Source organism: Triticum urartu, chromosome 7 (assembly GCF_003073215.2).
Source record: "Triticum urartu cultivar G1812 chromosome 7, Tu2.1, whole genome shotgun sequence".
Classification (NCBI taxonomy): domain Eukaryota; kingdom Viridiplantae; phylum Streptophyta; class Magnoliopsida; order Poales; family Poaceae; genus Triticum; species Triticum urartu.
In genome coordinates, this window is record NC_053028.1 from 539,278,683 (window position 1) to 539,350,201 (window position 71,519).

At 46.7% G+C, this 71,519-nt stretch overlaps 4 protein-coding genes across 5 annotated transcripts; 1 reads left to right on the top strand and 3 right to left on the bottom strand.

The window, feature by feature from the left end:
• Positions 1–13,269: 13,269 nt before the first annotated feature.
• Positions 13,270–19,099, top strand: LOC125520941 (DEAD-box ATP-dependent RNA helicase 52A-like). 2 transcript variants are annotated; one of them, XM_048685980.1, is made up of 6 exons: positions 13,270–13,986; positions 15,690–15,773; positions 16,096–16,341; positions 16,765–16,932; positions 17,029–17,148; positions 17,998–19,099. In XM_048685980.1, exons 1-6 carry the CDS (start codon positions 13,384–13,386, stop codon positions 18,973–18,975), a joined length of 2,199 nt encoding a protein of 732 aa, XP_048541937.1. In that variant the 5' UTR covers positions 13,270–13,383; the 3' UTR covers positions 18,976–19,099. The 2 variants fall into 2 exon arrangements, with proteins under 2 accessions (XP_048541937.1, XP_048541938.1); XM_048685981.1 differs by having other exon boundaries at positions 13,272–13,986; positions 16,099–16,341.
• Positions 19,100–31,355: 12,256 nt separating this feature from the next.
• Positions 31,356–36,618, bottom strand: LOC125524035 (putative disease resistance protein RGA4). Its single transcript, XM_048689113.1, has 2 exons — positions 36,276–36,618; positions 31,356–35,985 (listed from the first exon to the last, which is right to left on the bottom strand). The coding sequence occupies exon 2, from the start codon at positions 35,926–35,928 to the stop codon at positions 32,932–32,934; it is 2,997 nt and encodes a 998-aa protein (XP_048545070.1). The 5' UTR covers positions 35,929–35,985; positions 36,276–36,618; the 3' UTR covers positions 31,356–32,931.
• Positions 36,619–39,974: 3,356 nt separating this feature from the next.
• On the bottom strand, positions 39,975–42,764 carry LOC125522491 (putative receptor protein kinase ZmPK1). Its single transcript, XM_048687552.1, has one exon. The coding sequence runs from the start codon at positions 42,660–42,662 to the stop codon at positions 40,227–40,229; it is 2,436 nt and encodes an 811-aa protein (XP_048543509.1). The 5' UTR covers positions 42,663–42,764; the 3' UTR covers positions 39,975–40,226.
• Positions 42,765–47,326: 4,562 nt separating this feature from the next.
• Positions 47,327–58,312, bottom strand: LOC125525805 (GDSL esterase/lipase At5g55050-like). Its single transcript, XM_048690810.1, has 5 exons — positions 58,011–58,312; positions 57,726–57,923; positions 49,504–49,628; positions 47,697–48,165; positions 47,327–47,604 (listed from the first exon to the last, which is right to left on the bottom strand). Exons 1-5 carry the CDS (start codon positions 58,240–58,242, stop codon positions 47,399–47,401), a joined length of 1,230 nt encoding a protein of 409 aa, XP_048546767.1. The 5' UTR covers positions 58,243–58,312; the 3' UTR covers positions 47,327–47,398.
• Positions 58,313–71,519: the final 13,207 nt, after the last annotated feature.

A 71,519-nucleotide genomic window follows, 5' to 3' on the forward strand; every position in this document is an offset into this window, starting at 1 on the left:
TCCAAAAAAGATCCTCGCGAAGGTTTCGTTCCGTTTGGATTCCGTTTGATATTCCTTTTCTGCGAAACACTGAAATAGGCAAAAAAAACAACAATTTGCACTGGGCCTTCGGTCAATAGGTTAGTCCCGAAAATAATATAAAAGTGCATAGTAAAGCCCATTAAACATCCAAAACAGATAATATAATAGCATGGAACAATCAAAAATTATAGATACGTTGGAGATGTATCAAGCATCCCCAAGCTTAATTCATGCTCGTCCTCGAGTAGGTAAATGATAAAAACGGAATTTTTGATGTGGAATGCTACCTAACATAATTTTCAATGTAATTTTCTTTATTGTGGCATGAATGTTCATATCCGAAAGATTCGAGACAAAAGTTTAATATTGACATAAAAATAATAATACTTCAAGCATACTAACTAAGCAATTATGTCATCTCAAAATAACATGGCCAAAGAAAGCTTATCCCTATACCAAATCATATAGTTTGGCTATGTTTCATTTTCGTCACACAGAAATGCTCTCATCATGCACAACCCCGATGACAAGCCAAGCAATTGTTTCATACTTTAGTAATCTCAAACTTTTTTCAACTTTCACGCAATACATGAGTGTGAGCCATGGACATAGAACTATGGGTGGAATAGAATATAATGATGGGGGTTGTTTGGAGAAGACAAAAAAAGAGAAAGTATCACATTGACGCGGCTAATCAACGGGCTATGGAGATGCCCATCAATTGATGTTAATACGAGGAGTAGGGATTGCCATGCAACGGATGCACTAGAGCTATAAATGTATGAAAGCTCAACAAAGGAAACTAAGTGGGTGTGCATCCAACTTGCTTGCTCACGAAGACCTAGGGAATTTCAGGAAGCCCATTGTTGGAATATACAAGCCGAGTTCTATAATGAAAAATTCCCACTAGTATATGAAAGTGACAATATAAGAGACTCTCTATCATGAAGATCATGGTGCTACTTTGAAGCACAAGTGTGGAAAAAGGATAGTAGCATTGTCCCTTTTATTTTTTTTATTTAGCCTTTCTTTTTTTCATTTGGCCTTCCCCTTTTTTTCTTTTTGGGAAAATGCTCTATTAATAATGATCATCACACTTCTATTTATTTACAACTCAAAGATTACAACTCGATACTAGAACAAAGTATGACTCTATATGAATGCCTCCAGCGGTGTACCGGGATGGGCAATGAATCAAGAGTAACATGTATGAAATTATGCATGGTGGCTTTGCCACAAACAGGATGTCAACTACATGATCATGCAAGGCAATATGACAATGATGAAGAGTGTCACAATAAACGTAACGGTGGAAAGTTGCATGGCAATATATCTCGGAATGGCTATTGAAATGCCACAATAGGTAGGTATGGTGGTTGTTTTGAGGAAGATATAAGGAGGTTTATGTGTGATAGAGCGTATCATATCACGAGGGTTGGATGCACCGGCGAAGTTTGCACCAACTCTCAAGGCGAGAAAGGGCAATGCACAGTACCGAAGAGGCTAGCAATGATGGGAATGTGAGAGTGCGTATAATCCATGGACTCGACATTAGTCATAAAGAACTCACATAATTATTGCAAAAATCTACAATTCATCAAAAACCAAGCATTACGCGCATGCTCCTAGGTGGATAGATTGGTAGGAAAAGACCACCGCTCGTCCCCGGCCGCCACTCATAAAGAGGATAATCAAAGAAACACCTCATGCTTCAAATTTGTCACACAACGTTTACCATACGTGCATGCTACGGGACTTGCAAACTCTAACACAAGTATTTCTCAAATTCACAACTACTCAACTAGCATGACTCTAATATTACCATCTTCATATCTCAAAACAATCATCAAGTATCAAACTTCTCATAGTATTCAATGCACTCTATATGAAAGTTTTTATTATACCCATCTTGGATGCCTATCATATTAAGACTAAATTTATAGCCAAAGCAAATTACCATGCTGTTCTAGGGGACTCTCAAAATAATATAAGTGAAGCATGAGAGATCAATAATTTCTATAAAATAAAACCACCACCGTGCTCTAAAAGATATAAGTGAAGCACTAGAGCAAAATTATCTAGATCAAAAGATATAAGTGAAGCGCATAGAGTATTCTAATAAATTCTGATTCATATGTGTCTCTCCAAAAGGTGTGTACAACAAGGATGATTGTGGTAAACTAAAAAGCAAAGACTCAAATCATACAAGACGCTCCAAGCAAAACACATATCATGTGGGAATAAAAATATAGCCTCAAGTAAAGTTACCGATGGACGAAGATGAAAGAGGGGATGCCTTCCGGGTCATCCCCAAGCTTAGGCTCTTGCCACTCCTTATTCCAAAATCCATCAAATCTTTACCCAAAAACTTGAAAACTTCACAACACAAAACTCAACAGAAAATCTCATGTACTCCGTTAGTATAAAAAAACAAATCACCACTTTAAGATATTGTAATGAACTCATTCTTTATTTATATTGGTGTTAAACCTAATGTATTCCAAATTCTCTATGGTTCATACCCCCGATACTAGCCATAGATTCATCAAAATAAGCAAACAACACACGAAAAATAGAATCTGTCAAAAACAAAACAGTCTGTAGTAATCTGTATCAAACGTATACTTCTGTAACTCCAAAAATTCTACCAAATTAGGACGACCAGGGTAATTTGTATATTAATCTACTGCAGTTGGAATTGGAATTTTATCGCTCTCTGGTAAAAATTTAAAATTATTCTCGTAAACGCATACTTTCTGTTTTTTTCAGGAAGATCAAACAACAATCATCCAAGAAGATCCTAAAGGCTTTACTTGGCACAAACACTAACTAAAACACAAAAAACACAATCATAGCAGTAGCATGATGAATTATTTATTGCTAAACAGGAACAAAAAACAAGAAACAAAAATAAAATTGGGTTGCCTCCCAACAAGCGCTATCGTTAACGCCCCTAGCTAGGCATTGATAATTTCAATGATGCTCACATGAAAGACAAGAATTGAAGCACAAAGAGAGCATCATGAAACACGTGACAAACACATATAAGTCTAACATACTTCCTATGCATAGGCATCTTATAGGCAAACAAATTATCATAGCAAGCAAAAACTAGCATATGCAAGGAAGCGGAAAGAAACAATAGCAATCTCAACATAACGAGAGGTAATTTAGTAACATGAAAATTTCTACAATCACATTTTCCTATCTTATAATAATTAGATGTGGGATCATAAGCAAACTCAACAAAATAGCTATCACATAAAATATTTTCAACACGATCCACATGCATGCAAAGTTGACACTCTTCCAAAATAGTGGGATTAACATTAACAAAAGTTATGACCTCTCCAAACCCACTTTTATCAAAAACTTCATAAGATTGAACATTCTCCAAATATGTGGAATCTAAAGTTGACACTCTTCCAAACCCACTTTCAATAGTATTGCAAACATTATTATCAATCTCATATTCATCATGGGGCCTAAATAAATTTTCAAGATCATAAGAAGAATCACCCCAATCATGATCATTGCAGCAAATAGTAGTCATAGCAAAACTAGCATCCCCAAGCTTGAGGTTTTGCATATCATGAACACAATTATCATTAAGAGAATTTATAATAACATCATTGCAATCATGCTTTTCATCGAAGGAACTATCAAGTATGGGTGCAATAACAACGATCTCATGTTTAACATAAGGAACTATAGCAAATTCATCTTCATAAATGTTGGCATCATGGCCACAAGAGTAGCAAGCATCATGTTCATCAAGGGATATTTCAATCAAATCATCAGAATCATAATTATCTATAGATTCATGCGTATCATTATTTTTTCTTCCAAAGCAGCCGTCATTCTTTCAATAAATTCTTTGACATAGACACTATGAGCATAATTAGCAATATTTTAAGTATGTCAAGATTTTCAATTTCACAGAGAGTAATATCATACTTTTCAATCAAAGAAGCAACTTCATAAGCACCCTTAAAAGCAACAAATTCTTCAATTTGTTCGATATCATAGTAACTATAAACACCCTTTGCATAAGAAGATAAGATTTCATTATCATTAATCTCACATAGGTAGGGGAGGTGTTTTTTAGGGTTCTTAGAGCAACAAGTAAAATCATAAATTTCACAAAGATTCCAAGCATAACACAACAATCTGTTTATTTAATCCCATAAGAGTCTCCCATTTTCAGACAAACGGTGATGCACACAATGAGCATGCTCATCTAAAGATTTCCCATCAACTAGGCTAGTTGGGGTTTCAGCACGAGCGCATAAGGATCGAAGATGATCCAAGTAGAACACTTTAAGTGGATCCATATCAATAGATTTTTAGCAAGCAAAGATGCAAGCAAATAGAAGGCACATGGAAACACAAACAAAGATACATACGGGAAAAGGCGAAGAAAAGGCAAAGGTTTTCAAAAATCGGTTTAGAAGTGGGGGTGAGGAAAACGAGAGGCGAATGGCAAATAATGTAATGTGAGGGATAAGAGTTTGTGATGGGTACTTGGTATGTCTTGACTTGGCGTAGATATCCCCGGCAACGGCGCCAGAAATCCTTCTTGCTACCTCTTGAGCCTACGTTGGTTTTCCCTTGAAGAGGAAAGGGTGATGCAGCAAAGTAGCATAAATATTTCCCTCAGTTTTTGAGAACCAAGGTATCAATCCAGTAGGAGACTACATGCAAGTCGCCTAGTACCTGCACAAACAATCAACAACCTTGCAACCAACGTGATAAAGGGGTTGTCAATCCCTTCACGGCCACTTGCAAAAGTGAGATCTGATAAAGATAATAAGATAAATATTTTTTGGTATTTTTGTTGTATAGATTGGAAAGTAAAGATTGCAAAGTAAACGGCGACAGAAATAGCTAGTTGACGGGAGACTAATATGATGTAAAATAGACCCGGGGGCCATAGGTTTCACTAGTGGCTTCTCTCAAGATAGCAAATATTACGGTGGGTGAACAAATTACTGTCAAGCAATTAATAGAAAAGCGCATAGTTAGGAGAATATCTAGGCATGATCATAAACATAGGCATCACGTCCGTGACAAGTAGACCAAAACGATTCTGCATCTACTACTATTACTCCACACATCGACCGCTATCCAGCATGCATCTAGAGTATTAAGTTCATAAGAACAGAGTAACGCATTAGGCAAGATGACATGATGTAGAGGGATGAACTCAAGCAATACGATATAAACCCCATCTTTTTATCCTCGATGGCAACAATACAATACGTGCCTTGCTGCCCCTGCTGTCACTAGGAAAGGACACCGCAAGATTGAACCCAAAGCTAAGCACTTCTCCCATTGCAAGAAATATCAATCTAGTAGGCCAAACCAAACTGATAATTCGAAGAGACTTGCAAAGATATTAAATCACACATATAAGAATTCGAAGAAAAATCAAATATTGTTCATAGATAATCTTGATCATAAATCCACAATTCATCGGATCTCGACAAACACACCGCAAAAAGAATTACATCGAATAGATCTCCAAGAAGATCGATGAGAACTTTGTATTGAGATCCAAAGAAAGGGAAGAAGCCATCTAGCTAATAACTACGGACCCGAAGGTCTGTGGTAAACTACTCATACATCATCGGAGAGGCTATGGTGTTGATGTAGAAGCCCTCCGTGGTCGAATCCCCCTCCGGCAGATCACCGGGAAAGGCCCCAAGATGGGATCTCACGTGTACAAAAGGTTGCGGCGGTGGAAAAGGTGTTTCGTGGCTCTCCCCGATGGTTTCAGGGCATAAGAGTATATATAGGTGAAAGAAGTAGGTCGGTGGAGCTGCGATGGGCCCACGAGGGTGGGGGGGGCGCCTCGCCCCCCTGGGCGCGCCCTCCTGCATCGTGGCTTCCTTGTTGCTTCCTTGGTCCACTCCAAGTCTCCTTGATTGCATCTGTTCCAAAAAAGATCCTCGTGAAGGTTTCGTTCCGTTTGGATTCCATTTGATATTCCTTTTCTGCGAAACACTGAAATAGGCAAAAAAAACAGCAATTTGCACTGGGCCTTCGGTTAATAGGTTAGTCCCAAACATAATATAAAAGTGCATAGTAAAGCCCATTAAACATCCAAAACAGATAATATGAGGGAATTGCATAATCCACCACTTATTGGGGCTAGTGTTGCACAGAACACCTACTATACGGGTTTGTTGCAGAAAACACCACATATTGGTGTAATACATTACAACTAGATCTAATCTAGTGTTTGGATACATTGACATAATTTTATACAGATGGGTCCCACTTGTAAGTGCACATGTGGCAATAAAAACCGGTCACATCAGCCAACATATTAGATCGTCATTATCTCCCAAACTTGTGGTCCAATTGAGCCGAAACTTTCTCAAATTAGTATTGAATACATGTAGTATTTACTGGAATTGTTTCTCATTTTTCTGAAAAATGTCAAAAATTGAACCAAAAAATTGTACGGGCTAACCAAAACTTCCATTATCTTCAACCCATTGATCCAAATGGGGTAAAACTTTCCCAGAATGGTACTGTAGACATGTGAAATTCACTGGAATTTTTCATATTTTCTGAAATTGTTAAAATTTGAACCAAAATTTAAATGAAACAAGTTCGGCATGTGATCACTAGCACCAAAAACATGGTATATATTGTTGCCATTAGATTTTAGCATCCAAGTATTTGCTATATGGCCACTACAGCAAACTAGTTGTCATGTGGCCAATACAACCATCACAAAATAATATGACTAGTCTTGCATACTTGGTCTGGAGGAGGCGCTCCAGCTCTCTGTGGCCGGCAATTGCATCTACCCGCCACTGCCGCCGCCATCGCTACCAGCACCACATACACCCACGCCGGCACCGCCCACAGTCACCGAGACATACGCAGTGGCAGTGCATCGTGCGGGAGGGTCGGCACACCACTGGTGTGGCTCGGTGCATCGGAGGAGGAGGCGGCCTACCTTGAGCAGCGGCGCTGCCACACGCTAGAGGAGAAGTGGACTGGCCGGAGCACCGCATGCGACACGAGCGCGGAGAGGAGGAGCACCGATAGCACTAGCCGCGCGAGGAGGAGAAGGAGCGGCGGAAGCAGGAGGAGGCAAGCGGCGCCAGGCAGCCATGGCGTAGTAGCAGACGTCGAAGGAGGCCGCGCTCGCGGCCTACCAGACAGCGTTTCCCTGGGCACAGCCGCCAAAGTTCTTTGACTTTACCTGCTCCAACGATGAGGATGACGCTTACGGCTGTGGGCGAGAACTGCTGTGAGGCTTTTTGTTTTTATTATGTTTTATTATATTTAGTTATGTTTGAAGGGGACTTTGGCTAGCGGTTTTAATGTCTAATCATGTATTATTAATATTCATGTTTTAAATTTAAATATTTTTTGTGCCTATTTAGTTTTTCTAAGACCACGCGGACAAATGCGTCGGCCACGGTGGGTGCACCAGCCGACCCAAAAAACCCGGACATGCATGTCTGCTCGGCCGACCCAAACGGATAAAAATCACGTTCCTTTGCATCAGCCGGTTAGAATTGACTTACAAGCGGGATCCATTTGTCTGAAATTATGTTAATATAGCTAAACACTAGATTAGACCTATCTGCAATGTATTACACCAATATGTGGTGCTTTCTGCAACAAACCTGTATAGTAGGTGTTTTGTGCAACACTAGCCCCAATAAGTGGTGGTTCGTGCAATTCCCTCCAGATAATATAATAGCATGGAACAATAAAAAATTATAGATACGTTGGAGACGTATCAGTTTATGAGGGTACATGGACAACACTCTCCCCTCTCATTGCTATACATCACCTAGATAGATCTTGCGTGTTCGAAGGATTTTTTTGAAATTACTGCGTTCCCCAACAATTTCACCCAATGACAAAATAGTGGTAGCGAGACACGTATTCAATTGTTGCCATCGAGGATAAAAAGATGGTCTTTACATCATATTTCATGAGTTTATCCCTCTACATCATGTAATCTTACTTAAGACGTTACTTCGTTCTTTGTGAACTTAATACTCTAGATGCATGTTGGATAGCGATCGATGTGTGGAGTAATAGTAGTAGATGCAGGCAGGAGTCAGTCTACTTGACACGGACGTGATGCCTATATTTCATAATCATTGCCTTGGATATCGTCATAACTTTGCGCTTTTCTATCAATTGCTCGACAGTAATTTGTTCACCCACCGAATTATTTGCCTTCAAGAGAGAAGCCTCTAGTGAAACCTATGGCCCCCGGGTCTATTTTCCATCATATTTCCGATATACTATTTTGTAATCTTTTACTTTCAGATCTATAAACCAAAAAAACCCAAATTTTTTTTATCTTTTATTTAGTTTTATTTATCTATCTCTATCAGATCTCACCTTTGCAAGCGACCGTGAAGGGATTGACAACCCCTTTATTGCGTTGGGTGCAACTGTTCTCCTACTGGCTTGATACCTTGGTTTTTAAATGAGGGAAGTACTTATCTCTATTATGCTGCATCACCCTTTCCTCTTCAAGGAAAAAACCAATGCAAGCTCAAGAAGTAGCAGGAAGAATTTTTGGCGCCGTTGCCGAGGATATCTACGCCAAGTCAAGATCTACATCAAGCCTACCAAGTACCCATCATAAACTATCATATCTCGCATTACATTATTCGCCATTTGCCTCTCGTTTTCCTCTCCCCCACTTCTAAAACGATTTTCGAAAAGATTTTCCTTTTCTTTCGCCCTTCTTCCATTTGTCTTTTCGTTTGCTTTTTGTTTGCCCATTTATTAGATCGGTTTGTTGTCACTATGTCTGAATCTGGGGAGGTTATCGTTGAAAATCTTGAGGAAAAACTTGGATCTTGTTCTTTGGATCGTGAAACTGGAACTCCTAATTATAAATCAAAAACTTTTCGTGTGGGGGATGGTAGTATTATTGGAAAAAGTGTTATTCAAGAATTCTTTGATTGTACGGGATCTATGCCTATGGGTAAAAGATCTATTCTTCTCGATACAAATTGTTATGCGGATGTCATTGTTATGCTCGTTCAGAAATTAGAAAGAAAATTTGTGCACATCCATCCTGCTTTGCAAAAGGTGTTTTACGAATTTCCCAATATTAATCATCCTATGGCTAAAAAGATTGCCACCATCATCCTTATGCGAGAATTTGATTTTATAATACAAGGAGCTAGGGATATTTTTGCTTTCTATAATAAAGATGTTGAACACCCTCCGATTGAAGATATCCTCCATGAGATCAAATCAACTATCACCCAACATGATCCTAAAGGCTTTGCTTGGCATAAACACTAATTAAAACACAAAAAAATACAATCATAACAGTAGCATAAGTGTGCAAACACTCAAGAACAGAAAGAAAAAGACAAAAATAAATTTTATTCATCGATTGCCTCCTAACAAGCGCTATTGTTTTATGCCCCTAGCTAGGCATAAGATTTCAATGATGCTCACACAAAAAATAAGAATTAAAACACAAAGAGAGCATCATGAAACATATGACAAACATTTTTAAGTCTAACATACGTCCTATGCATCAGAATTTTATAAGCAAACAAATCATCAAGGCAAGAAATATCTAGCATATGCAAGGAAGAATGAAGAAACAATAACAATCTCAACATAACGAGAGGTAATTTAGTAATATGAAAATTTGTACAACTATATTTCCCTCTGTTAAAATAATTACATGTAGGATCATAATCAAATTCAACAATATAGCTATCATATAAAATATTCTCTTCATGATCCACATGCATAAAAGTTTTATAATCTTTCAAAATAGTGGGATTAACATTAACTAAAGTCATGACCTCTCCGAACCCATTTTTATCAAAAATTTCATAAGACTGAACACTATCCAAATATGTGGGATTATTTTTACCTAGAGTTGACACTCTTCCAAACCCACTTTCAATATTATTGCAAACATATTCATCATGAGGCTTAAATAAACTATCAAGATCATAAGAATCACCATCACCCCAATCATGATCATTCCAATAAGTAGCGAACATAACAAAGCAAACATCCCCAAACTTGGGGTTTGCATATTATTAGCACAATTGACATTAATAGAATTTATAATAACATCATTGCAACCATGCTTTTCATCTAAGGAGCTATCATGAATCACATTATAATTTCCTTCTTTTAACACTTCATCACAATTTTCAGATTCATGAATCTCAAGCAAAACTTTATAAAGATAATCTAGTGAACTAAATTCACTAGCAATGGGTTCATCATAATTGGATCTATTAAAAAGATTAGCAAGTGGATGAGCATCCATATCAATTGATTTTTAGCAAGCGAAGATGCAAGCAAATAGAAGACACATGGCAACACGAGCAAACATGAGATCTGACAAGAAAACGGCAAACGAAAACGAGAGGCAAATGACAAATAATGTAAATTGCAAGGAGATGAGATTTGTGATTAGGAACCTGGTGGATGTTGATGATGTCTCCCCGGCAACGGCACCAGAAATTTCTTTTGATGTTTGCTTGAACTACATCGGTATTTCCCCAAAGAGGAAGGGATGATGCAGCACAACAACTATAGGTATTTCTCTTAGTGATGAGACCAAGGTTATCGAACCAGTAGGAGAACCACACAACACTATGTGAACGGCACCTGCACACAAATAACAAATACTCGCAAACTGACGTATTAAAAGGGTTGTCAATCCCTTTCGGGTAACGGCGCCAGACGTTGGCAAGTAGACGTGATAAAAATATGATAGATTGGATAAATAGGTCTCACGGGAACGCGAGATAAAATAAATAAGAATAAATTGTAGCAAGGTATTTTCGTATTTTTGGTTTAATAGATTTGAAAATAAAAACAAATAAAAATAAACCGCGAACGCAAATATAATAAAAAAGAGACCCGGGGGCGTAGATTTCACTAGTGTCTTCTTTCGAGAAAAATAGCAAACGGCGGGTAAACAAATTACTGTTAGACAATTGATAGAACTTCAAATAATCATGACAATATCCATGCAATGATCATTATATAGGCATCACGATCATAAATATGCATTGAGATTAATTAACATTTGGTGCAAGTATGAGTCGGATATAAAACATCATGAACATAAATATCGTGGAGGCTTTGTTGGTTTCGATTCAACTACATGCGTGAACATGTGTCAAGTCAAGCCACTCGAATCATTAAGAGGGGGATGCCATGCTATCATACTACATCATAACCACTTTAAATGCATGTTGACACACAAGATAAACTATTATCCACTCCTAGCTAATTAAGCATGGTATAAATAACTATGATCTCTAATTGTCATGGCAAACATGTTTCATTTATAATAGGTTGAATCAAGAACGATGAACCTATTACAAGCATGTTTTGATGAAGAAGATTGTGTGAACATTCATTTTACCTTCAAGACGTCATCTTAATGAAGAGAGAATATAAGATTCAATGTTGATCAAGATTAAGTCAAAGAATGATTCAAGTTGATCAACACACAAAGCGTAAAAGATGTACCGAGTGGGATCAAGTGATCCATGGTATTGTTAGCATTGTCTATTACGCTTTGTGTACTAACCTATGGTTTAGTGAGGGTTCTTTGTGGGTTAGGTATGTTTTCATGGTGCAACGACGCCTGCTGCAACGGCTACAAGTCCGAGGAGAGTGTGACCATGCTCCAGCTGTCACATGATCAGACGGATGCACGGCCTTCAATCTGACGGTTGTCAAGGCGGTTTACAAGTCGCATCCCTCAGCCGGGTTACGGCTAGCAACAGCCTTATTTATTTTGGATGGCAAGTTTTAGTTTTTTTTGTTTATTTTTGTTTAGGACGACAATTTTAGTTATAAAAAATGTTAGGGCCGGAGGGTTTCGTGTCACACTTGTGACACTTATCATTTGGGCTTATTTTTGCTTAATTTGAGCGTAGACCGTGTGTAGTAGCAGGCCCAACGGGAAGGAAAAGAAGAACAAGAATGCCGCGTACAGTACGTAGCATAGCCTGGTATACGTGGCAGTAACTTTAGTCCATTCGTTGTCTGGCAATGGCAGTTTTAGCTCTGGTTGTGCATCCTACTTTCCGTAAAAGAAGCCGGTGACCCACGTCACGGGTGAAGCACGTAGGCCTCCGCGACGGGACCTAGCTAGCGCGGCACGGCAACCGCGTTTTACCCGGAATAGCTCGGCAGGACTTCGCCGGACGGGCACGGTTGCCAGAGACAGCACCGTTCCGGGCACGAGCGCCTCACCCGTAGTCTCCCACGACCAGAGATGGCACCCCGGCGCTTGTTTCCACGAAGCAGCTCGCCGGGCCACCGTGCGCTTCCGCCGCGTGAGCGGAAAGCGTGACAATATCTGTTCACAGTTGCACACCAGGAGACGTGCATGCCCTCGTGCCATGTCCAGTGATGAATGCTTGGATCCAGAACCGTCGCCTTGCGAGTTAGACGTGATGATAATGGTGGGATGTTAATTAAAAAGAGTTAGAAAAATGGCAGAGATGCATAAACATTTCACGTAACCTAGGAATAGACACTCCCATGCCCATCACGCTGATCAAAAGACTTATTAGAAAAATGATGTAGTAGTAGGAAGAAAAACCCCAGCTTCCATCTACACCGAATACGGTTCAATTAATTTGGCAGCAGTAGCAGAAGCATTTTTGAAAACTCAACAGCTGAAGCGTCGATCAATCAACCGCTGAAGCATTTACCGACTCGCCACAGCTGTTAATAAAGCGGAGCGAAACCCCAGGCTCACCAAACCTGTTTTGTTACGCGTACCTGCCCATCTACCCCGCTCTGTAGCTGCACCCCAGACGGCGGGCTCTGATTGGAGGGTAGGCAGCCGCCGCGTACCCGTAGCCCTCGCTTCTGCGGTGTCAGAAAAGCAGCGGTGGGCTCCCACACCACGCCCCGCGCGGGAAGCCCCCGCGCCGCGTCCACCAAAAACCCCCGCGCCGCCACCGCCCCGCAATCGCGCCCCTCCACCCCCGATCCGACGGCCAGGAATGCCCTCCGTTCCATGCACCCAATCCACCTCGCCGCTCCGCCTTCTCTGTACAGCTCACATCGCGAGCATCCCGAGGCGATCTTACGGCTCGTGTCACTACCCGGTTCATGGGCCGAGCGCAGCGACCTTTCCAACTGCTCTCCCCACCCGCACCCCGCGGCACCACGCCCGACAGAGGGGCACAACAGAGGAGAGACGGACGGGCGGGGGGGCGGGCGTACAAATCCCACCAGGCCACCACCCTGGCCTCTTCTCTTCCTTCCTTCGTCTCGTTGATCCCTTCCACCTTCTCCCCTCTCCCCTTCTTCGTAGGGTTTAGCGGCCGCGGCAGGAGGAGAGGTCTCCGGATGGCGTCGTCCGACGACTGGGGCGACGACGCGGCCGGCGGGGAGTGGACCACCGTCACCCGCTCCGGCCGGCCCAGCCACGCCGGCGCGGCCGGGCGCTCCCCCAACGCCAAGCGGGCCGCTCCCCGGCCCCCCAAGCCGGCCGCGCCGACGGTGGGCGAGGTCGGCGAGGGGCTGGCGGGGCTCGACGTCGAGGGCGGCGGGGGCCGGGCCGGGAGGCTGGACAAGTACGACATACCGGTGGAGGTGAGCGGCGACGGCGCGCCCGCGCCGGCGGACGGGTTCGAGCAGGCCGGGCTCGCGGAGGCCGTGCTGCGGAACGTCGCGAGGTGCGGCTACGACCACCCCACGCCCGTGCAGCGCTACTCGATCCCGATAGTGCTGTCCGGGAGGGACCTCATGGCGTGCGCGCAGACCGGGTCCGGGAAGACCGCCGCGTTCTGCCTCCCGGTGGTCAGCGGGCTGGTGGCGGCGGCGGCGGCGGAGGGAGGGCCAGGAGGCGAAGGGGGTCGCGGCGACAGGGATGCGTACGACTACGACTACCGCCGCACGGCGAGGCCGCTCGCTCTCGTGCTCGCGCCCACTCGTGAGCTCGCAGCACAGGTACGGGACTCGCCGTCTCCCTCCCTCCCTCTCTCTCTCTGTCATGCTTGTGCGCGATCTCGCGGACGCTCTGTTTTTGAAGATGCATTGTTCGTTGTTGTGCCCGTTTCGCCGTGTCGACGTCTCACAGATGCCCGTTGCCGTTCGCGCGCGCTAGAGTTCGTATAGATGTCACCTTGCCGGTGCTGGCTCCTGTGTTGCTTTGCCCGTGCGCGCGCCATAGACGTAGGCGACGTGTGCGCGCCTGTGTTCGTGGTTTCGCCTGTGCGTGCGCCCCTGTGTTCGTGGTTTCGCCTTTGCGAGCGTGCCCATACGAGGGTGGCAAGTGCGCCCCCTTGTTCATGTCTCTCTGTGAACGCATTGTGCGACCTCTGGGTCTAGGGCATACCCGTCTGTGTTTCGCTGTGCAGCGGAGCGTTCAAAGTGCCGGAAGCATGTCTAAGCACCATCGTACTTGGGGTTTTGCATGGCTGATCTCGTTTTGGTAGATTTTTTTCTTATGAAATGTGTTGGGCTTGAGCTCTGCTCATAGATTTTGTGTGTTGTTTGCCTATGGTCTCTGGAGTGCATAACTGTCTCTTTATTTTCTCTTTACCCTGTTTTATTATGCCAAAATTTGTTAAGATTATGACGTTCGTAGAACTTCGTAACAGTTTACCTCTTTCTGTTTATTCATTTACTTACCCTTTGCACATTGTATCAGTAGCATTTAGTGTGTTATGCAGTAAATCTGTATGCCCATTCATTAATTTCAGTATCCTCAGTGTGCTTGTATATTCCATTAATTATCATCTTACACAATTGGCAAAGTTTGGTAATTAATCTCAACGCATTGCACTCTATTGTTCCTCATTGTGTCCGTGAGTGGATTTGTGTTGATCTGGTTTACATACAACTTCATGTTTTTGCTTGCCTTCATCTGGACAACTATTAAGTTCTTGCTTGCCTCATATGTATGTACTTTATTTGTGATCTGGTAGCTACATATATCTTAACATTTCCTTTCTCAGTTAAGGTTATGAATTAACATGGTAAGGGTGGGTTTTCTTATTTCAATGAGATGTAAAACTTGCATATCCACATTTTTTGGCCGATGTGGAATAAATGTAAGTTAATTAGCAGCTGTTTTGTGATGTTGCCCATTCTTGATTCAAAATGTATCTATACAGTTTGTGTGTGGTGGTACTAGTATGGATTAGTTGTGTATATTGAAAACAAATATGCATTAGTTTCAGATATATGGAGCTTCCTTTGTGTTCCATGGACTAGCTTCTCTTTTGGCCAGAAAGCAATTTTTCTTTTGTAATCATAGATGCTTATCCCAAAGCTGTTATTTGTTTATGTGGGCGTGTTTGGTTTTGGAATGATTTTCAGTTGAGATATAATTCTGCAATTCTGTCATTAAATAACAACTAAACATGGTTGCATTTAATTTTGTTTCTTGAAACGAGTTTGAGGAGAAGTTGGCTTTTATGTTCTAATCATGTGAACAAAACCTGTGGTTTTACTACTTACCGACTCACTTTACTGTAGTGCATCATATATTTCTGAAATACTTATGCATCTTCGATTTCCCCCCTATTCTGTTGAATGTTGTGTTACTTGCTATGTTTTGTGAGGGTGTGTGAGATGATGGAACCTTGATTCATTTATGTTACTGCTACATGTGGTAGGACTTCATCGCTAATGATATCTTGTTTTAGATTAATGAGGAGGCAAAGAAGTTCGCTCACAAAACTGGACTCAAAGTTAAGGTGGCCTATGGAGGAACTTCAATTGTTCAACAGGTGATTGTTGATTGTATGCTTCTCTTTTTCCACACTGCCTTTTCCCCCATCTGTGATGGCTTCTCTAGCTTTCAAGTAGCTCAGGTGTGCAGAAATTAGTTTAAATGTGTAGGATTAGAAAGATAATTGAGAAGTTATATGCCACAATACTTTGACATACTTGATGTAGCGCTCAAAGGTTATATGGGTCTTTTGTTGCTTGCGTATGTAGTATTACATTGATGGATGCTTATCTCATCTGCCTTTTTCCATTGCTCATCTTTTTATTAGAAAATGTTAGCATCACTCATATAGCATACTGTTTCTGTGCCTTTTTGTTTAGCAGCTACGTGATATAGAGAAAGGCGCAGATATTCTTGTTGCTACACCCGGGCGCCTTGTGGACATGATTGAAAGAGGAAAGATCTCTCTTGAGGCAATTAAGTACCTGATAATGGACGAGGCTGACAGGATGCTGGATATGGGGTTTGAGCCTCAGATAAGGAAGATTGTTGATGGGATGGGTATGCCACGAAAGTCTGTGAGACAAACTATGCTGTTCAGTGCAACCTTCCCACCAGAAATACAGGTAATGTAGTACTAGTATTTATTTTCACCATATCATGTAAAGTAGGATTAAGAGTGGAATAACTGAATGTTTTCATGTTTCTGTTTTCCACAATAGCAGGATGCTAACTACTAAGTTACTAAAATGTTACTAGAACATAGCAAAGTAGCAAATACTACCTTCATCCCAAATTATAATACGTTTTGTTAGGCTATTTTAGCCTACCAGAACATCTTATAATTTGGAACAGAGGAAGTAGATAGCATTTAATTCATTGATTTATATGATAAATAGTATATGAGGTTTTATATGATAAATCATTTAATTCGTTGATTTATTAATCCTCTCCATTTGGAAATATTTGAACTGATATACACTTGATTATGTCTGCCTTGGGTATATTTGGCTAGTATCCAACTTGCTTTACTTTGCTTTTGTTTCCAGAGACTGGCTTCAGACTTTTTGTCAAAGTACATATTTATCACTGTTGGGAGGGTGGGTTCAAGTACTGACCTAATTACACAGCAAGTTGAGTTTGTCACTCACGACGAGAAAAGGACCTACCTGATAGATCTCTTACAGAAGCAATCTTTCACTTCATCTGATGGCAAGGTATAATTTTCTGCCATCTTGGGGATGTAACAATTGGATTTTCTCACTATTTATTCTGTCAGACTTGTTCTCATGCTAGTTTTCTTGTTTGTATAGCCTCAGCAGCCTCTAACATTGGTTTTTGTGGAGACAAAACGAGAAGCTGATTCATTGAGGTATTGGCTATACAACAAAGGTTTCCCTGCAACTGCGATCCATGGTGACAGAACACAAGAGGTATATACATATGTCTGAACTCTACTGTCGTTGCCTAACTTGTTCGTTAGCAGCAATATAAAACTGTAGTGGCTGCATATTATAACTAATATTTTAGTTGAAAGTATCTGCAATGCTATATTCTTGCATTAGTTACAAATTTCATAAGTATTAAGGATATATCTAACTCAAGCATATGTATGCTTCTGGTCATGCTTATGGCTCTGCTTGGAGTATCTGGTCAATATTTTAGCTAGTTTTATCTACCTCTTGTCTTGTGTTCATTTGTTTCCTTTAGCTAAATTAAAGAACAAGTCGTATGTATTCTCTTTTTTTGCGGGTTAAAGAACAAGTCGTATGTATTCTCTTTTTTTGCGGGTTAAAGAACAAGTCGTATGTATTCTCTATTTTTGCGGGTTAAAGAACAAGTCGTATGTATTCATGATTACAGTATCTATGATGACTGTATGTAGTTGCTCCAGTCATGTGATTCACATTTTCCGGACGCTGCAAAAGCTTTGCTTTGTACTCCCTCCGTCCAAAAATAAGTTTAGCTGATTTAGTACAAAGTTGTACTAAATCAACGACATTTATTTTGGGACAGAGGGAGCATATTCAACACAACATAACACAAAGCCTTTAGTCCCAAACAAGTTGGGGTAGGCTAGACAGAGGGAGTATATTAAGAAAGAAAAATTGTAACCAAGACATGTGCTAACAGATTGCTGTCCATGCAAATAGATCATCTGTTACATGGCCCTTTTTTGGAATTCTCTTGACAGTTGCTTGATCAGTCTATACCAGTAAATATGTTGCACATTTTATGTATGATTTGCTATCGACTTATATGCATATGCATGTTTTCTGAAGGAGAGGGAAAGCGCACTGAGATCCTTCAAGTCTGGCTTGACCCCTGTCATGGTCGCCACTGATGTTGTCGCGCGAGGCCTGGATGTCCCAAATGTTGCTCATGTCATCAACTACGATCTTCCCAAGAGCATAGAGGATTACGTCCACAGGATTGGAAGAACTGGGAGAGCTGGAAATGCTGGCAGTGCCACCGCCTTCTTCACTGAATCCAACCACCCCATAGCAAAGGGATTACTGGAACTGATGACCGAGGCAAAACAGAATGTTCCTACCTGGCTAGAGGACTATGCAGGGAAGCCATTCTATGGAGGGTCAAGCTTCGGCGGAAGAGGTCGAAGGTCCAATGGCGATGGTGGCAGCAGCTCTGGTGGCAGAGATTATCGCGGTGGCAGCGACTATTCTGGCTACTCTGGCGGTGGTGGCGGTGGCAGGAGCTACTCTGGTGTTGGTGGTGACCGCTACTCCAGTGGCAGCGGTGGTGACCGCTATTCTGGTGGCGGCGGGGGTGGTGACCGCTACTCCGGCGGCAGGAGCTACTCTGGTGGTGGTGGTGGTGACCGCTATTCCGGTGGCGGTGGTGGTGACTGTTACTCCGGTGGCGGTGGTGGTGACCGCTACTCCGGTGGCGGCGGTGGTGACCGCTACTCCGGTGGCGGTGGTGACCGCTACTCCGGTGGTGGTGGTGGTGACCGCTACTCCCGTGGTGGTGGTGACCGTTACTCCGGCGGCGGCGGCGGTGGCAGGAGCTTCTCTGGTGCTGGTGGTGGCGGTGACAGCTACTCGGGCGGTGGCGGAGATAGGAGCTACTCTGGTGGTGACAGCTACTCCGGCGGCGGTGGCAAGAGCTACTCCGGTGGTGGTGGTGGTGGCAGATACTCCAGTGGCGGGGGCTCCTCAAGGGCAAGCGATCCACCTCCACGCTACTACCCATCCCACCCCATGGGCACGTCAAACATCAGCGCCTCTGGCTGGGACTAGCCGCGTAGCACCCTCACTTCTCGGCGGTGCGCACACCGTATATATCATCACTATCTAAATTATATACGTAGCGGAACCAAATCGCGCGTGGCACAATTGATCTGAGCTCGGTGCCTGCTCGTCCTTTTGCCTTGTTGATGGTGCACAGAGGGGGTAGGGATGCAAATGTTTTGCTGGGAAAATGGGATTTCACATGGATGTGGTGGTGCTGATCAGACTCCACTTGGTGCTTAAAACTTGTTGGCTATATTACTGTAAGTGGCACGCAACACTGCCGGTTTGCTTTTGAAGGATGGTTTTAAGATCGACGTCGCTCTGTGTCTTCTTGTGGCTGGAGTCTTTTTCTGATCACTGGCATTTCGCATGGTAAGAATGTTGTGTGTTGCGGTTATGTCTAGTTCGCCTACATTGTCATTGTTTTAAACTTTGCTTGTGGTGTCCCTTTGTTGAAGAGGTCGGTGTTGAAAAAGTTTGCAGTTTGATTCTGGGCATCAACTGTGTGCAGCGTTCTGTAGTTCGCACCCAGTTTCTGTCGGCTGCCACATCTGTTTCTGCTCTGGGACGCCGTTAGAGATAGAGCTGTGCTCTGTTGGCAAAACTTTGAGCTGTGTATTGTTGGCATCAGATTAGGCGGCGATCTCTTTTGGTGACCAGGAATTAACAGATACTCCCTTCCTTTTTAAATGTCTTTTTAGAAATTTCAATACAAACTACGTATGGATGTATACATGCGTATTTTAGAGTGTAGATTCACTTATTTTGCTTTGTATGTACTCCCTCATTGGAATTAGGGCCGCAAATGAGTCGAGTTCGAATGAGTTGGACTAGGCTCAGCTCAATTCATACTAAAATTCAAGCGAGCTCAAAATGAACGAAGCTCAAGGGTGAGCTAGTTTGTAACGATCTCGAGTCGATCTTGAGCTAGTTTTGAGCTAAATAAGATGAGTTTATAAACAATTTAAGGAAAATTTTACAACAGGATAAGCCACAACATAGAAAAAAAACTAAAATATAACTTATTCTATCTTAACTGAAGACTAGTATTTAATAACGCAAGAGATCATGATGAGCTAGGAAGAGAAGAAAATGAAGGTGAGTCTGCTCTCAAATTTTGGCCTAAATTTTCCATGTTTAATTTCCTTGTTTGCTAGTAGGTAAATGGAGAATAAAATCATACACAACATATATGGCAATAGATCATGATCTAAGTCCTTGTAATAGACATGAAGATTATTTAATATACTTATATGATATCGAGCTATCGAGTTAAAATCGAGCGAGCCAATGCTAGCTCAAGATCAACTTGTTTCTCGGTTGAGCTACATAAAGTGTTCATACTCAGCTCATTTCTTTTCGAGTCGACCTCGAGTCGAGCCAAATTACGAGTCGATCTTGAGCGACTCACGAGCCTCGAGCTTCTCTTGCAGTCCTAGTTTTCTCAGGGACTCGTGTTTATCTGACCCAGCATTTCTCCCGGTAACCAATCTGACCTTTCACTTGTGGATGCAGAAGAGCTGTGCCCATGAGAGTGGATTTTCTACCATGCACGGGACCTCTCGTGCATGCATCCATCACATTTTTCATTGATGTGTGGGACCATTCTTATAGTATTTTCTCTCGCCTAACAAACATTCACATGTTAATCTGTACTGACTAAGTTTCATTCAAATAAATAAATGCCTAATGCATGTTGAAATAAAAGTTTGTTTTACATTCTGTTTGCACAATTGTGTTTTATTACAAAGTCTTTAAAACAAGACTAATACTGAATATATTTTCAGAAATTAAATTTTGACAACTAAATCACCATGCTTCGAACTTGTTCCATACATATTTATTAATTCCATGTGGAAAATTTAATAATGTATTTCATAAAAAAAATTATCTTATTGTTTCACTATGGCTCCCCATGTTCCGTTGCATTTCATAACGATACATTGTGTGTCAATGTGTATCAAACTGATTCTTAGTAATCTAAAAGTTTGTAAATATTAATATATTTTATTGCAACAAAACTTTGACCTTATCTAGTGTTTAACAAAACATGGCATAGCTATGTGTACTTTTATAGTGTTTCACTATGTTTTAGAATTTTAATTTTAAAATTTATTGAAATATATTCAAAAGTGGTCTCATTTCAAAAGTCTCGTCGTCAAAAACACAAATATAAAAACGGATCATAAATTGCTTTTGGTTCAAAAAACAAATTAGATTTGAACTTGGAAATAAAATGAAAAAACATGGGATGGTGGAGCATAGGTGGAACAATGTACTTGCATGTGATGAGAGAAAGAACTAACTAACTGCCAGCAGTATAAATGCATGGCATCGGATCTCTAAGCAAACCAACGCCTCATGCATGCGCGGTAGCTCCCTTGCATGGGAGATTAGCTTTTCTCCCGTGCCCACCCCGTAGCTAGGGGTGGACTAACGAGCAGCTCGACTCGTTAAGCTCGTGCTCGTTAAGGCTCGGCTCGTTAAGCTCGTTAATATTAACGAGCAGAAAATCCTACTCGGCTCGGCTCGTTTGAAGCTCGTTAAGCTCGTAAGCGCTCGCGATCGCTCGTTAACAGATTATGATGTGTTACGATATACATGATGAATGTGTATGTGTGGTTTTCAATATGAAATATGGTAACTACAAAAAAATTACAGTAGCTTGTTGCCTCACATGTCGATTAGATTGAATAGATGCGCTGGGGTGCTACAAAAAATTTGTCACGTAAGATGAAAATATGTGTTGTGTTGTTACTAACGAGCTTAACAAGCTACTCGTAAAACTCGTTAGCTCGCTCGTTAAGCTTAACAAGCTAAACTCAATGATTGACTCTGTTCGTTAAGGAGCGAGCTACGAGCTTAACAACTGAACTATCGAACGTTCCTTAAGTTCGCGAACTACGAGCTTTTGGTCCAGCCCTACGTAGCATCCAACGGCGTGGCGCGCAACTCAATTCAAGCGATAGGCCTTTTATTTTCAGTGGCAGCCCATCATACAGCCCATCTCAGCCGCTGTCGCGACCCGCTAGGCCCAGTCACCGCCACCCCAGGCCCTCTGCCCCTCCCCGTTCCCCTCGTCGCCTCCTTCTCGACGAGTCCCCACCCCACCCGACCTGCGCACCGTGCCGGCGAAGTTGCCGCCGGATCCCGCGGCGACGACGGCAGAACCAGCGCTCCGCTTCCGCTCCTCAGGCCACTCGCTCTCCCCTGCTTGAATCGCCGTGCCGCATTACTTTCACAGTGAGTTCCGCCAATCTCTCCTTGGGGTAATTCCGGATGTATGTAGACATATTTTAGAGTGTAGATTCACTTATTTTGCTTCGTATGTAGTCACTTGTTGGAATCTCTAAAAAGACTTACATTTAGGAACGGAGGGAGTAGAATCGGAGATTGATTTGGGCATGTTTGTAGCGTTTTGGACCTGCAGGAATTGCCATATTCGTGTTACTGCGAATCGAGCCAATTGCGTTACAAATTGGTGGGGAAGTGGCATATGGGTTGGGCTGCAGATTGAAGGCTGAAAATGTTCTGGGCGGAGAACTGATCACTTAAAACTTCATGCACATATTACCCATTGATACTATTTGTGTTTTGCTATTGGGGGTACAGTACTTGCTCCCATCAGGCTCCACTCCTTGTCTCCTTTTTGAAATGACATGGAGGTCATTGGCATTTTATGAAGTTGGTCTGAATCTGAACTTCCCTTTGCTGCGAAAATGACTGAACTATGTATATAAGCAAAACATAAATTTTGTTTAACTTGCTTCCTGGATATAAGCAAAACAGGAATATCAACATAGTAGGTTCAACCAAGACAGAAACATCAATGAACGCGTATTCTCAGAAAGAAAAAGCCACACCGTCAACAATCGTGCATTGATGATAAGTTCTTACGATGCAGACTAGCATGGCTTTTGCACAAATGATTGTATTATGGATTATGACACTACATAATCTGGCAATAGTGTGGTAGAATATGAAATTCAGTATAGGTATACAAGAAGCTCATGCAGTTCTTGATTACATGGATACACATCATAGACATCGTGTGTTGGATCCAAGAATAAGCATACAAGTGGCTCATGCAGTTCCTGATTTACATGGACACACTTCATAGATATCTTGTTTTGGATCCAATAACCATCATCAATGCTGTATCAAATACCAAACTCTCTGTCCAGTTGGTAGAATACTACTGCATTATTCCACTGGCTTCATCAACTGAAAGAAGCATCTGCACAGCATTTTCCATCGTGGGTCTTTTTCTACTATCTTCTTCTACGCATGAGACAGCCAGCTTGACCATTGTTCTTGCTTGCAGGTTATTGAACTGGCGGTTCAACCTGGAGTAAATGAAGTCATCGATCCATAACTGTTTGCTACCATCCAGCATCAGATTTTCTGCAAGCATCCTAATGACCCTTCGAAGGACCATTTCCACTTCTTCATCAACATTTCCACTTCTTCATCAACCTTTGCTGTTATTGGGAGGCTAGAAACCCACTCAGGAGCTATATAACCTCTAGTTCCATGGATCCACGATACATTTTTGTTGGATCCATGATGTAGGGTAGAACCCTAATCGCCCGATCTTTCACGAAAGGTGCGGATCCCGCGAAGAACACGAGGAACACAAAGAGGGAAACGAGGGAAAACGAGGGAAAACACAAGGGGAAACACAAGAGGAACACTCAAACTAACAAGAACAAGTCACACATGTGCTAGATCCTCGGATACATAGAACGATACACGAATCCACGGACAACTAAGGACGATACAAGGGTAGCCGGTCTTCTCCGTGAGGAGGTCTTGAAGTTCTTCTCTGAAAGGAGGTCTTAAATCCAAAGGGATCTTCTCCGAAGAGGCCGCGGTCTCTCACGAGGAGTAGATCCGATGTGGATGAGCGAAGCTCTATCTCTAAGTATGAGCTAAACCAACGCTAACCCTAACTAGAAGGAGGTGGGGGAGTATATATAGTCTAAGCCACGAAGGGGTAAGTGGGAAAGAGGGATACATGGGCCCTTGGCCCGTTCACTGTGCGCAGACAGGCACCGGATGTCCGGGGCTTCGCGACGGGCCGGATGTCGGGCTGGGAGGCCGGATGTCCGGGCTGGCCTGGGTCTTCCAGACGCATTCGGTGATGGAGGGGCCGGATTTCCGGGCGAAGGGGCCGGAAGTCCGGGGCTTCGGGAGAAGCCGGATGTCCGGGGTGATGGCCGGATGTCCGGGCGGCGCTGGACCTTTGCGGTGCTCCCTGGATGGCCGATGCCGGATTTCCGGGGCTCGGGCCGGATGTCCGGGCTGGGGCCGGATGTCCGGCCGTTGTAGCAGCTGGCCCTTCTTCCTTCTCCTTCCTTCACTTCCGTGCACGCTTGGCCTTGGTCCTTGGGCTCTCCATGGTCTCCTCGGGTGTACCTGAGTATGCACAAGGTCCGCGCTTGAAGTAGCATCCATGTCTTACATGCGGAAAGGGAAGATTCAGAAAGGAGCGAGTTCACATTGTGTCCAATGGCGTATGCTCGAGTGTACATGGGGATGATCGTAGGATGCTCCGCATCATCTCCCCTCCCTTGGGAAAGATCCGACCTCGGATCATGATCCTCATCACCATGGAAACGGTTGTCGTGGACGGACTTGTAGTTGGACGAAGTGGAAGACATGGCGCAATCCAAGTACTCCAAGGTGTCTCCGGAGTGGTACACATGCAAAAAGAGCAAACACAAACGACACTCGGAAATACAATGGTTAGCGCACACAAAGTGTCCATCATGTAAGAATGAGTCCGTGCGACAAGATTGAGCATGACAAGGTGCATGAAGCTTATCCAAAAGATATGGAATGGTATGCAAAGCATTCATGGGAGCAAAAACATTCATTATGCACACAAATGTGTTGTGAATATGATCAATGCAACCACGGTGCAAAATGATGTCATAGTGAGACGGTTTATCAATAGCATGAATATGGTAATGGATGCTCAATGTGATGTGATCATGGAATTGATGGTAGGCAATAAGATCATGATGTATGAATATGCCATCAAGGTATATCACAACAAATTTGCTAATGAAATGCACAAGCTCATATATCATGGATGACATAGAAAGACAAGATGCAACAAGGTAATCGTAATATGAGTCAATCCATGCATAAGATGCAAATTTGTCATGTGTATGATATGTCCATCGAGCATGACATGTGTGGGCACAATCAACAAGTATGGAGGTGTTGGTGTACCAATGCTCAATGTCGTGGCGTGAGTGGAGGTTCGAAGGTGCTTCCACCAATAAGTCCGAGCGCTCCTCAACTTTGGAAGGTCCATAGAGTCCATCTCTCCAATGTCGTCCTCCATCAAAGATGTAACCATGTAGACAACAAGAAGGAAACAACAATGAAAGAGTGACCCATCCAATATGCATATTTGAGGATGGCTCAAAGGGAAGGAGTTCACCTTTAGGAGATTCTCGCAAATGTTGGTGTTGCACATCGTGTATGCCTTCACATGACCAAATTGTGTCTCATGACGGTATCGCCTTGTGAACCTTCAACATGAAAGAACATGACAAACACTCGGAAAAACAAATGAGGTTAGCGGAGATGCAAAACCTATCATTCGTGAAATACCCAACAAGTGTATGCACCATGCTCATCATAAGAAAGGACATGGAGCATTTCATAGTATGGAGGCATATGATGTTCATGACGGTATCGCCTTGTGAATCCTTCAACATGAAAGAACATGACAAACACTCGGAAAAACAAATGAGGTTAGCGGAGATGCAAAACCTATCATTCGTGTGGTAAAATACCCAACAAGTGGATGCATCATGCTCATCATAAGAAAGTACAAGGGAGCATTTCATAGTATGGAGGCATATGATGATGCAAGGACAACCAAATACAATAGGCTCAATCAAGCAAGCATGCATCACAAGTAAAGTGTCCAAGTCTCCACGATCAATAAGCATAGATGCAACAATTGGAGGCAAGCGACAATGAACAAAATATATCATGTGAGAGGCATGAACATATACGTCATCAACCTAAGAAAGCAAGGAAGAATGGAACATGGGTGATGCGACAAAGCAAGCAATCATGTGAATCAAGGCAAGCAAGCTAGTATTGCGAAGATGCAACGTACTAGAAAGAATCATGTCAAGTATGTCATGTGTGCAAATGGTGGGCATGAATAATGCACAAGACATATCACAAGCATGAAAGGAGGATATGAGCAAAATAGCATCAATATCATGAGGCACATGATAAACATGGCAATAGCAACAACGATCTCCACCAAGCATGCAAATACACATAGGAGTAACATAATTGTGAATCATGGGTAGATGCAAGCAAGGGTTACAATTGCATGGGAAAGGCATAGAAGCAAGCATAACATGCAAAGTGAACATGGTAAAATGAGCAAGAGAGCGGTATATAGCCCATAGCCGTGTGAGAGCCAAGTGAGAGAGATGCGCGTAGTCGTTGCGCGAAAGGAACGGTGGTAAGGATAGTTCACGGGATCCCAAGTCATCTTTGCTCTCAAGAGCTCGTTTCGTCAACTCTTGGGATTGAGAGGTTGACGAGTATACATGAGTACCTACACAAAACAAAGACAAAGGGAAAATTGTGTGTGCGTGGTAGATGTACACATCATCCATCATGATGCGCACGTGCTTGTGTTGGTTAGCATAAAATATCCAATGCTCAAACAAATGAGATGCGTGATATAGAAACATGTCATCCATCATGATAGGTTTGTTGTTATGTATAGCATAATGGAGACTCAAATTGGGCAATGCATCATGATATATATGTAGAGCATTGTTATTCATGGAATGCATATGGTGCAAGCAATTATGAGAATCATGCAAAGTATGGAATGCATCAAAATCTCCTAATATGTATGAGGAAACTATGGGGGTCTCCTCATGAGCATTAATGGAAACATCACATGGAGAATATTGACAACATTCAAAACAATGCATATTTGGAGCAATGTGATCATGGCATGGCATAGTAGATGAATTGCGCAAATCGTGTAAAGGAAGCATGGCAATATCATCACATTAAAAACAAAAACCAATGACCATCATCTCGTCATCTATGCCATAAGTGCAAATGGGATTGATTTTAATGGGGCATGCATAGTTACTATGTTGAGATTGAAAAGATGCAATATTGGATATCTCACTCATAGCATATGACAAGGTTAATGGATTGTCAAACATGATGTGACCAAAAGAGTTTTCACATGATATCCTATGGAGCATAGCATCACAACTAGGCAACTCAACATGCTCATCATCATATTTATCATAAATAGGTAAGTCATGACATGAGGAAGTCGCACTAGCATGAAGCATGGGAATAGGTGTGTCAACATCATGCAAGCAATCATTCGTGAAATAGTCCACTAGTGGGACAAGAGAAGCACCATCACCTATGTTACCTTTGGAGCATCGCTCATGTGTTGTAGGTGAGGTGTCGAAGACCAAGTCTTGGTCATCTTCATCTTGATGGAACCATGTGGGGGGTGCATCTTCTTCCACCATGGCCATCATCGTCTCCGTTGGAGGTATGGACTCGTCGAGGATAGGCGTGTCGTCATGTAGGAGACCTAGCACCAAAGAAAACACACTCGGGGTAGAGGTTAAGTTGTTAGAAATCAAAATGGCCTCACATGCCGTCTCAACTACACTAAGTGTTGTGGCTCACTCACTCCCTCTTGGATGCTCTCACTCATATGGTTGGTGGAGTCACTCAAATGGCGCTCAACCTCACATAGGATGTGTGGCATGCTCTCAAGTGTGGGGCTAGTGGTGGTCACACTCATCCTCTCATAGGAAATGCACTCAATGTCAGATATGGTGGAGTCACTCATGTCACTCATGTGGTGGTGGCTCTCCTCACATGGGAATTGGGGCATCTCTTCATATGTGGGTGTCGAAGAGATGTAGGTGCAAATGTCTCCATGCTCAATCATGTCGTGGTCGTAGCCGTGGATGAAGGCCGAAGATGGCACATCATCACTCTCCTTTAAGACCAAAGATAAGGTCTTATGTGCGGTCTCGTAGCTTGACTCGGAGTATGAGTCCAATATGGGCGCCGTCTTCATGTTGTTGAAGAGGTTCATGCTCGTCGCCGTGGTCGAAGGGGATGGTCCTAGATCGACCTTCTTGTCACCGCCTTGTTGTTGGAGGCCCATATGATGTGGCACCTCGTAGCTCGTCTCTATGACCGAAGGGAATTTCCCATACTCGGCCATTTTCCTTGAGGGGCTTCCGAAGATGGAAGTGTCGCCCTCGCTCGTAGGTGGTCGCCTTGTACTTGATGACGTCGATGTAGGCGAACTCACGGGAAGTAGGCGAAAATGCCGTACGTCCAAAGGCGAAGATGCCTTGATAGCACTTGGCGAAGATGCCAAAGTGGTGGTGGTAGTAGCCGTAGCGCCATCTTGGTGGTGCTCGTCTCGCGGTCTTCTCTTGTGCTCATGAAGCGTGGACTTGGCATGAAGTAGGGCTTGTTGGGACTTGTGCATTTGCGCTTGGCGAGCATCTTCATGATGATGGTGTCGTTGTCGCGCTTGAGCTCGACGGGGCTCGTCGTCGTCGTGCACATGATGTTTGGAGGTGACTTGCCCTTCATGACAATGTGGATCACGAACGTGATGGTGGTCGCCATGGAGATGTGGACGTGGACGACTTGCGCTTGCATCATTTTTGCGCTCCGAAGACTTGTGACTTGAACGTCGCCGCCTTGAGGATGATGAAGGGGAAGAACGGTTGATCAACAAGGTCCGAATCTCCTCCATCCTTGCATCTTGCTCCTTTTGTGCGGAAAGCTTGTTGTCGATGTAGTCCCTTTTCCTTGCTTCGGAGTGGCGAATGTCAATGGAGAGGTTCTCGATGCGCTCTCGCAATCTTGATTGTGCGCCTTGCATTTATCGTTGTAGATCGAGGATTGACGCTTTGGTGATGTAGTTGTTCACACCGTCGTTGTTGTGGGAGACCGGAGATGAAATGCCTTGCCTATCCATCACTCCAAGATAAAAATGTGAGTGGTAGAAAGAGAAGAACGAATACCAAATGTACCTTGACCGAAGTTGAAAGTGGATCAATGATCACTCCAATGTGGACAAGGAAATAGCACAATTGGTACCAATTCTTGTTGGTTTCTCACACCTACACAAATAAGGCTTATGGTGGAGCTCGGTGAGGATAGTGGCACAAAAATTTAATGCAAAATGTTAGCAAGAGTCAATAATGTTGAAAGAGATTCACAAATTCGCAAGTGTAACAAGTAGACCAATAGCAATGAATGGCACACGGAAACACACACACGGATAGATAAATGGGGTCGTGCAACCAAGGAATGAGCACAAAATGTGAAATCCACGGAAAACGCTCGTGTTGCACAACTCAAGAGAGACGCTAGTACGATTGCTCTATAGGCGGATAAGACACTTGTGCACAACCTATAAGATGCAAAATGTATCGACTTTCTATCCCAAGTATGCTATATATGTATGATGTTCCGGTGGTATGATCCAAGATGATCGGATATGACAATCTTATATGCAATGTGGTATGATGCTATGGCACTTGCTTACAAGCTTCTTTGCTTTTTCTCTTTTACTTAAAAGCTTTATTCTCTTTTTTTTGTATGGCCACTTTGCGAAATGCACAAACCAAGATAGCAATTGTGTATATGTGGGAACAAACTTGAGGCACACGAGATGATATGATACCGGTATGGTATGGTATGTATGCAATGTATGGTGTAGATCACTAATGTGCACAAGTAACGTTGCCGGCAATACTCAAATGGCTAGTCTCGATAGGCAAGTAACGCAAAATGGGCTAGGGGTTATCAATGCAATGGCAAGGAAATGTACAATGGAGGGATACCACGATACCAAGATGATATGGAGGTTACCGTCCGTGTCGATGATGAGTGGCGGTGATCTTGATGGAGATACCAAGATGATGGGGACTCGTCCCTAAGTAGCCGAAACACCTTAGGAAACGGAAATACCGCGAACTCAAAATCTCAAATGTCAAATGGTGGTAGCGGGAATGCGGTGGTGGTTGCGGAAGCTCAATGGGATTGCGGAAATGCAATGATGGATTTTGCGAGTAGGCAAAGCGGAAGTGGAGGGTAAGGTGGTGTACTATACACGGTGTCGGAGTTGAAAGCACGGTCTCTAAATAGCCAAAACACTTTAGGAGACACAACTCACAACACTAACAAAATTGGGTTAAGTTGGGGTGGTGGAAGTGTATGGTGGACAAGCCTATGCGGAAGTTATGGTGGTGGTGGTGGTTGATGAAGAAGCAATCGTCCCTAAGTAGCCTAAACACCTTAGGAGACTCAAATCACTCCTCAAGCAACCACTAATGCGATGGGAAACAAAATTGGTTAGGTTGCGGAAGTCGGTGGTGGTTATGCGGAGGTTGTGGTGGAAGCCCGAGGCAAAGATGCCAAAGTTCCAAAAATTTGATGGAGTCAAGTGGTTATGGTAGTATTTTTTTTGGAAGGGGGATGTCAAGAGCTTTTCAACGAGCTAAAGAACGCGAAAATCGGACTCCGGATGAATTAGTTATGGACAAAACGGTGAAACGAGAAAGCTGAAATGTACAAGGGCGGACATCCGGGGCTCGGGCCGGATTTCCGGGGGCGTATGTCCAGAACCGTGCGGATTTTGCATTCCAGGAGCCGGATGTCCGGCCAGGGACCCGGATGTCCGGCCCGACGAATCCAGATCTCGTTTAGGGCGGAAATTTTCGAATTGGGGGTGGAAATTGATGATTCCAAGGGCAAAAAAATTGGGGGCTATTTTTGTGGGGATTTTCGAATTTAGGACGAAATCAAGCAAAAGAAGGCTAGAAAAAGAGGGGTGGGGGCTCCAAATTCGTGATCAATCTTGCTCTGATACCAAGATGATGTAGGATAGAATCCTAATCGCCCGATCTTTCACGAAAGGAGCGGATCCCGCGAAGAACACGAGGAACACAAAGAGGGAAACGAGGGAAAACAAGGGAAAACACAAGGGGAAACACAAGAGGAACACTCAAACTAACAAGAACAAGTCACACATGTGCTAGATCCTCGGATACATAGAACGATACACGAATCCACGGACAACTAAGGACGATACAAGGGTAGCCGGTCTTCTCCGTGAGGAGGTCTTGAATCCAGAGGGATCTTCTTCGAAGAGGCCGCGGTCTCTCACGAGGAGTAGATCCGATGTAGATGAGCGAAGCTCTATCTCTAAGTATGAGCTAAACCAACGCTAACCCTAACTAGGAGGTGGGGGAGTATATATAGTCTAAGCCACGAAGGGGTAAGTGGGAAAGAGGGATACATGGGCCCTTGGCCCGTTCACTGTGCGCAGACAGGCGCCGGATGTCCGGGCTGGGGGCCGGATGTCCGGGGCTTCGTGACGGGCCGGATGTCCGGGCTGGGTGGCCGGATGTCCGGGCTGGCCTGGGTCTTCCAGACGCATTCGGTGATGGAGGGGCCGGATTTCCGGGCGAAGGGGCCGGAAGTCCGAGGCTTCGGGAGGAGCCGGATGTCCGGGATGATGGCCGGATGTCCGGGCGGCGCTGGACCTTTGCGGTGCTCCCTGGATGGCCGATGCCGGATTTCCGGGGCTGGGGCCGGATGTTCGGCCGCTGTAGCAGCTGGCCCTTCTTCCTTCTCCTTCCTTCACTTCCGTGCACGTTTGGCCTTGGTCCTTGGGCTCTTTATGGTCTCCTCGGGTGTACCTGAGTATGCACAAGGTCCGCGCTTGAAGTAGCATCCATGTCTTACATGTGGAAAGAGAAGATTCAGAAAGGAGCGAGTTCACCTTGTGTCCAATGACGTATGTTCGAGTGTACATGGGGATGATCGTAGAATGCTCCGCATCAATCCACCCCTATTCAGAAGTTTTGCAAGGCCAAAGTCGGTGAGCCCTTCCAGGCATTCATGATGAAGATAAGCCAATCCTTTTGCCACCCCTAGAGCAATCTTAAATCTTTCATTCCATTCAAGTAATATCTGTGAGCCCTTCCTACTAAACAGAGTTTTATCCAAGGAACCATTCTCAATATACTCTAAAACCAATATCTTGTGTGGACCGTCAGAACAGAATCCCCAAACCCACACCAGATTCATATGGTAAATCTTTCCAATCACACTCAGTTCATGTTGGAACTCTTCTTCGTCTTGGTTTATGTCTGCCAACCTTTTCACCGCTACTGCCCTCTTGTCCTTCAAGACCTGATGCCCCCCTCCCAATCTGATACTTGAACTTCTGAGTTGCTACCGATCTCATCTAAATGGTAAGCTACTTTTGGATATGGATATGTACATTAGTGAAGCACATCAGACTTCAACATCACAATAGGATTTGCAGCATCAATATTCATTAGGACCGTAACACGAGCTTTGTAGTTTTGTGTGCATTGCTAGTTTTTTAGCAACCCCATCGATATATATATATATGCTGTCGGTCAGTACCAGTAGTAGGAACACCAAAGAGTACAAGGTATTATAGTTGAAGAATAATCTCTGCATTTATCTTGATTGACTGCACTATATTATGGAAGGTACGCAAATTCAATTTCAACCTTAGAGGGTCATGAATTTGTACTTATGTAAGAAAATAGTACACATAGCCTGAGCAGAGCACTAGATGCACGATCTAACAGGGGAGAACACAGACCAAATAAGAAGATTAGATGTCTAACCAGTGCTCGTACCTTGCGTCTCCGCTGCCATCTACTCCATCCGTTCACAAATATAAGATGTTTTGCATATTTCAATATGGATTACATACGGACTGAAATGAGTGAACAAATACACTAAAACGTGTCTATATACATCCGATTCACAAAAAAGTTTGAACGTCTTATATTTGTTAACACAGGGAGTATTAATTAGGTGTAGTGTAGGCAGACATCCATGTCCTCGCCGTTAAGTTTCCTCTGCTGCTCTTGAAGCCCCGGCGCCAACGGGGTAGAGATGTTGTGCATCCAGCCACAGCTGCTGCAAACGCAATCCCTCAACAAACTTTAGGTTCAAGTTTGGAGAACCTGTCACACGGAGCTCTCTCAGTTTAGTAAGGTTTGAAACCCTCTCCAGGACTTGGCATCCAGCGATCACAAGCATCTCAGAGAGGAACGGGAAGTCCTCCAACACCTTCAAGCAGCTTGCTCCTTTTAAATGGAGGGATTTCAAGCTGGTTGCCTCCTGTCCAAGCTGTTGCGGGAGAGCTCTCAGCTTGGGGCAGCCTTCAAGTATCAGCAATTTTAAGCATGGCAGCATCTGCATCTTTGGAGACAAGGCTCCCCCCTTTCGCATCTCAACATATCCATCCTCTTCCCCTTCTTCAACAAAGGACCATTCCTCCCAGCTGGGCATATCCTGAATTCTCAATGTTTCAAGCTTGGGGAAAGCAACAACTGCATCCGTGGATGTGGGATTAGCCCCCCTGCAGCTAACAAATTCGGGTCCAATCTTTGTAACTGCTGCTGCTCCATGAATTTTCAGATATCTCAAGCTGGGCAGCTGCCCGATTGATGGAAGATGTACACATGAATTGCAATCTCTGAGTGTCAAGTATACAAGTGACGACACATGGGTGGTACCAAGCCATGTGGGATACCGCCGGCCAAAGAATCCATCAATGACTAGATATTCTAGGTTGTGTGAAGGGCTTAGCTGCTCAAAGACCTTCTCAATATTTTCAACATCTTCTGTATCTGGTTCATATGTAACTCTGCAATATAGTCTCAAACGTTTGAGGTATTTCTTGTCTGCTAGCAATGAATGTCTAGTACGAGGAGTTGCTCTTTCCAAGTTAATCATAGCAAGCTGCCTTAGCTGTGAGAGATGTTCCAACTCTTCCAACTTCCATCCATCTTGTGTTTTTCCATTGTCACTTCCACCACTAATAGGAAATCCTCCTAAATCATTGAGGAACTCTAATCTGCCAATACCTTTTGGAACCTGATTTATTGGAGTACTAGTCAGACCAAGGCGCCTTAGATTGCACAATTCAGTGATCGCCAAAGGAAGACTGTGCAGAGCTTTGCACCTTTCCAGGTTCAGTGTCTGAAGGTTCATGAGGGAACCGATGGACTCCGAAAGATAAGATGTGTTTGTATCATTAATATCAAGCAGTCTTAGATGGATCAAACTTCCAATGCTATCTGGAATGCTTTGAATCGATGAATTAGTCAGATCTAAAACACGAATGCATGAAAGTCTCCTGAAAATTGTATTCTCAACACTTGATCTCTTGATGGAAAAAATCAACAGTGTCCTTGCTCTAATCATCACTTTGTCCATATTGGGCAGTGCTACATAATCCTTGTTAGTGACGACTGAAACATGTCTTAGCTTGGACAAAGTTGTAGGCCCCAGTGATTGTGGATCTCCACAAAAACTTTCTTCTCCAGATATATGTTGAGCAAGCTGCCTTAAAAGATCATGCATCTTGCACCAACTACGGTCTGCATAGAAATGGTCTGGTTGTAGGAGGTTCCTATGTATCAACTCATAGTAATATTCTTCGGCTGTATCTTCTTGAAGTTGTTCTTCATGCTCCTCCACATAACCTTCAGCTACCCAGAACCTGATAAGATCATCACGACTCATGCGGCAATCTTCTGGATATGAGGCTACATAGAGGAAACATTGCTTCAGATGCCGTGGTAGATCATCATAACTCAAATACAGGGCACCTCTGAGCTCAGTAGGAAGATTACCCCTAGACCAAGCACTTCTTTTTGCAACCTTTCTCCATTCTCTCTCACTTTTCTCTTTAGTTGCTAGAACACTAGCAGTAACCTTGATTGCGAGGGGAAGTCTGCCACATTTATGGACAATTTCTACCCCTATATTCCGAAGGCTTTCCACATCTCTTTCTTCATCAATGTTCATACTCTTCCAAAGCAGCTCCCACCCTATATCTGCTGACATCAATTCAACTCGATGCACATCTTCTACGCCAATTGCATGTGCAACTGTATCATGCCGAGTGGTCACTAGAATTACTCCTGTTGCAGCAGCATGTAATGGAGTTCTCAGTAAATTGGTCCAGACCGCAGGCTGCCAAACATCGTCCAACACAATGAAGAAACTTTTATCTGTGATGGCGACTGCAAGCTTGCTGCTGAGCTCTCCCACAGTTTCATCTTGCTCATGGGGTACCCCAAAATTCCGCAGGACTTCCTTCAAAAGAGATATTTCAGAGTACTCCTGAGAAACACATATCCATGCTTGGTTGATAAAGGTTCCTTTTAATTCCCGGTCATTATATACTTTTTGGGCTAGAGTTGTCTTCCCAATCCCTCCTGTTCCAACAATACCAACCTTGTATGGCTTCTTTCCCTTGTGTGCAATAACCAGTTCAACCAAACTTTTGCAAGCGTGTAAAGTTTCCTTTCCCACAAGATTAGGCTCCACAAGGTGGCTAGTTCTTATATGCTTCACAGTCAGAACTTGTGGTTTAGGCTGCATATTTGCAAGCTTGAGAAATCTTTCACCCAAGTTTGAAATCTTGTCAAGTTGAGCATTGAAGTCCCGGATTTGAACACCAATCTTGTGACGCTTCTGAATAGGAGAGATGCAATTGAGAAACGGAAGGCCACTGCATGTAGTTGCCTTTCTTGATGACGATGAAGGATCCCGTTCCAGTAGAAGCTTTCCGCCTTCAGATCTCGCCAAGTCGACAATATCGTCGGCATAATACATAGCACCTCTCAGCTCACCAAGCCAGTTATTAACTGCTGACTCTTGTGTTCCCCTTTGTTCGGCATCATCGAGAAAGCATTGTATCTGGGTCATTGTTCGCTGCATTTGTTTGAGGTCTTCTTGTACTCCTAGAATCAGAAGTGCCTCATCCGTAATGATAGCTTCCAACTTCTTGGCACATGATTTGACAAGATAATCTAGTATGCTTGCCATCTGACCAACCCGAAGAGACAATTCCACCGAAATACAGGACGCGGCTTATCCGGCAGCCTGGCAAAGCATGCATAACATGTGTTAGGACTAGGCAAGCTTCGATAACAAACAACATCAACACATACTGGAGTCAGAGATATTTGCTAGATTTCCAACAAACAACATACTGGAGTCAGAGATATTTACTAGATTTCGACCAAACAACATACTGGAGCTATAGGACTCCAGCAATTTATGCGGCCTATAGGTTTTGAACAGCATGTTTATAGTCAATATTAACTCAAGGAAATCATGCTTAGTTCCAGTTCATGCCAATGACAAGCTAAAAGCAGGGAGTAGCACAGTACCTTGCCCGGGTAAATCGACAAGCCGCCGATCAAAGTACGACTGCAGAATGTAGCAAAGCTGGGCAGGGGCACAACTTTGTTGAAGCTCTTAGACAGAGTCATCTAAAGCAAGTAGGCAAGAGATAAGCAGGAGGTGGACTTTGTTTTCCGATCAGGCGAAAGGTCAGTCAGCCGGCGATGGGTGAATGGTGGAGTCGGGCTTTTCAACTCATGGATGGAACCAGTCTTGGCTGGTGGCCGGCCCGGACAGAGACGCGTAGGCGCATTTCTGCAGATGGCAGATGGCAGATGCGATGGGTAAAATGGTAGTATACTGTCGCCTCGCGTCCGTTTCATGAATTTTGGACGGAGCATGTCCAAGTCACCTCCTTAGTGCTAGCAATATTTGTCGCTGCAGTTCTTCGGATGATACCTTTTTCTCTATTTTTATACTTTAAAAAAGTAGTGGTCCTTTTTCTGCCAGCAGAACGTTTCGTCAACCGGTTCTCCTCCCTCCCACCACGTCTCTTCACCAATTTTTTTTCGTCCAACCCGTTTTCAGTCCCACCACATCATTTTTTGCACCTTCCCTGTAGGTTAATCAATCACCTTAGTTTACTTACCTTCCGCACCAATTTTACCTTAATTTACTTACCAAACTTCTCATCAAACTATAAAGTAAACCGGGCGCATAATTTGATAAATATTTATTTACACAATCATACTAATATGGATAGATAAATCACGAGCTAACATACTAAAATATTTATATCCTGTTGCAGCGCACTAGCATTATCCTAGTTCTTTAAGAAAGGTACAAGGGCATATATTAAGTATCACAAGTTCTTACAAATACGCCTTTACAAAAAATAAAATTACATTTAAAATCTTGTGGGTGTCGAACTCTTCTTTCTCCTGCATCCACAAGCGGCGCATCGTGAGCATAGCTCGATGTCGCCTCGGCGAGCAAAGTATTGAAACTCAGGAGCTTGCAGAAGTAGCGTCCGAGAAGTAGTCGATGCAGACCAGGAGACGTCGACAACCGTAATATGCAAAACAAACCGTCGCCCTAGGGGAAAACTCCAATAAGGATATGTCGAAATCCTAAGGACCATGAAAGCCGGCCAAACCCGGGCAGATGCACCGTAAACATAAACTGGTCGGATCCCGGAAGACTCACCGGAGACACGGCTCCACACGCTCTCCACTGGCGCAAATAAACCGTCCGGATTCCGGAAGACTCGCTGGAGACACGGCTCTACACGCCCTCTGCCGGCACAAATCACATCAACAGACACTACTGGAAACTGCTTATAGGTGGGCTCTCCGTAATGGCGGGCATGTGATGGCACTCCATTGTTAATCTGGCCAGATACATGTGGCGGGCGACAAAGTGCACTCACGACAATTACGGTAATTTAGGGACAACTACCACTTTGCTGAAGAGGCGGACCCGCTCCCGGCCCCGAAACCCTCGCCGCCACCACCTTCCCCTGCCCGTCTCCGGCGGGATCCGGCCGCCCTCGCCGGCGCGCGGCCCGGATCCGCCCCCTTCCCCCGCCCTTCCTTTCCCGCCCTCCTTCCGCCCTCGCGCCGCCTCCCCAGGAGGCGGCTGGGGCGGCCCCCGCGCTTAGGCTCTCAGCTCCGTCCCCTCTTCCTCTCCCCTGCTGACGGTGCTGATGCCGTAGTCCCGACTCTGATCCTTCGCCGCGCTGTCCTCATTTCGCGGTGCCGTGGTGAGACGGCGTGGGGGCCTCATGACCGCGTTGGCGCAGGGTGGTGGTTGGTTTGGTGGCTGGATCCGGACCGCCCGAGGTGCGGGTTGGGATCAGGTGAAACCCCTGTCGGCGTGGCCGACACCGGCGCGGCGGCGCCTGTGGGTGCCACCTGACCTTCCGGGAGGGCGTCGGGGGCTACCCTTCCTCTCGCCTCATCGTGTACCGGGGGAAACCCTTGGCAGCAGCGTCGTCATCGTCGTGATCCTTCTTGGAGGTGTTGATAGGTGTCGGCGCTTCGGAGTCTTGGAGCCTAGTGGAAGATCCCGGTGGGCGCAGCGATCGTGAGGCTTCTTCGTTTTTGTTGATCCGCCGTTGTCGGCATTTGTTTCTTTTGCTCTCTCTTTGTCGTTTCTTTTGGGCGTGACTGTGCTGCTTCTGCCCCAGCACCTATCCCTGTATGGTTCGGCTGGTTGCTTTGTATACAAAGCGGGGGAAAACCCTTTTTTGGTAAAGTGCACTCACCACTAGTAGTCTGGTTCAGATTAGCCGTGGGACAGTCCTTCTCCTAGCTCGCCCCACCACTGCTATAATAGTTAGGTATTTTGTTTTTAGTGTTTTTTTTACTGTTCTATGTTTTTATGGTATTGTATGGAAAATGGTTTGAACTTTGTAGGTTTCATTATTTGCTATATTTTAGAAAAATACATAAACTTAACTTTATGTAAATAGTTTTTTGAATTTACATAAAATTTAAATTTTGTTTGAAAACTATGAAAAATTCTACCACAGCTTTTGAAAAAAAATTCAGTTGGTTCAGTGCTCTCGGATCAGGATGATCTCATAGAGTTTCAATTCATTAAAATTAAAAAAAAAGTTCAATTGATTGGCAGAATGCAGCAGCCGCTTCTGGAGCAGCTTTGGAAGATCAAGGCAGAGGTAAAAGTAAAGTTCTATGTTTGGTTGCTTCTTCAGAGCAGAAACTGGACGGCGGACAGGTTAGGGGCGCGCAACTGACTGCACAACAATGCGTGCTTTTTGTGTGACCGGGAGCCTGAAACGGCCTCTGCACCTTCTGCTGCATTTTCATCAGAGGATGGCTGACGTTGCTCTGGGATCTCAAACAGTCAAATGTGGCGGCGCAAGTTAAACAGAGGGGTTTGCAAGGAGACCAGGAGGGCTGAAGTTTCGTATGCTGCTTACACAACTTGACACTTGTGGGAGCAAAGAGATTGTAGAGTTTTTGAAGGCAAGCAAGCTCAACCTGCGTCTCGTTTCCCCCCTTCTATAATGCAAAAGCAGAGCTCCTGCTGGTTTGGGTCAAAATGTAGGTAGCTAAAATTGCAAATTTAAAGAGACGCAGCGCAGTCCTCATGCTTCCGAAACATGATATGATCATTTGTCTAACTTGTAGATAAAATCTCACTTGATAACTATATAAGCAAGAAATAATTTAATTGTTGGTCCCTGTGTTATTTCTTTGCCCGTTTCTCAAAATCGCTAAAAGTACAAGCTAATTGCTAGAGCATGAATTGGAACCAACTTGGGAGATAAATAGGCAAGTTTATAATTGCTATTTTGGCACAGTTCTTTGATTCAACAGACACAACTGAGGGCTCAGCAAGGTTCTTTACTTTCCCCAAATGTTTATGTAGACGCATATTACTCTATCAACAATGGAAAAGTCAAGGTGAAAGAATGACGAATCTGATTTGTGCTTAAGAAATCCTTAGGATAAATTGAGCTAAATATTATTCTGACTCTGAACTTCCTTTTCGGGAGAAAGGACTGAACTATGTATTGTTAGTTAGACAGGTGACATAATTTGTCTTGAACAATTGACCTTGCCTCCTGGATATAACCAAAACAGGTGTCAACGGAATTTGCTTGCAAACAGGTAGTCCTAAGATTCACTAGATCTGAATATTTGTACAGTTGTTTCAACCAAAATCGCAACACCCATGAACATGTATTCTCAAAAAGGAAATACCACAAACGTGAAAATATTGTGCATTCATGGTAAACCACATGGTCACACGAAATCTTAATCTGTTACAACACAAACTAGCATAACGATCCCACAAATATTAGTATTATGAGACTACATAATCTTGTATAGTGTGGTCAAAACTGAAAATTGGCATACAAGTGGCTCATGCAGTTCCTGATTTACATGGACACATTTCATAGATATCTTGTTTTGGATCCAGTGATAATAATCGATGGTGTATGCTATATCAAACACCAAGCTCTTTGTTCAGTTGGTAGAATACTGCTGCATTATGCCACTGGCTTCATCAACTGAAAGGAGCATCTGCACAGCATTTTCCATTGTGGGTCTTTTTCTACTGTCTTCCTCTACGCATGAAACAGCCAGCTTGATCATTGTTCTTGCTTGCATGTCATTGAACTGGCGGTTTAACCTGGAGTCAATGAAGTCATCGATCCATAACTGTTTGCTACCCTCCAGCATCAGATTTTCTGCAAGCATCCTAACGACCCTTCGAAGGACCATTTCCACTTCTTCATCAGCATTTGGCGCCCAGTCTGAAACACGAGCCCCCTTCAGTAGTTCTAGGAGAACCACTCCAAAGCTGTAGACATCAACCTTTGCTGTTATTGGGAGGCTAGAAACCCACTCAGGAGCTATATAACCTCTAGTTCCATGGATCCGCGATACACTTTTGTTGGATCCACCCCTATTCAGAAGTTTTGCGAGGCCAAAGTCGGTGATCTTTGGCTCCAAGTTCTCATCCAACAGTATGTTCTCAGGCTTGAGGTCGCAGTGGATAACCCATTCCAGGCACTCATGATGAAGATAAGCCAATCCTTTTGCCACCCCTAGAGCAATCTTAAATCTTTCATTCCATCCAAGTAATATCTGTGAGGCCTTTCCACTAAACAGGGTTTTGTCCAAAGAACCATTTTCAACGTACTCTAAAACCAATATCCTGTGTGGACCATCAGAACAGAATCCCCAAACCCTCACCAGATTCATATGGTAGATCTTTCCAATCACACTCAGTTCATGTTGGAACTCTTCTTCGCCTTGGTTTATGTCTGCCAACCTTTTCACTGCTACTGCCCTCTTGTCTTTCAAGATCCCCTTGTACACAAGACCAGATGCGCCCCTCCCAATCTGACACTTGAACTTCCGAGTTGCTCTCTGCAACTCCTTGTAAGTATATCTCCGGAAGTGGTTGGTTATCATCTCATAGCCAACCTCAGCTGGCCATACTCCTGTTAACTGCTTGCCCTCCAATCTCACCATAAACCAGCATCCTAATGCCACAAATATTACCTCCACACAGAATATTGCTGATAAGAACCCATAGAAGTACAAATACTTTGATCCACTCTGATTGCTCTTGGGTATATCCGGAAAATCTGCAGTGAAATATTTGTTCTTTGCACTACAGTTCGGAGCATATGTGGGACCAAAAGGCTGCGATTGAGGAATTGAGGACCCTGAGACCTGTACTGTCTTTGGAAGCTTGAGATAGATAGAACCAGGTAAACCTGGGCTGGTTACCCCACCAACAAGGGATGACTTTGGGTAGCAGGATCCACCTCCTTGCCAGTATGAGAAACCTTTGCAACTGCAGTCATCCATGCATATCTGCTTGCAAGTATCAAAGGAAACTAAGCTGCGCTTACTTTGATCATAAGCTATGAAGTCAGTGGAGGGTAGCTTCACAAATTTCATCTCCTGCCCATCACAACTGAGGTTGAACCTCGGCCGGCAGCCTTTGCTCCGGTCACTTGGGTCGATGACCTCGTGTCCAGGGGCGCATGCGCAAGCAGGCCTAGGTGTATACACACATATTCCATTCATACCACACTGACCGTGTACGAAGCAGGTCTGAAATGCTATCCATGTGACCGACCATTTCCGGTTTTCTAGACTGTATAATCTGAGGTTGCCATCATAATCCAATGTTAGCCTCCTCATAACCCCAGGACCCCAGTCAGCAGACTTGAAAGTCAAATCATCACTCCCAAGGAAATACCCCCAGCTATCAAGGACCCCAACGGTGGTGGTACTAAATGGGTTTCTTTGCCTTGCCCAGGTAGCAAGATCAGGCTTTGGCCAGTAGATAAAAGAGATGTCCTGCTCATCATCAAACAGCGAGAGCAAATGCGCGTCGTCGAAATGGAAACTGTAGCGCCCAGGAGCAAGTAACCTATGAGCGGACACCAACTTCGTAGCCGCAGTGATGCTCTGATTGGGCAGCAGCGTATCAGTAGGAGAATCAAAGCTTTGCCACAGAATGACATCACCTTGGCCGCTGACGACGAGGTTGCCCGTGTCCAGCAGCCGGGCTTGCTCGGCCTTTGATGAGGAGCTGACGTTGTTTGCCCACGCGGGCTCGCCGTCGTAGTCTTCCACAACCATGCTGCCGTCAGCGTGCAACACGGCCCGGGATCCCCGGGAGTAGACGGGGCGGAGATGGTTTGCGCTCCAGACGACGGTCTTCTCGGCCGTGCCGGCGAACCAGACGGAGAAGACGGAGGCGTTTGGGGAGATGTTGTGGAAGCCGCAGGTGAAGGCGCCGTTTGGCGAATGGAGCATGCCGGAGCCGTCCTTGGTGGAGAGCGAGGAGCCTGGCGAGAGGAACTCGCGGGCCGAGGCGCGCGAGAGCAGATGGATCATCGAAGTCAGTAGAAGCAGGGAGGTGGAGCGTGCGCCCATGTTGGTTGCAGGCTGGAGGCACTCAGGTTGATCTTTCCTTGGAATGATCACAGGTGAATGCTGTTATAGGAATCCACCGGCAGTGCGCCCTCCAGAGGAAGCGGTTTACTGCTGTAGTTTAATGATGAAGACGGAAGTGTTAGGTTCTGGTCAGTTCCATGAATAGTTTTAGTTGTGAAGTCTTCATCCTCAAGCTGTGATGTATTTCTTTCATTAGTATACAAAGGCTGCCGGGTCCAAATTTCCTTCTCGGGACAAAAATGGCCGGCTTTGCAGCATGGACATGGCCTTCTCTCGTCATTTCCTTTGGTGGTAACTTGTTGTATTCAGTCAGCAACAGTTGAACTATCCTGTGTGGTCTCTGTCTTTCAGGTTTCAGGCTTTCAGCTGGCTGGTGCATAGTCCTGAAATTACAAGAAAATGACATGGGACCAGTAAAAAAAATTACAAGAAAATGTAAGCGTTGAATGTTGATTCATACATACAGGAAAACAAGGGTTTATGGCCGCATGCGCTGCAACACGACATGGTTCAGTCAGTGTGCGCACGTAATGGTCTACCCATTGTTTCTTTTTCTTCAGAAATCAAAACCAGACCATTGTTAGCATCGTCGCGCTGGAGAGCGGAGTGGTCAGCAACATACTCCCTCCGTCCGAAAAAACTTATCTCTCAAATAGATGTATCTAGCACAAAAAATTTGTCTCTCAAATGGATGTATCTAGCACTTGGTGCTAGATACATCCATTTAAGAAACAAGTTTTTTTGGACGAAGAGAGTACATGACAAGCATTTCAGTCGAGATGCTGTTCCTCTGGTGCGTACATGACAAAGGACGGGTCTCGCCGTGTCAATTTTCAACGTGGGACTTTCTGCTTTGCCTGTCACTTTACTTGACTGCCTAACAAGTGACGCCGCCGTCTCAGAAAAATAAAACAAGTGGCACCCAAGGTATGAGATTTTAACACGACGATAGCAGTTCCCTGCACACATAAAAAAAGTGTCAACGTTTGTAACTTGTAAGATCTTTTTTTTTCAGAATAGATATTCCATCAGTCTTCCAGAAACAATCAGCAATACTGAACAACACCATGGCTGGAAAAAGAACCGAATGCTCGAAACTTTGTGACAAAAATAAATCTGAATAGGGGATTCGGATATGGGCGCGACTATGTCTCGCTTGCCATATCTTCCAGAACAAAACATAAATCTCAATAGGGGATCCTGTCTTTGGTGTGGTAATATTGGAGCAACATATCTTCCAGCCAACCCGGTTTTCCATGCCAGAACAAAACATATAAAAATTGACTTCAATTTTTTGAGAGAAATAGTTTCTCATAAGCTATTGGACATATGGCTTCATAAATCCATTGTAAGTTTGTCAAATCTAAGGCTATGAGAGTCGGGCTTAATAAGAATGACAAACTACTCATATTAATAAGGAATTCCTTCTTTTTCAGCTGCCCAATCGCAAGGAACTCCAAAGTTAAGCGTGCTTGGCTTGGAGTGATTTAAGGATAGGTGATCACCCAGAAGTTGATCTTGGGTGCGCACGAGTGAGGACAAAGTGCGCAGGAGAGACTAGTGTTGATCTATGGGGTCAGTTTAGATCCCGCTGGGCATAATAGCTAGGAACCAATGGATGTGGTTGGGGCGTTGCAATTGGTATCAAAGTTGACCCTCACGGCTACACAGTCTTGTGCGGGTCAGGTGCGCGGCATGTGGCCCGTCGTGGCACACGACATGACACATGTGCCATATTGAACGCACAGAGTGTGCCAACAGAGAACGTTTCCGTGGGCTGACGAGGACGTTAGTTCCTTTGAGTGAGGGTGTATGTGAGAACCAGGCTTATATGCATATAAATACAAGAGTAAAATTTGCAATTAGTAGGAGTGAACAAGGAGAAACATCGATAAATTTACATGCGTATCCTATCATATGAAATAAGATGAGAAAAGTTATACGCCTTGTAATTTGAAATGGAGATGGTATTCGGTGCTCACTCCATGCCAAAATATAGTGCATATTAGATTTTTCTTAAGTCCAACATTCTAAATTTTGTAAAAGAATAGGAATATTTTCCAGTACCAAATGTATACAATATGAAAGTATATTTCATAATGAATGTAATAGTATATATTTGGTATTGTAGACGCGTTGATAAAATTTCCTATAAACATAGTCAAAGGTTACGAGGTTAGACTTTAGAGAAAAATTAATAAGCACTATATTTCAACATAGATAGGGAGTAGTTGTCAAACCATAATAGTATTTTTATCCCATATAACTAGCTTATTGAACTTCATATCTTAATTACATTTCTTTGCAGCTGATAGCATATATGGTGTTATCTTTTAGTATTATTTTTCAATTGCTATGGGTAAAGTAAAACAAATGAATTAAGACTATACATGAGAAAATAAGAATATATCAAATCGAAGACTGTTGGCAAACAATGGTTGAGAAAAGCTTCATATCAGTGTTTAGAACAAGTAGATCCACCTTGTGCATAATTGGTCAGGCCAATGTCTTGAGCTGTAATTAAGTAAATCATGAAAAATAGGCATATGACATGATGCTAATTTTTTAAAATAATACATTTTTATTAATTTACAAAAATAATACGCCAATTAATACTTTTTTAAATAATACATAGTCGGCCAGGTGGCAGCTGAAGCTCCTGTCGGCTACAGGGAAGCTGATTGGGTTTCTGACTAATTGGCTTCCCCTAAGCCGATTAGCCAATTAGTCCCGGGCGAGTCAGCTGCTATGTATTATTTAAAAAAATCAGCATATATTTCTGTAAATTAATAAAAAAGTGTATTATTTTAAAAAATAGCTGGCATGATGGGACCAAAATAGCATACCGATGAAGTCAGCCATGTTGAACCCATTGCTGAACCTTCCGGTGGGCTCGGGACTGGGGAAATCTATGCCGTAGAGAGTGGTTGGCTCTCCAAGGGTCTCCCACCTTGTTGGGCTCTATGTAGTTGTTGTTGCCGATGTCCAAAGACCCGTCTCCGAACACAAACAACGCCGGCCGCACCGGCTGCATTTGGTCCATCATTGTGAAAGCTTCATTCCGTTTAGACTCCGTTTGATATTCGTTTTCTACGAAACTCTAAAACAGGGAAAAACAAGAATTGACACTGGGCTCTAGATTAATAGGTTAGTCCCAAAAATCATATAAAATAGCATAATAATGCATATAAAACATCTAAAATAGATAATATAATAACATGAAACAATCAAAAATTATAGATACATTGAAGACGTGTCAAACATCATATCTTTGGTGTGGTAATATTGGAGTAACATATCTTTCAGCCAATCCTGTTTTCCATGCCAGAACAAAACATATAGAAATTGACTTCCATTTTTTTTACAGAAATAGTTTCTCATAAGCTATTGGACATATTGCTTCATAAATCCATTGTTAAGTTTGATAATCTAAGGCTATGAGAGTCTGGCTTAATAGGAATGATAAACTACTCATATCAATAAGGAATTCCTTCTTTTTCAGAAGCCCGTTTGCAAGGAACTTAAAAGTTAAGCATGCTTGGTTTGGAGTGATTTAAGGATGAGTGACCGACCCCCAGAAGTTGATCCCGGGTGCGAATGAGTGAGGACAAAGTGCGCAGGAGAGACTAGTGTTGATCTATGGGGTCAGTTTAGATCTCGCCAAGCATAACAGCCAGGAACCGACGGACGTGGTGGGGCGTTACAATTGGCATCAAAGCTGATCCTCACAGCTACACAGGCATGTGTGAGTCAGGTGCGCGGGTATGTGGCCCGTCGTGGCACACGACATGACACATGTGCCAGACTGGACGTACATAGTGTGCCAACAGGGAACGTCCGCCGACGAGGACGTTAGTTCCTTTGAGTGGGGGTGTATGTGAGAGCCTGACTTAAAAGAAATGATAGACTACTCATATAAACAAGTGATTCATTCTTTTTTTGGGAGCCCATTCGCAAAGAACAACAAAGTTAACCGTGCTTGGCTTGAAGAGATTTAAGGATGGGTGACTGACTGGGAAGTTGATGCCGAGTGCGCAAGAGTGAGGACAAAGTGCGCAGGACAAACTAGTGTTGGTCTATGAAGCTAGTCTAGATCCCGCCAGGTGTAACAACCAGGAATCGGTGAATGTGCCCGAGGCGTTACAAAGGCCTTCAAGAATAATCTCAAGTTGGACTCGCTGATATTGAGGGAGGATATTAAGTGATAAAGCTTAGAGTTTAGAATTTGTTAGTCGTAGCTCCTAGATATATGTTGTAAAATGGTAAGATTATAAAACAGAGTGATCTCTTTGTTTCTTTCTTGTAAACCATGATTGTAATGATCCAAGGATGAAAGAAGTCCATTTTTCAACACTAAACTTACTACTTCGGTTAGGGTAGAACCCTCAATTCTAAAGCCGGTTATTGCGCACCACCAACTCTCAGTAGCGTTCATGACTCAACCCTGCACTCAACGTGCCATGACACCATTGAAAGCTATGATCAACACAGTGCCACACATTAGAATTCAGGGCAAATGGAAATACACACACACACACACACACACACACACACACACACACACACACACACACACACACACACACAATATATATATATATATATATATATATATAATATATATATATATATATATGGTTCACACAGATGAGTCGCTTTTGGTTGATCAGATCGCTTTTATTGTGGATACTACAAGCTTAAAACATAAACATAAATCACTTTTGATTGATCAGCGTCTCGAAGTTCACCGGTGCTGTGAATTGCGTTGTGCCATTGAGAAATGTTGTTGTGGCCAGCTTAGCAGCCTGCTCCGTCAGGTTCTCCTGGTCCCAATACCAATACTCCATGCGGTTGGCACATGGTGGCCTATAGTTAGTTGCACATGGGCCTTCGCAGCATGAGGCCCCGGTGTTCACAAATCCTGTGCATCCATCAACAGGCCATAAACAACATAAATATAGTTGACGAATTTGTGGCCCTGTAGGAATATTTGATATTCTTAATGGATTTTACCATATGCCGACGGATTTGCGCTGACTACATCTGAGAAGGCGTAGAAGTCAGCGATGGAGTAGCGGAGGCCATCAAGGTTGGAGGCGAGGCTGGCCATGAGTGGCTTGATGCCGTCGTTGAAGTCCTTGGGAAGGCTGGTCATTAGGTCGTCGCAGGTATGGCTCACCACCGGCGTGCACAAGGTCGGGACATTGATTATCGCGAACTTCCTCGCACCCAAGTTGTACAAGGCCGTAATGTTGTCCCCGTAGGAGGATAAGAGGTGTGAGACATCAGTTTTGTTATCCGGCTCCGATCTGGTCATGATGTTGTAGATATAGTATAGATCACTAGCACCGACGCTGATGAGAAAGAGGGAGTTTGACAACATCTTGCTCAACTCTTGCCGGCTACGGTTGGCCTCCATCTTCTCTATCATGGCCGCGAAGTACTTTACTTGGTCCATCAATGGAATGTTCAGTCCGTCATCCTGTAAACATCATTTTCTGATTAATTGTAGTCGATGTCCAACAACCCCTTATGCCTAGTTTTTGAGACATTTTACAGTACATCCAAATAATGTGAGCCATTCATTTCCGACCATTCAATGGTCTAGATCAACCAATACTATCAGACAAAATCAGAAGTATTTTTTGTTCAAGGGGTAAAATTGGAAGACACACAAAACAAATACCAAAATCTACTTGCAGAAGCTCCTATATATGTTTTCTTCTCCTATTCTAAGTTTCTATCCGGACACCATTCATCCGTTTCCGGCGTAGGTAGTTGATCGACCTTGCCCGACAATATTTTTTGCACCGAGGAAATCACCATATACAAAGCTAGCCAAGCTATCCTCCTTTGTTGATTGATCATGTCCAGATACACCAGTACGAATACATGATCGGCCGATAGTTTTCCGACAATCAAACCGGCAGCTGCAGCCGCTGCACAAAAGCGGGCAAGGACGTCGATCTAATTTCGCCGGAACACGTTAGATGATCCCGTTGTCACAAGCGTTGAGCGTCCCAGTGATGCTTAGTTGCCCATACAGGAAGTATAACTCCTTGCAAACGTGAACTATCGTCTCACGATACACTTGCCTAGGCGGAAGACTCGACGTACAACGTACCTCGGCAAAGAGGTACGCTCACACATGGCCCATGACGAGAAGCGTCAGTGACGTCGCGGACTAAGCGGAACATAGGTGCTCGTTGTCGTCGCCGGCGGCGGCGACAATGGTGTCCAGAATGACGGCAGCTCCAACGTCAATGCCATTAGGGCCAACAGATAGCGTGAGCTCTGAATTGTGATTGATTGTTGGACAGTCACCGCAGATGACCGACGGCGGCAACGGCGAGGCCTGAGTGCCTGACGAGGGTGCTCTCAGACTAGAGATTTTACAAATTACGAGACAAACAAATGACCAATCTATCTAGCTAATCAACGGTCAAGATAATTCAATACTACCCGGTCCCAAAGGTAGTATGATACACCGTAAAAAATCTCTAGTTTTTTAGGGGCCCTTATGCCTAGCTTGTTTGCAATAATAGGCTAGGAGTTTAATCTATCAAACACTCTGGATTGCGACAATTGATGTGTACAAAGCTTATGATGTTGTTGCAATGGTCCTTGTATGTTGTACATACAAATATATTGCATATAAATTATTTTGTGCTTACACATTCCTGAAAGAGTACCCTACCTATCGACGTAAGGCATACAATAACCGAAGATAAGTAGACAATAAAAGTACATGCATTCCTGAAAAATATGCACGTAAATTCAATACACATATGCATGCATATATATGAAGGTGTCCACTTACGCTGTCCCTCCAGATCCCAGCGGTCGCGGAAGCATAGTTGACTCCAGCGAAACCGGCATCAAGTTTTGCAGGACTATTAAGAGACATATAAGCAGGAGGGCTCATCTTGAATCCCATAGCCTTTGCTGCATATTAATCAAAGACGATATACCCACCGGTTGACCAATGTTCTTTGGAAAAGCTGGATAACTTAGCTAGTATATTGATGCATTCTAAAGGTATTGTTCTTATTCTTGATTTCAGACTATAATGCATATTTTGAGTTGTCATAAAATTTAAAATGCTAATGAAACCAAAACAAATAAAAGAGAAAGTAGCCAGGCTTATATGCATACAAATACAAGAGTAAAATCTGTGATTAGTAGGAGTGAATGAGGAGAAACATCGATAAATTCATATGCGTATCCTATCATATGAAATAAGATGAGAAAAGTTATACGCCTTGTAATTTGAAATGGAGATGGTATTCAGTGCTCACTCCATACCAAAATATAGTGCACATTTGATTTTTCTTAAGTCCAACATTCTACCCTCACTTGTCCTGCCCAACATGTTAATCAAGGAGTTTTGAAACAGAGCAGGGAAAAGATCTTGCAGGATGGAGGTCGCGGTGCGCTCCTGCGACGCCTGCGGCGACGCGCCCCCGGCTGCGGGGCTGCCCTCCGCCGCGCCCCTCGCCGGCCCCGTCGTCCCCGCTCCCCCCTCTCCTCCTTCCCCGTCGTCAGCTCCGGCGGAGTCACCCGTCCTGCCGCCCCCCTCGCACGCTCCCGCGGCCGCCCCCCGCTTTCGGTGGGCCGACTGCACGGACGACGTGCCGTTCCCTCCCTCGCCCGTCGCTCCCCGTCGCGCCGCCCAGCCCGGCCGGGCCGGTGGCTCAGCCCCCCATGCGAGGGGTTCTGCCGCCGGCTCACGACAGGTGCGGTCGCCGCAGCTGCCCTCGAGCCAGTCTCGGGCACCGGGGACGCAAGGCCGGGGCTTGCGGGATGGGAGCGGTCGTCGTCGCCGTGCTCGCTCATGGGGTGTGGCTGGCCACTCGGAACGCGGCGCCGCCCGCTCTTCCTGGCGCTATCCGCCGTTGGCTCGGCCGGTGCTTGCTCCGGCGCTGTCGCCGTCGAGACATGTTTCGGTGACCATGGCTCCGGTGGCCCATGCTTCCCCCTTTCGTCCATTCATCGCTTCGTTCGGCTCCTCTTCCTTCCGCGTCCGTGTTTCCCTCCCCATGCATCGCCCCGCGCCGGTCTCCACCGGCGGCGAGGCGCTGGTGCAAGCTGCGGCGGCGGCGCCCGCCGCTGAAGGGGAAACCCTACGGTTCGGCCGTTCCCGTCGAGTGCTGGGCCTCGATCTGTCCAGCCCGGGCCTCTTGGGCCGCGGCCCGGCCCATCTGTCGGCCGCGCCTGCTGGGCCTCTTCCGCCCCACCTGGGCCTGCCCGCGCCGACTGGGCTGCCCCGGTGCCCTAGGCCCAGAGCCCCGCCTGGATCGATCTGGTTCCCTCGCGGGTATCCAATCGCTCCCCTTCCTCCTCCCGCCGCCACTCTCGAGTCCTCCCCTCGACCGAATCCTCCTCCTCCCCCACTCCCTTCCCCGCCGCCCCTCGCTACAGGCCCGTCCTCGCGCCCCCTCCCGCCGCTACCGTCGGCCATGCGCAACTGGCACGACGGCGAGCCACGCCCGAAGCAGGGACAGGATGACCGCCGCGAGCCTCGTCGTCCTTCGCCGGACTCCCTGCGTCGTGAGGAAGAGCTCCGCCGTGAGCTGTGCGAGCTCCGCGACGGCCGGCGTGATGACCGCCGCTCGCCGGCCCGAAGGGATGACCATGGCCGGTCGCGGTCTCCCCGTGCCGCCGCGTCGGGTGACTGGCGGTCCCGCCGCCGGTCGCCTTCCCTCCCGCCCCGTCGTGGCCGCTCCCCGTCCCCTCCGCGCTCGTCGATCCCCGCGGCTTCCCGTCCCCAGGTCCCGGCTTCCTCCACGGCGCCGCGCAAGTATGTACCGCCCCACGCCGCGTCGTCGTCGGTGCCGGCTCCCTCGGCCGCCCTGGGTTCGGGCCCATCCCGCGGTCGTCAGGGCCTGGCCAAGAAGAAGAAACGGTGCGGGCAGGGACGGGGCGCCCCCGCCTCGCTTCCCCCGGTGGCTCCGGGCTCTGCCCCTCTTCCGGGCTCGGTCTCCAACCTTCCTCGTCCCCCGTGCTTCAATTGCGGGGTGGCGGGGCACTCGCAAGTCAACTGCGTCAACCCCCAGTGTTGCTACATCTGCCAGGACCCTGGCCATCCTGCCCTGCTTTGTCCTGCTCGCCCGGTGATGTCGGAGCTCATGATGTATGGGCACAGGATCGAGGGGCTGGGCTTCTTTCACCTCGAGGTCCCCGATCTCCCCCCACCCACCCCTCCCTTCAGGCGGTCGTTACTGTGGTTGATGGGGTGGCCTCTCCGGAGATGATTGAGGCCGAGCTCAACCACCTCTACCGCTGCCAATGGGACTGGCTGGCTACCCCTACTGCCGGTCACATCTTCACCGTGGTCTTCCCTGACTCCGTCAGTTACGGGTACGCCACCCGCAGTGGCCGGATCACCCTCGCCCTCAACCAGCTTGTCGTCGACATCACTGAGCCGATCCTCGACGCCCCAGCGGTGGCTGTGCTGGATACCGCCTGGCTCCTTGTGGGTGGTCTCCCAGACATCCCCCGATCCGAGCTCGTCATCCGCCAGATATCCAGGATCTTGCGCAAGGTGGTGGTGGTGGATGAGCTCTCCCTCCGTAAGGAGGTGGAGGTCCGGGTCAAGGTCAAGTGCTTAGACTCCTCCAAGCTTCATGTCACCGTCCGTGTCTTCTTCAACGACCAGGGCTACGACCTTCGCATTGCCCCCGAGCCTCCCAACCACGTCGGCCGCCCTTGCTTCACCGACGATGGCCCTCCTGACGGCAACCCGGGCGCCGGGGGAGACTACCACGGCCGCCACCACCCTCGCCCCCGCCGGTTGGAGGACGGGGAGGGCTCGGACGACTCGCCCTCTCGGTTGGCGTCCCGCTCCCCCTCTTCTCTGGCCGATGGTGGCCGCAGGCGCCAGGTCACGCTGGTTCCCCCGACCCTGGCTACCCTCGCCCCGGGGGCCGAGTCCCCTGCTGTCAGCGACGCCTCCAGTGTGGGCTTGGTCGTCTGCCCCGCATACTCCCCGCGCTCCCCCGTCTTCATTGCTCCAGGCGAGCCGGGTCTGGACCTGGTTCTCCTTCCCTCGGGACCGGTGACCCTGGACCCACCTTCGCCGCTCGCTGGGGGAACCGAGGCCTCCCCCGACCCCTCCCCCGCCGCCGCCCCGTCGGCTCCCTTGCCGTCTCCGGCCGCGGTCCGGGTGGTGCTTGTCGAGGCCTCTGCTCCACCGCCGTCTTCCCCGACAAAGCTGCCGTCCTCCTCTCCGATCCCGGCTCTTCAGTCTCTACCCGCTGCGATCTCAGGCCTGGAGGGGGAGTCTCAGGTGACCACCCCCTTGGCTGCCCCGCCTCCGCCTCCTCGTGTGGTGGCCTTCTCCCGGCGTGCCCGTTTGGTCTCCTCTCCAGCTACTGCCTCGCGCCGGAGCGCTCGGCTGGACGCGGCGCACCCGGAAGGGAGCCCAGCGCTTCCCATCCGCGAGCGGGCGGAGCTTCGTGCTGCGGCACGGAACCTGGAGCCAGGTACACCTTCAGTCCCTCCCTCAGCAGCGACTTGTTCTTTTTCGGCTCTCGAATCGATCACTCTTGGAAACCTGGTGAAGATCGCGACTGATTCCGCGATTATCTTTAGGGGGGAGGTTGGCCCCCCGTTATCCCAGATCGCGGCCATTAGGGCGCGCGAGATCCTTGATGGGAAGCTGGCTGAGGCTAGAGCAGTTCTTCTCTTGCCCCCTGGCACTCCCTCTGAGCCGGCAGACCCCATACCACCCCCTCCTTGGAGGATTGGCGGAATCCCACCCCTGGACGCCTCCGAGCTGCGGAGTCGTACCCGCTCTCGTACTGCCACTCTCCGCACCCAAAGCGCCTCTCGTGTCCTGGGGTCAAGCAGCCCCTCAATGGTTGCATGATGCGTGCTCTTTTCTGGAACATCCGCGGTTTCGGCCATGACGGCCGCCGCCGCCAACTCATCGAGTACATTCGCGACGAACACATCGACATTGTGGCTATTCAGGAGACCATGCGCACGGAGTTCTCCCTTCCTGAGCTTGACCGCCTTAGCTCCCACCTCTTCGCCTGGCATTGGCTCCCTTCTAGTGGGACTGCGGGCCATTCCGGTGGCATCCTGCTAGGTGTGAAGGATGCCACCTTCGAGGTGGGTAGTATGGACCGGGGACAGTTCTTTGTTAGCATGGAGATTTTCGAGCGTTCCATCAACTTCAAGTGGGAGGTCATTATTGTGTACGGCGCCGCCGACCACAGCCGTTCCGCCTCCTTCCTCGAGGAGCTCAACAGGAAGGTGTCGGCTGCCTCTCTGCCGGTGGTGGTGGGGGGTGACTTTAATCTCCTTAGGTGCGCGGAGGACAAGAGCAATGCAAACGTCAACTTTGCCCTGATGCAATTGTCAACAATTGCATCGCCGATCTTGGCCTCCGTGAGATTGACCGGGTTGGTGCCAGGTTCACCTGGACCAACCGCCAGGTAGCCCCGACCCAGTCCGTCTTGGACCGGGTCCTAGTTTCTCTGGAATGGGACCTTCGTTGCCCCCTTGCCTCTCTCCGGGCCATCACTCGGATTGGCTCGGACCACGTCCCCCTCCTCCTCTCCTCCGCCGATGAGCGTCCCCCGATCCCGCCGCGATTCCGTTTTGAGACATTTTGGTTGTCCCAAGCGGGCTTCATTGACGCGGTCTGTGCGTGCTGGGTGGAGACTCGCGCCCTCTCACAGTCTCTGCCCCGCCCTCCCTCCGCTATCGACTCTTGGCATGCCTGCGCCAAACGTGGTCGGCAGTTTATGAAGGGGTGGGGTGCCAACCTGGGGGGCGACCTCCGCGAGCGTAAGAAGGCCCTGCTGTCGGCAATCCAAACCCTGGACCTACGCGCTGATGCTTCCGGCCTTTCTTCCGAGGAGTGGCTCTCTCGCTATGACTTGGAAGATCAGCTCTCTGTCATCTACACTGATGAAGAGGCCTACTGGCGGTTACGTGGTGCTCAGAAATGGGTGTTGAAGGGCGACGCGAATACGGCCTATTTCCAAGCTATCGCTAACGGCCGGCGTAGGCGTAACACCATCCCTCTCCTTTGGGACGGTGCAAACCTTTTGCAGTCCCCCCGGGACATTAGGTCCCATGTCGACGGCTTCTATAGGGCCCTGTTCACAGCCGCTCCTCGGAGCGGCTTATCTTTGGCATTCGACTGCTGGTCTGGTCGCCAACTTGTGTCTGACCTTGAGAACGCGGCCCTGTTGGCCCCCTTCTCTGAGGACGAGGTTTGGGCTGCCATCAAAGGCATGAATCCGACCTCGGCCCCTGGCCCGGATGGCCTTCCAGTCAAGTTCTTCCAAAGCTTCTGGAATGTGATCAAGTCGGAGGTCATGGCCATCTTCGACGAGTTCTATGTCGGGTCCATCGACCTCGGTCGCCTTAATTATGGGACGATCTCGCTCATTCCAAAGGTCCCTGGCGCTTCGGACATCCGGCAGTTCCGCCCCATCACGGTGATCAACGTGATTTTCCGGATTCTGGCTAAAGGGTACGCCAATAGGGTGACCCTGCTAGCGGATCAGATCACCCACCCCAACCAATCGGCTTTCATCCAAGGCCGCTATATTCTGGATGGGGTGCTGGTTCTTCACGAGGTCCTCCATGAGGTGCGATCCAAACACCTTAAGGCGGTCTTCCTGAAGATTGACTTCCATAAAGCCTATGATACGGTTAGCTGGCCCTTCCTTCGGGAAGTCCTCCTGCGAAAAGGTTTTGATGACCGCTGGGTCACGCGGGTTATGCAGATGGTCTCGTGTGGGCGCACCGCCGTCAACATCAATGGGGAGATCGGTCCCTACTTCCCCACGTTCTATGGGGTGAGACAGGGTGACCCATTCTCCCCCTTCCTGTTTAACATGGTGGTTGATGCTCTTGCGGCCATTCTGGATAAGGCCAAAGCTGCGGGCCATATTAGAGGCATCACCCCCACTTGACTGGGGGTGTCGGCATCTCCCTGCTCCAGTACGCCGACGACACCATTATCATGGTCGAAGGCTCGGATACGGACATCGCTAGCCTCAAATTCCTCCTCCTCTGCTTCCAACAAATGTCTGGCCTTAAGATTAACTTCGACAAGAGTGATGTGATGGTGATGGGATATTCTCCAGCTGAGGCCCTTGACATCGCCAACCGCCTCAATTGCCGCTTGGGTGCCTTCCCAACGACTTACCTGGGAACGCCCATTAGTGACTCTAGGCTTACTGTGGCGGACCTTCGTCCTACAGTGACCAAGTTGCAAACGCGCATTGAGCCTTGGCAAGGTCGGTGGCTCTCGAAGGCGGCTCAGACGATTCTCATCAACTCCTCGCTCTCTAGTCTCCTCCTATTCCTTATGAGCTTCTACAGCCTCCACGAGACTCTCCATCACGAGATCGCGAAGATCCAGTCGCGCTTCTATTGGGCTGGGGACAACAACAGACAAAAGTATCATATGGTTAGCTGGCCCGACATCTGCAAGCCCCGGGAGCAGGGAGGCCTTGGCATCATGTGCTTGAAGCGCATGAACATTGCCCTTCTATCCCGCTGGCTCTGGCGTATCTCCCAGGGACATGGTGGTCTTTGGTTGGACATCATCCGGCATAAATACTTGCGTGGCCAGCCTCTGGCCTTCTGCCAGCATTCGGGTGGGTCCCAGTTCTGGCAGTCGGTCATCCAACTGCTTCCCGTCCTCCGCATTGGGACCTCCAACTCGGTCGGCTCGGGCTCGGCGACCCTGTTCTGGTTTGACCGATGGGCGGGTGATGCTCCGTTCGCTGCCCGCTTTCCGGACCTCTTCTCCATCGCCGTCGTTCCTACAATCTCAGTTCAACAGGCCCTTATTAACTTAGGGCGCCTCGCGTTCCAGAGGCCATTTGGGCCTCTGGAAGTGGCCGCTTGGCATGAACTTCTTGATTGTATTGCTCTCCATGAACCGTTGGTGGACTCGGACCCGGATGAGGTTCGGTGGCGCCTCGAGCCCTCGGGACAATTCTCCACTAAGTCCCTCTACGCGGCTATCGCCCCTTCCTCCGCTCCACCGCCCCTCCTAGCGATCTGGTCCATTCGTCTGCCCCTCAAAATCCGCATCTTCATGTGGCAATGGATCCGTGGCCGGCTGCCGTCGGGAGTTGAGGTTCGCAAGCGCAATGGTCCTGGCTCCGGCCTCTGCCCCCTATGTGATACCCCCGAAGACTCGAACCACATTCTCTTCTCCTGCATATCTGCTCAATTTGTTTGGAGCTGCTTCCGTGAGGCGGTTGGTGGGGATTGGTGCCACTCCAACTTCCCCGACCTCTTCGCCGAGCTTCAGGCCTCGCCGGCGCCCTCTCGCCACATTAGGTGGCTTGAGATTGGGGTCCTCGCATGGACGCTTTGGAATATTCGCAATAAGCTCGTGATTCAGCGCTCCCCTCTTCGACGATCTACTGACGCTCTCTTCAAACTTTCTGGTTACTTGCAGCTCTGGCGGCCGCTTAGCCATCCTCGGGACCGGGACGCCATCTCCGCCTTCATCGCCGATCTCCGCTCGATGGCCGTCCGCCTGTCGCCGCCACCACCGCCGCCCCCACCGGAGCCTGATTAGTCGTCTTTTTGCTCTCCGGCCTTAGCCCCGGATGAGCTTTTCTTGTGTGTCGTGTGTGTTTTGGGCTTGTTGAGCTGTGCCCTCAGCAGTACCTCTGATCTTATTTGCTGTGTTTCTTGGGTGTGTGTTTCTGGACTAGACCTTGTATGTGCTCGTGGCGGTTTGCTTTATTTATAAAGCGGGGCGAAAGCCTTTTTCGGTAAATTTTGTAAAAGAATAGGAATATTTACAATACCAAATGTATACGATGTGAAAGTATATTTCATAATGAATCTAATTGTATTTTTTTGTGGGGTGAATCTAATTGTATTGATATGATATTGTAGATGTTGATAAAGTTTCCTATAAACATAGTCAAACTTTATGAGGTTAAACTTCAGGCAAAACTAATATGCACTATATTTCGACATCAATAGAGAGTAGTTATCAAACTATGAGAAATAGGAATGCATGGCATGATGGGACCAAAAGTAGCATACCGATGAAGTCAGCCATGTTGAACCCGTTGCTGAACCTTCCGGTGGGCTCGGACTTGGGGAAGTCTATGCCGTAGTAAGAGTGATTGACCCTCCAAGGGTCTCCCACCTCGTTGGGCTCTATGTAGTTGTTGTTGCCGACGTCCAGAGACCCGTCTCCGAACACAAACAACGCCGGCCGCACCGGCTGCACTTGGTCAGCTGCACATCAAAGGCTGAGAAACACTAGCAGTAGTTCATGAAATGGCGGCCGTAAAATTTGACCAAACTGATGTGTACACTACGTACGGCAATATGTCTGGCAGGAGGGGCAGAGAGCGACGCAGCTCCGGGGGCACCGGTCGGGGCAGGTGCCCGTGCACCCGGGCCGCTTCTTCTCCGTGTCCGTGCACGTGAACCTGCTGTTGCCGCCTTCCCGGTCCGCGGCGGCCACCGGCGACTGCCCGGAGGCCGAGACCGCCAGCATGCCCAGGAGCGCCGCCCCGAGTGCGCACGCCGCGGCAGCCGGCCACCGCGCCATTGCTGCCAACTTGTGGAAGGACCTGCACTGGGTCTGGGCCGGTGTTGCTAGTTTCAGTTGATGTTACGACCTGCGCTGGGTCGTTTTCATTTATAAGCTGGAGGCCAGCATGTTTGGGCAAACTAATGGCGCGTCGGAGAACGCGGGCAGGGTCAGCAATGTATTGGTTTTTCTTACTTAACCGAAAAGTACTGTAAGCATCAAGTTAACCAGCGTGCAGCCTTAAGCGATGTACTCCCTTCATCACAAATTAAGTGACTCAACTTTATACTAACTTTGTACTAGAGTTAGTATAAAGTTGAGTCACTTATTTTGGGACGAAGAGAGCATGTGTAATTGGGATAGCGATGGAAGAACCAGGGATGCATGTGTAACTTCAAAAAGGAAATGCTGATACAGCTTTCCAATTTCTCTCTACGAATTACTACAAAGTTGTATTAAAACCGCGTCAACTAATTTGGATAGGAGGGTTTTTTTTTTTGCGGGAATAGCTAATGCAATGTGTATTCCCTTTGTTTCTAAGGCGCCTTGGGCGATGCCGCCTGATGAAGAGAATGACCTGACCAACCAAGAAGCGACGCTTGGCCTGGCTTGTTTTGTAAGCTGACGATCTCAAGCTGGTATCCCGGCATGTGCGACTGTTTCATAATTAAAAGCTAAAGTCGGCATCTAATATAAACAGAAGCTGCTTCATCAGAGCGTGTAGGGGTGATCACACGTAGAAGTCAAAAGTCGGCATCACGAATCTTAAAGGCCAAGCATGAGAATGAGAATGAGATGAGCACAAATCTCAATCTGCATCCTAAGTATCTACTCAAGCGTACGTTGTTTCCTAGACTAGTCAACCACTCATTCCGCCTGAAACAAGCAATCCATGCAATAGCATGGTTTAGACCAGTACGTATTTCGCCCTTTTAACTCGCTCTTCTCCTAATGGATGCATTGGACTTGGAGGAGGCAGCAGAGCGGAGAGGCAGTGCTGTGTTGAACTCAACTGTTTAACGTCGTCGTGTTGCTCGATACGTGGGCAATAGCATTGGACTTTGCTATTTCGTAATAGGCCGGCCCATCCCACACGACGTGGGCGAGCGCCCGGTCCGCCTCCGCCTCGCAGGAGGCGAGACATAAACGTGCCCGATTATCCTTCGTCTCTCTACCCGTCGCAGACTCGCAGCCGGAAAATTGCCCCGATCTTTATTTCACGCTCCTCGGCGGCGAAGCTCCTGTCGCCAGAGACATGGACGAACACGTCGCGCAGAGCAAGGCCAGGCCCCACGCCGGCTTGTGCTTCGCCCCCATCCCCATGAACGCCGATCCAACAGACGAGGAGAAGAGCGAGATCTAGATATGGTAATGAGGGATTGGGCTAAAACTTTTGAAAAGGAGGAAAGGGGTTTAGTTTGGATAGGTATTTCAGCTATTTGTTGGACTATCTGGAAATTGAGAAACAATGTTGTTTTTGATAATAAAAGGGTAAATGATCCCTGTGTGCCTGTCAACTTGTTACTTAAAAACTTACATGATTGGAATTTTTTTGCAAAAAAACCCCGTAAGAAATAAAATAATGGAGGCTGGACTAAGGCAGATCGTTGTAGTGGCTGAAGAAGTGTTTCGAGCAGCACACGGGGGGCGACTGGAGACTAGAAGGATCATGGGGTGAAAGCTTCAGAAGTCTCTCTGGACCGGTGACGCTGCGAAGAACTCTACCGCTTCAAGCCCCACACTGTTTTTCCGCTTTTTGTTTTGGTCCTTCGGAGAAGACCTGTGTATGAGACTGCTCTGTTATCGCTTCTTAGTTTCTGTTCTAGACTTTTAAAACTTTGTAATGCTGGTGCTGGGACCAGATTTGAGCCCAGGCCTTAGGTTTCCCCTTTGGGGAGTTCTGCACTGTTTTGAGGACTTGTGGGCAGAGGAAGGGATGGCTTTCCTCCTACCTCAATATAGTGCTGACAGGGACCCAGGGAGGAGACAACTTTGTTTCCTTGCTCAAATTTCTGCTAGTTGTATAACTTGGTGATTTCTTTTAATGAAAATCGGAGAGGAAGCTCTCTTTTATCAAAAAAAAAAAAAACAGACGAGGAGAAGATGGAGGCCATCTCTCTCGCCGTTCGGAGCGGGACAAAGGCCGGCATGGAGATGGAGGTCGAGCAGATCCTCTCCTTCGCCACAAACTATGTGAACAACAACGCCGATTTGGCCTGCCATGTCCTCATGCAGAACAGGATACCAGCCGACGCTGTTCTCGAGGCGGCCATGAAAACATGGCTAATGGCAAGAGAGAAGGTGTATGCTACCCTGCTGGAGCAGCTACTCGCCTCCTTCGCTAATCCATTGGAGGACACCCAGCTGAGGGAGTGGGAGTGCCCCCCCAAACCCCAATATTCTGTCACCGAGAAGAGAGGCGGTCGAAGACAGGACCCCAAATGCCCCTTCTTTCTCATCAATGTGAAGGTGTCGGCCAAGACGGCGCAGATATCGTGGTCGATGAAGAAGCATCCCCGCTTCCCCCGGGAGCGAGCGATGCACGATGCTTTACGTGTCGCACGCCTGGGCACAGGAACTCAGGGATTTCATGTAGAGCAGGCAGGGGAAGGCGGGCAGCCAGGTGCCCTCTCCTACTTCATGGATGCCACATACAGTGGGTGGCCGCGGCCCAAGGAGGGTATCTTCGAGGAAGGCTCTTCTGTGCCTCTCAGGGATGTCGCTGCTATCAAGAGGTTGCCTGGTGGTGAGGGGATTTCTGTCATGTCCTATGTTCATGGACTTGGTGTTAAGCTTGATGACATCCTCTTTGTGTTGCACGTCCCGGCCGTCTGCCGCAATGCCCCTGAGATTTACCGAGCAGTACTTCCATGTCTCTGAAAACTTCGAGGAGATTCCACTGTACGCCCCGGCTGGTCTTGATTTCATAGACATCAATGTCCCCGTCAAGAATCTGATCAACAAACTTTACCAGCTGTATTTACAGGAGGAGCAAGACAAAAATATTGAGCGTGAGAAACATGATCACCAGGGGAGTGAGGAGCTGGTGTGCAGCCCAGAGGAGTTCATGCTCCAAAGACATGAGCAAGAGGGGGAGAAGCTGGAGCGCCTGCGGAGGAGAAGGGAGGACAGCAAAAAACATAGAGATCTACGCAAAGAAATGAAGGAGGCTGTTCATCGGATGAATGGTACAGCAAGGACTTCAGAAGAAGAAGAAGAGCAGCATGAGGAGGAGTATGACCCAATGCTTCTGCCGTACCTGTTTCAGGAAGAATGTGGTCTGGTGAAACCATTGGAAGAGCTGTGCCAAAATGAGAAGAGCCACGATGGATCCCTTGTGGAAGTTAGAGCAACTCCCAAAGTGAGAAGAGCCACGATGGATCCCTTGTGAAAGTTAGAGCAACTCCAACGGGCCGACCCAAACGAACGGCAATTTCGTCAGTTTTCTGTCCGTTTGGGTCGGCCGCCCGCCCTGCGTCAGTCTTTTTTTAGATTTGGATCGGCAGCGCTCAACGCGCCGACCCATATATGCCGGTCGCCCAATATTTACATTGATTTGCATTCAAACATATTGTCAAATAACATAGTTTTACCGAATAAAAATATTATAGTTTTACAAGCCGGATACAAATAAAAATGTTTCACATAATTTTGCAATGGTAGGCGATGCCCGCTCTCTCGGTTGTGATTCAACGCCGGAAGGCGGCCAAGAATAGAGCCACGAAACAACGGCCGCTGGATGTTGAGGTGGTGATGGGTCAACACGGCAGCCAATATCTCCTCCTCGTCGTCGGACGACGAATCGTCGAAGTCGCAAAGGAAATTGTGGAAAAAGAGCTCATCGGCGGAGTCCATTTTCGTACCTTGGCAAACTGTCGAACAATTTGCGGGCGTCGAAGAAGGAGACGGCCGGCGAGGGGAGTCGCGGCGCGCACAGACTAGCTAGCTGCCCTGTTGACGTCCGATGAGTGGGCCGGCGTCCGACGAGCGTGCCGGTGAGGATCTGGCCGGGGCGGCGAGGCAGCCTCTTGGTCGCGGGCGGCTGTGCGGTTGTGCGAGCGGCGGTGGAAAACAATTTGCTTCCCGGCGGCAAGACGGCGGTGGCGGGGCGACGGGGGGAGTGAGCGGTGTAGCTGGACGGATATGGAGGCAGCGGCAGCTGGCAGAGTCGCTAGCAAAAAAGGGTGGCGGCGTCGGCGACGAAGGAGGCAGGCGAGGGTTGCTGTTGGCTGGGGAGTGAAGGGAGGCCAATGAGCCACCGACCAGCGGGTCCGGGAAGAGGAAAAGGCGAGCATGCACGCATCCGTCGTGTGTCCGCGCAGACGCAAATCCGCCTAAAAAATGGACCGGAAATGGGTCGCTCGCGGACGAAAGCGGACGCGCGTTCGTTTGGGTCGGCGCGTTGGGCCGATTTTTCTGTCCGCGCCGATCCAAATGAACGGCGGCGGACGAAATGGGTCGTCCCATTGGAGTTGCTCTTATGGAGCAGGAAGTTAGCTCTTAAGTTGCAGGCTTAGCACGATTGATGATTTAGTTATGTAAAATTATGGCTTGTATTGTACTGCATAGAATTATTGGATGCATTAGGGAAATTACATGCTGATTTACATATTACTCCCTCCGTTTTCAAATATTTGTCTTTCTCATGAATGCAGGTGCTGGTCTCTCCCTCACCCGCCCCCGCGTCGCTCCCTCGCCTCGCGCGGGGAAGGTGGCGCGGCGCCGGGGAAGGTGGCGGCGAGGTTTGCCGCTCTCGCCTCGCGCGGAGGGCATGGTGTGCCGGGGTGGCGGCCCCCGGTCAAGGTGGGCAGCGCTGTTCCCTGCGGCGGACGGCGGCTGCGGGTGCTCGGCTGGGATCCTCGGCTTGCTTGGGCGGCGAGGCCCCGGTGGATGGAGCTCACGGTGGCCGGATTTCCTTCGTCGGTCGGCCTCCAGATCTGAATCGACCAGCTCCAACTCCACCCTCCTCTCCTTCTCCCGTTCGATCTCAGCTCCGGTGCGGCCCTGCTCGCCGGATCCGGTGGTTGGCGGTGTTTTGGCGGTGGGGCTCCTGGGACCAGGGGAAACCCTTGGCCGCCGGCGACGGCCACAACGACGACGATGCCGCGGCGTCGAACTACTTCTTGGAGGCTTCGTTGAGGTATCCCACCCCCCACCCATCCGCCCCTGCATCTAGGTGAAAACCTTGGTCCTGCTTCGGGACAACGGCGGCGCTACGGCACCGTTCCCCTTCCTGAAGGCGTCGTCCTTGGACTGCGGGGTGGATGTCGAATTTGGATGTATTGGTGGCTGCAGTGGCGGCATTGCTCTTCATCAACCTCTCGCCGTGTCGATTTGGTTCGCGTTCCTATCCTGCAGTGCGCGTCTCCTCCGTGGCTGTGCCATGGCAACTGAAGTTTCTTGTGGAGCACAATATGATCTGTTGCAGACCCTCCCATGGTACACCTGGTTGCCGTTTGTGAATTCGGGTTTTTGAGGAACCATTTCGCCTGCCGACGACGAGAAGGTTGTGGCCTCCTACGGCGACGAAGACGGATTTCATTATGCCCAGGTTGTTCATCATGCTGGAGTGGACTTGGGCCTTCTCCTTTCACATTGTTGCTTTCCACAAGTTCGATGTTTGTCCAGTGCTGGTTGCTTCGGTGGACGAAGACCTTGACTGATCAAGCTTAGTTCTTCAGTTTCATCTTGGTAGCTGCTTGTGTAGTCTTAGGTTTGTGCACTGTCCTGTTTTGCACCTTGTATCGACCGCCTGAGGTTGTTCTGCCTCAGTGTCTTCCTTTTTTTTCTTTTTCATGTTGCATGTATGTGGTTGATCGATGTAATCCTGGTCGGTTGATGGCTTTGTTAATTCAAAGCCGGGCTAGGTTCAAGCCTTGTCTCGGGCTCGGCCGATGCCTTTCCTCTAAAAATATTTGTCTTTGTAGATTTCAACAAGTGACTACATACGAAGTAAAATGAGTGAATCTACACTTTAAAATATGTCTATATACATTCACATGTGATAGTTCATTTAAATCTCTAAAAAGACAAATATTTAGAAACAGAGGGAGTAGATACTAGTAAAAACTATCTGGATTACACCCAAATTAGAAATTATTGTACTTATTATAGAACGGCTCCCGAATGCCCCTACACCCTCATAAACAGTAAATTCATATAAAATTAAAAAAATCAAAAAAATCTGAAACTTTCAGGGCTCAAAGATTATCAAAGGTTTGATGTTCCTGCAAAGTTTTAGCAACAAATAACCTTCGTGGAGCCCTCATAAAAAATCACTGCTAAAAAATGTACATAAACTTTGAAACACAGTTTTGTTTTTTTATTTGAGTGCTCTTCAAATGTTATTTTTAGCTAAAACTTTACAAGATTATCAAAAGTTTCATGATGTTCAATGTCCTAAAGTTTCAGATTTTTTTTTTGAATTTGTTTTGAATCTACTGTTCATTGAGGGTATAGGGGCACCCGTGTCCAGTCCAGATCAACCAGACGTAGATGGAATTGACGAGGAGGTGGATTTTTTAATACTCCAAAAAGAACCACAGAATTGAGAATACCATGGCTTACAGAGTGAAAGTGTGCCTTGAGCTGGTATTTCTTGTAAGCAAGCTCTTTTACGGTGATTTGCGAGTTATAATATGTAATTTCATGTAACTCTCCCTTTGATTATTTTCCACCCTTGATTTTAACATGTTAATTAAAAATATTATGTTTAATCAACAAGGGCATTATAGTCCTGGTTTTTTTTTCTGAAACTTTGTCAATTCGCTTCACCAATCCCTCACATCTCGTCCAACCCATCTCACGAGAGGAAGGCGCCGCCGCGAGGACTTGGGAGACGGCGCCGCCGCCGCGAGGTCCTGGAGGCGAACCCCCGAGCATGGTCGTAGTGGCGCTTCCCCATGGTCAGTTTCATGCATGCTTCCGATGCATGTTTTTTTAGATTTGGAATAGAAACCAAAGAATATGGAGGAAGCACAAAAAGCTGTTAAACCTGGCGTAATTTGTGGGGGTGGAACTGCATGCGAACTGCCTACCATGCCCTTGTTGTATTATCCCATTGTACGCACTCAATTAGCCAACGGAAGGAGCTAATCTTGGGCGGCCTTAAACTTCAGATCCAGTTGATCTTGCTTTCTATCCCACGGGATAGCTGATGCCTAGTGCCCTGATGACATATCTATCCTTTCACAAATTAATTGGTCCCACCTAAATTGTAACGGTCCGACAATTAAATGTAATTTCTCGCAATTTTAATCTCGCAACTCCTCGTAACTTGTATTTTTTCCACCGTCAGATCAGGGTGGATGGACGGCTCCTAAAATCGTCAATCATCATAACAGTTGTATTATTTTAAACTATGTTTTTTCAGGAATCATAATATGTTAGAAAACTTCAAAAATACTTTGCATCAGGGCGAGCCCACGTCGTGCCAGCAGGTAGCACAGGACACCGGGTAAAAAAATGTCTTACCTTATAACTATAGAGCCCACGTACACTGGGACACCCCTAATTTTTCTAGGGGGACACCCGTACAACGAGGCTCCATCCAGCACAACGCAAGTGCAGCCTGGCGCGTGACGAAGGCCCAGTCCAACTTGTAGATCGATGCATGCAGTAGATTGATTGATCAATTGATCGATGCGTGCCTTCCTGTTCGTCTGCTCCACGCTGCGCTTTGTGCCCTCGAGGCCTTGACCTTTCGCTTTCGTCCGTATCCCCCCGTATGCCGTACTCGCCGCCTATCACCATATCACGGCAAGTCATCGAACCAGTGAAGAAAAGAAGGAACAGGTAGGCTGCATCAGTCCCCAAACCCAATGCGGCGTGCCTCAGCCTCGATTGCATATCCAGTTCTAATTATTGATTTTTTTCTCTAACCCTAGGGAATTAGGGCTACTGAATAAGACTAGAGATTTTGATTGTATTGGATAATTGGACTGCTTTAAATAATTGTGCACCGAGTGGAGACCAATATTGCAACACTCTAGGACGCCAGCACAATATCAAGTAATTTTTATGTTACATTCAAGTATTCTGTGTACACATGATTCATGGTTATTTTCTTCCTTGCAAATTTTATAATTATCTGAATAAATTACAAATTTTATAATTATCTGAATAAATTTCAGGTGAAGCTCGGTTTATGGAAAGTTTCTAAAAAAGAGGAGAACCTCAGTGCAAGATGAAAATGTTGGTCCGTCACACGAACATAATCAGAATGATGTCTCTGTCCCGCCACCATCAGAAGGACAAAGTAATGCCTCACCGCATGAACAGATTGATGTCCCGGCCCCACCATCACCACATGGACAAAATGATGCCTCCAGATATGGAGTTCTGCCAATAATACAAGGAGTTCATTTCAAGCTGAAGAAGAGATCAATTGGGAAGAAGAAACTAGATTTGATCGAGGTAAAAGGAGAAGCATTTATGAGTACCATCCAAATCAGCAAGATTTGGTAAGAAGGAAATATTTGGCCAATGGGCCTTTCAACCTCGTACTTATTCTTAAGTGGATTGTTTTAATGATGCTATTGATTAGTTGCTTCAAGAACTTGATAATAGCTTCACGGAGAAAAATTCTGAACTGCTTGTTTGCTCGGCGACTTTGAGCCCAAATGAATTATTTCGTGATTTCAACATAGTGCATTTGATGAGTCTTGCTAAATTTTATCCAAAAGATTTTGATGATGGAGAACTTAGGGACCTTAGACAAAACCTTCATCTTGACATTGTTGTGCCCAAGCAGATGATCGCTCCTCTGGTTTAAGTAATATTTGTGAGCTCTCTCAAAAAATGGAGACAAGAAAACATATTGTCTATCCCTTGGTTTATCGGACTTTTTATTGCACAACTGTTATTAATATGCTACTAAGTGGTTTTGTTTCTTTTGATTTGTAGGCAATCAAGATCTAGTGTTGCATTTTCTTGTGGTCATCGGTCATACTTTATTCATAATTTGGACACTTTGGTTCTTCTTCAATGTTCAATTTCCTACTATCAACTAATATTTCAAGTGAAACTCTTTATTTTGGATCTCTGGTAAGCATATTCAACGTTATATTGTATTCTTGGTATATTGTATTATTATAAGTGTGTTACTTTTATCTATATAATTGCTTGATATCGACATATATGTGATAGAGATGAGACCCCGGGTTATTTTTGTCCTGGGTCCGCCGCTGATCTCGTCCAACCCATCTCACGAGAGGAAGGCGCCGCCGCGAGGACCTGGGAGACGGCGCCGCCGCCGCGAGGTCCTGGAGGCGAACCCCCGGGCATGGTCGTAGTGGCGCTTCCCCATGGTCAGTATCATGCACGCTTCCGGTGCATGTTTTTTAAGATTTGGAATAGAAACCAAAGAATATAGAGGAAGCACAAAAAGCTGTTAAACCTGGCGTAATTTGTGGGGGTGGAACTGCATGCGAACTGCCTACCATGCCCTCGTTGTATTATCCCATTGTACGCACTCAATTAGCCAACGGAAGGAGCTAATCTTGGGCGGCCTTAAACTTCAGATCCAGTTAATCTTGCTTTCTATCCTCCGGGATAGCTGATGCCTAGTGCCCTGATGACAGATCTATCCTTTCACAAATTAATTGGTCCCACCTAAATTTTGTAACGGTCCCACAATTAAATGTAATTTCTCGCAATTTTAATCTCGCAACTCCTCGTAACTTGTATTTTGCCACCGTCAGATCAAGGTGGATGGACGGCTCCTAAAATCGTCAATCACCATAACAGTTGTATTATTTTAGACTATGTTTTTTCAGGAATCATAATATGTTAGAAAACATCAAAAATACTTTGCATCCTAAAAAGAACATGGTTGCTTATTGTGAGCTTGTGATCTGTGCCTTTTTTCACTGTTTCTTGGTTTTTTTTCCAGTTTGGAGTCCATAGTAATTATAAGTTACATTTAAACCCTGGCCTGTAAGTGATTTAAATTGCTGTGGGCAGATATGATCTGCTGAACCTCGGTGGAGGTGGAAGTGAGGCAAGGGGGGCGAGGGAACCATCCCTGGCCTCAGTGTATTTGATCATAAAGGTGCATTGTTAATCTCATTCTAACTTATTTGATATTTAATTCATCCTTACATAAATTTAATAACTTACTATTTTGGTAGCTGGGGCTTATTCACTGCCCTATCTATTGTTTTTCCACTTGAGAATGAATTTATATTTCGTAGATGCAATGTTAAAGATGTTTGTTTGCAATCAGTGAATCCCATGCTAAACATTAGAAATTACACAAAGTTGACATTAAAAAATATATATACTATAAGAGTTGAAACTGTAGTGCTCCATGTGTTAGCCCCTTGCTTTGAATCAAACGTCATGCATCAAACCACCTCATTTTTTCGATAAAGGACAACTTTATTATCTCAAGATGTAGCACCAAACGGATACAAAGCGTAACACCCGGCCATTGTATAACTAAGATGCACACAGCCAAATCTATAAGTATGATAAAAAATCATGAAATAAAAATTGACAAATCGGCAACAATAGAGTCCTTTAGACCGACACTATGCCTATGTTGAAGGGGTGGTGGATCGATCTGTAGGTTATGCTGCCACCTATGTTGAAAAAACCCTCCGTAACCACCTGCTCCAATCACGTACACACCGCCATGAACAGCGGTTGGTACTTTGGCCGTTGTAGCATAGACCACATATGTAGCGAGTGCGTACACCGAAAAATAACCTGTATAGAAAAAACATTTTTGTCATTAAAAACCAAATCATTTCTACATAGTCAAAGCGATCAAATTAAGGCATACGCTCCCACCCTTATTAGCGTTTTGAACCTATTTGTAATACCGTCCAACCAAGGATCAAAAATATTGGCAACACTTGTGGGCAGATACAAATTTGACGTTATTTGGATGACTGGCCACTTAAAACGTGCAAACTTGCATTGAAAAAGGAGGTGTTTGATTGTCTCGTCATGAGTACAAAAAGAACACTTCTCACTCCCTTGCCAGTTACGCCGTGTGAGGTTGTCTTTAGTTAACACAACTCCCCTACGAAGATACCACATGAAGATTTTCACTTCTAGTGAAATCTTAGACTTCCAAATTTTCTTATTATTACTCGTTGATACCTCAGAATGCGAGAGTGCACGGTACATAGAGTCTACTGTGAAAGACCCTGATATAGTAAGGTTCCAGCAAAACACATCCCAAATGTGATGCCCGGATAATTAAGCTACAGTAAATCTCTGCTAATGATGCCACGTCATCATGATTACTGTTGTTAAACTTGTGTTTGTTCGAATCCGGTCCAAATTCAAATTTAAAAACAAAGTTTAAAGAAAATAAAGACCCCCTCACTGCCCTGGGCCTTAGGCCGAAGTGGCGGGCCCGGCAGCCCCGCCTACTCCCCCTCTCACCGTCGGCTTCTCCTGTTCGACCGACCGAGGGGCTGGCCCCGCCGGACCGCGTCGATGGCGACGCCTGGAAAGAATAAGGCCTCCACCGAGGCCTCCCCCAGATACTTCTCCCGCATCCGCCCCTCGCTCCTTCCCCATTCTTTCCCTCGCCTCGCCAAGATCAGCTCCACACCTGAGCCACCTCCTCGCCCCGACGCCCGAGGCCACTGCCTCACCTCGTTGGACCTCCCTCCATCGTCGCCACCCCGCCATAGCTTTGGCCACGGGGCCGTTCCTCCCTGTCCAGAAGCATTGCCGCCGTCTCCCACATCATCCACACCATCGAGCTAGAGCCAGGACGCCATCAAGCCGCCGCAATCGCCGTTCGCCTCCGTCGGCCGCCGTCTCTGCATCGTCGTCGATCCGCAGCTCCGGCACCGCCCCAGCCTCCCCAAGCACGCCGCCGAGCTCCGCGGTGAGCCCCAGATCTGTCCCCCTGTTTCCCCCCGTCGTCCCCTCGTCATAGATGCCATGTCTCGCCGCCGTCCGAGACAACGCTCACCGCACCGCGCCCGCATCCCACGAGCGCGTGGTCGCCACAACGTGGTCGCGTTTCCCGCCCCCGGGCCACACCCTGCTCGTCTCGGCCGCACCCTTGGCCGCCCCGGGTGCGTCTGCTGCGGCCCAGCCCCGCGTCGGCCTAGCCGACGCGCCCCAGCCCGCGCTTTGTGCGCCCTCCTGCGCTGCTCTGCTTCCTGTTGCGCCCGGCCTCGACCGCTGTTGCTCGCCGCTTCCTGTGCGTGCTCGCCGTTGCTCCCGCCTTCTTGCTACTGCTTGCCTCCCCCCGCGACTGCATCCACCGACGCCGGCTGCCCCGCTGACTGCCGCCGCCACCGCACCTCACCCATCGCTCGCCCGCGCCCATCCCGCGACCGCTCTCCGCACGCACGGTCCCCGCCCTCACTGGCCACGCGCCCGCTCGTTTGCTGCAGCCCCGACAGCCCCACGCACGACGCGCTAGCCGCGCCTAGGCCCCGGCGCACCTGTACCCCCTCGCCGCCGTTCATGCTGCCCCGGTCGCCATCGCCGACCGCCGTCGGCCCCAGGCCGCGTCGTGGTCACGGCCCCCGTCGGTGCTCTCTGTCGCCCCTGTGCGGGTGCGCGGGCGCCCGCACCCGATAACCCTCGCCCCGCGGGCCGTGTGCCATTGCCAGCGGCCCCCAGCACCCTGGCTCTTAAAAAAGATTTACAAAAAAGTATATAAAAATAAAAATATATAATTAATCAATCAACTTAATTAATTAGGTTTAATTAAACTAATTAAAGTTAATTAGCCTAATAACCTAATTAGATTAAATTAACCAGTTAGTTAATGAAACAGTCAATGACAAGGGGCCCCACCCCCTGTTGACCAGTCAAACGTTGACTGATCAACCGGGACCCCCTGGTCCACCTGTCAGCCTCTGGTACACTTCTGTGCACGCAGAGCTGGGTGCATCTAGCATTTAAGCATTATTTTCAAATTAATATTAATTTCAGAATATTGCTAAAATTTTAGTAATTAATATAAAATAAACCGTAGCTCGGATGAAAAAGTTTTATACATGAAAGTTGCTCAGAATGACGAGACGAATCCGGATACGTAGTCCGTTCGTCTGCCACACGTCCCTAGCATAGCGAGCATCGAACCTTTCCCCTCCGGTTCATCTGTCCGAAAATGCCAAACTTCGAGAAAGCATTCCCGTTATCCCCTTCGCCTGTAACGTGTAGCACCACGTTAGAACACGTCTAGCTCTGCCTGTTGTCCTGTTATGCACTTGTTTGCTATGTATTTACTGTTTTTCCTCCTCTTCTTTTCGGTAGACCCCGTGATGGCTGCCGATGCCGTTGTGATCGACTACGTCACCGACGACCCCTCC

What these genes read in the sequence shown, in the direction of transcription:
- LOC125525805 (XM_048690810.1), bottom strand. Translation starts at nt 58,242, where the DNA reads ATGGCGCGGTGGCCGGCTGCCGCGGCGTGCGCACTCGGGGCGGCGCTC. An exon ending in CTCCTGCCAGACATATTGCC is followed by an intron (nt 57,924 to 58,010) that starts GTACGTAGTGTA and finishes TTTGATGTGCAG; the next exon opens with CTGACCAAGTGCAGCCGGTG. An exon ending in CAACATGGCTGACTTCATCG is followed by an intron (nt 49,629 to 57,725) that starts GTATGCTACTTT and finishes ATTAATATGCAG; the next exon opens with CAAAGGCTATGGGATTCAAG.
- LOC125524035 (XM_048689113.1), bottom strand. Translation starts at nt 35,928, where the DNA reads ATGGCAAGCATACTAGATTATCTTGTCAAATCATGTGCCAAGAAGTTG.
- LOC125522491 (XM_048687552.1), bottom strand. Translation starts at nt 42,662, where the DNA reads ATGGGCGCACGCTCCACCTCCCTGCTTCTACTGACTTCGATGATCCAT.
- LOC125520941 (XM_048685980.1), top strand. Translation starts at nt 13,384, where the DNA reads ATGGCGTCGTCCGACGACTGGGGCGACGACGCGGCCGGCGGGGAGTGG. An exon ending in GAACTTCAATTGTTCAACAG is followed by an intron (nt 15,774 to 16,095) that starts GTGATTGTTGAT and finishes CTTTTTGTTTAG; the next exon opens with CAGCTACGTGATATAGAGAA. An exon ending in ATGGTGACAGAACACAAGAG is followed by an intron (nt 17,149 to 17,997) that starts GTATATACATAT and finishes TGTTTTCTGAAG; the next exon opens with GAGAGGGAAAGCGCACTGAG.